General features: G+C 37.6%; 1 protein-coding gene across 1 annotated transcript; it reads left to right on the forward strand.

Annotated features, from left to right (window-relative positions):
* The first annotated feature begins 13045 nt into the window (after positions 1-13045).
* Tbx18 (T-box transcription factor 18) lies at positions 13046-42764 on the forward strand. The gene is made up of 8 exons (XM_047558516.1): positions 13046-13692; positions 14796-15000; positions 17398-17499; positions 20553-20724; positions 28520-28687; positions 31571-31635; positions 37734-37828; positions 39869-42764. Exons 1-8 carry the CDS (start codon positions 13386-13388, stop codon positions 40591-40593), a joined length of 1839 nt encoding a protein of 612 aa, XP_047414472.1. The 5' UTR covers positions 13046-13385; the 3' UTR covers positions 40594-42764.
* The last annotated feature ends 29325 nt before the right edge of the window (positions 42765-72089 follow it).

Genomic DNA, 72089 nt, shown 5'->3' on the forward strand with positions numbered 1-72089 from the left:
TTAAAATCAGCATACTACAGTGATGTAGCCACATCAATGTTTATAGCAGCTCAATTCACAAAAACTAAACTATGGAACTAATCTAGGTGCTCTTCAACAGATGAATGGATAAAGAAAATGTAGTACACATACACAATGCAATATTACTCAACCTTAAAGAAGAATGAAATTATGGCATTTGAAGGGTGAATGGAAAGAATTAGAGAATATCATGCTAAGTGAAATAAGACAATCTCAAAAAAACAAAAACTGAATGTTTTCTCTGATAAGGGGATGCTGGTTCATAGTAGGCAATGGGTAGGGAAGAAAGAAGGAACTTTGGTTTATGTAGAGGGGAGTGAGGGGAGGAGTGGGGAGTGGGGATGGGAAGGACAGTAGAAAGACACAGACATTATTACCCTATATGCATGTATGATTACACTTCTGGTATGACTCAGCACCATGTATAGCTAGAGGAATGAGAAATTATGCTCCATTTGTGTACAATGTGTCAAAATGCATTCTACTGTCATGTATAACCAATTAGAACGAACTTAAAAAATTTAAAAAAAGAGAAATACATGAAAAATGTTCAGCATCTCTAGAAATAGGGAAATGCAAATCAAAACTACACTAAGATTTTATCTTACTCCAGCCAGAATGGCAATGATCAAGAATATGAACAATAAGTGCTGGAGAGGATGTAGGGGGAAAAGGTACATTTTACTTGGTTAGTGGGGCTGCAGACTAGTACAACCATTCTGGAAAGTAATATAGAGATTCCTCAAAAAACTAGGGATGGAAGCACCATATGACCCAGCTATCCCTCTTCTTGGTATTTTCCCAAAAGATCTAAAATAAACATACTGCCACATCAATGTATATAGCAGTACAATTCACAAAGAGCTAAATTATGGATTCAACTCAGATGCCCATCAATAGATGAATGAATTAAGAAATTGTGGATATATAAACACACACACACACACACACACAATGGAGTTCTACTCAGTCACAAAAAAAGAATGAAATTATGGCATTTTCTGATAAATGAATAGAAATAAAGACTATCCTGCTAAGAGAAATTAACCAACTCAAAAGTCGAATGTTATCTCTGATATGTGGAAACTGGAGTCAGTTTAAAAAGTGGGGGAAGGAAGGATAGGATAACATAAAGAAGCAATCAAATATAAATTAATAGACAAGCAAAAGGAAGCCTAGTAGAGTAGAGTAAGGAAAATGGCAGGAGGGAGGGAGGACAGGAGAGAAAAGGGGAAGGAAAAAGCGGGGGATCATGAACTGAAATGAATTTCTTATACATGTATGAGTATGTCGGGAAGAACCCAACTACCAACTACTATGCATAACCAGAAAGATATTATTAAAGAAAAACAACACAACAAGAAAGAAAGAAAGAGAGAGGGAGGGGAAGAAAGAAAAGGAAGGAAGGAAGGAAGGAAGAAAGGAAGGAAGGAAGGAAGGAAGGGAGGGAGGGAGGGAGGGAGGGAGGGAGGGAAAAGGGGATCTCAGAGAGAAAAGATGAAGTGTTTTGCCAAGGGATGTAGCAGAAGCTAAATGAAGAAGCCAGCATTGAATACAGGTCTGTTGAACTTCAAAGTTCTTCCTAGAAAGGGGCCTGCCTGTATGTAGCAGCTTTGCTCCATATGCAACAAAGGAAAAAAATATTCCAAGCAGAGTATCTACGTGTGTCCACTGAGATAGGGACAGTTGATCTCCCAATTGGAGCAGCATGTAAAACAAGCCATTGTTGATGCTGCTAATATCATCATCATCACCTTAGAGAATATATTGCTTAGTTTAAGGAACTGATATGATGTCTCCTTGTGTTTCAGGCGGATCTTGTTTTACTTTTTACTCTTATTGCTAGTATACTCAGAGGCAAATTTAAAGTTCCTCTTTAATAACTGTCCAGTGTCCCCCATGCATATCAGAATTCTTATTTTTTTTTCTCATCTTGGCCCTGGATTGTGATTTCAATTTTAACCAGTCCTAAGCTTTAACTCATCATTATCATGTTTATTATATGTAATCTTACAAGGGTTCTCAAAACCTTAGTGGGGATAAAGTAAGGTATGCATGACATTAAAAAAATAATAATTTACCTGAGTTGGGCTTTCATCTGTTGCATCATAGAGATTCTTTAGTACTTTGAATTGTACTGCTAAAAAAAATTCTGAAGAAAAATCAAGACACCATCTGGCTGCCTTTGGAAAGTCAGAGGTAATTCAGGTCTTTGATCTGCTCTGCACATGGATTGGGAGAGGGGGAGAGGACCAAATCTCCCTGACACAGACAATAGTTTGCTTTATTAAACAAGTGTCTTGTATTACACACAGAGAGTATGCATTATGTGGATGCACACGAAAAAATTATGATGAAAAGTCGATACTGAGCATACTGAGTACTTCGGGTTTTGAAACATTAACGTCACAGCTGTTTCTAATAATTTTTCTCTAGATGCAAGTTCATTTCCACAACATGTACTAATGTAACTGTAACTGCCCCAAAATGTTTCATTGTTTAAAAGAAATCTTAGAAATAACTGTGCAGCTGAGAGTCCATAACTACCTTAGATCACCACCCTATATACAGGTTACTTTGCATTTGTTTTTTTAGTCACCTGTCATTCAAGATGGGGCAGTTTGAAACAGTTGACCTACTTATTAACTTGTGAAATGTGCCTTTCAAAAAAAGAAAGGCAGGGAACCTCACTATTGAGAAAAGTAAAAAAAAAAAAAAAAAGCTTATTAGGCGAAGTGTCCTAGGATTATAGAAGCTCATTCCCCTCTTGTCATCTGGGGAGATAACTGTTACAGGTCGTCAGAACTTCACTGGGAAATATCCCTTAACTGGCCCAGGGTTTGGGGGGACTTAAGTCTTGATTGGTTGGTTAGTTCCATTAAAACTCTGAAGTTAACACTCACTCAATTGCAAAGAGCACACGTATTAACCTTCCTTTCGAGTTCCTTCTTCTAATTACCTTTTTATTTTCAACTGTCTTTCTCCATCCATGTGGATGCTTCCTTTTCTAGATGGCATTGTATTTTTGTAAAGTGTTGGGAGAATCTCTCTCAGTAGAAGCTTGGCAGCAGTTAGTGACTTCTATAGGCTTGTTCTCCCAAGTGACTCAGGGCCACCTGTATCAGGTCTGCAGAAGAGGGCAAGGTACTCCCCTTCCCTTCGGAAGGGCACAGCTGGGGTCTCCCAAAGTTGCCTGTGACAGCCAAGCGAAGAGGTCAGCTTGTAAACTTGAAATGGGCGCCTGGTAGAGACTCAGTCTGCAGGCTGTGCCAGGAGAGGCCGCTCCGTCCCAAGCCAGCTCCAGGCAGTGCTGCAAACGGTCCCCAGAGGGCGCCAAGTGCCCCGACTTGGTGTCCGGTGGTGCCTACCCGCCGGTAGAAACGGGGCGGGGAAGCTCATCAAAATCTAACATCCCACGAGCCCCCTTCTGCGGAGGTGCAGCAGATCCTGAATTCCACCCCTACCCAAATCTGAGACGGCTGTGAACAGCCACACAGCAGAATAGTTTACCGTCTCTCTGCACCGCCTCCCCTTTTCCCCACTGGAATATATTATTCTGCCACCACCCAGGGGTCCAGTCAGGCAAGGATTATTATCCCCGTTGTAACGCTGAGGTTAAGGCCGGGTCGTGGTTAGGGTCAGGAAATAAACGCATGCGGAATCGAGTTGCGAGCCAGGCTCTGTCCACCTCCCCCGCTCTCGAATCCTCCGGAGCCTGGCTGGCGGCAGGCCAGAGCGATGGCCGAGGCCGGAGGCCCGAGGCTCGAGGGTATTCGGGTTTCCGCTTGTGAGGAAAAGCGAAGGGCGACATGGCTGGCTAGGTCCGCGAAGGCCAGGAAACGCAGAACCGAGCGCGAATGGGGTGCGCGCCCCGCGGAGCCTGGATGCCACAGGAAGGCCCAGGCTTCCCAGAATGAGGCCACCAAACCTCGGCAGCCGATGTGGTGAACGCCCAACTCCCAGGAGCTGCAGGCAGGAAAGTGGGGGCTGTGCCGTCTGGGACGAGAGCTCCTTACGGAGGGGCTTAAGTTTTCACTCTACTTTGCTCTAAATCTTTTTTTTTTTTTTTTAAGAAATTCTTAATTTAAGTAGCTAGAAGACAGTAACAGCCGGTCTCCCACATTCCATTTCCTCCTCTGCTCTCTTGCGGTAACTGAGATTAACAGCCTAAGACTAACTAACACACGCACGCATGCAAACGCACCGCCCTCTGTCCCCGCGTTCAGGGCTCCTCTCAGGCTGGGGTGCGGGCGAGGCCTAAGACACGGTTTGGGTTTGGCTGTTGCTGAGGGTTTTGAAGAACTTTATAAGCTCCGGCCGAGGCGAAGTGGCGCGCGACAGCCCGGGGTGCGCGTCCTGCCCAACCGACTCCGAGAGGCGCAGGCGCGGCACGGGAGCCCCACTAATCTCTTGGCGGGCTCTGAACCGCAGTGGGCTGAGATACCCTTTCAAGACAGACTCCCTGAGAGATGATGTATTTATTCTTCGCACTTACTGTGCACTTAGCACCAAGAGGGCTGTTCTTTGCACTTATCAACGGAAACCCGCGGCCCCCAACTCCCTGTGGCGTCCGAGCTCCGCGCCGCGGGCTCAGGCTCGCAATCTTAGGCGTGGGCTCTCAAACTGGTGGCAAGTGCCAGCGGACACCGGTCGCGATGAACCTCCTGCCCTGCCGGACGCACACACCCCGCCCCGAGGGACCGCGGTTGACCACTTGGATCCCAGAAAGGGGGCACGGGTTCAGTGTGAGCCGGGATGCCGGAATGGGACATGTAAGCTAGGAAGTAAATACGCCAGCGGGTTCCCGACTCCAAGCAGCTATGCCACCGCCGCGAACTTCCCAGGAAGCTTTCCTTGATGTTCCATAAAAAGTGTTAATTATTAATGGCTGAGGAGGAATTTCCCTTTCAAGTGACTTGTGCAATCAGAGGAACTCCTCTGGGATCCAGAGAGACTCGGGGATTCGGGAATTTTTACTCCTTAAACACTTTACCCCAAGTTTACCTCCCAAGTCCTCTTTGAGTTTATGCACACACACAAGCACCCCAATGGAGAATTCTTGATGATGGATTAATTAGGGGGTCACTTAGGCGTGGCCATGCATTTCTCCCCCAACAAGTCCCTTTTTCAAATGATCCGATCCCCGCTGGAACCCCAGCGGCGGAGCCCTGCTTTCTCTGGCTGGAATTGTTCAGCGCCTGCATCCCGCGCGGCTCCCACGCCGCCGCGACTCTGATTTATGTTCCTGCGACTCGCGAGAACCCCAACGCTTTGGCTGGGTTAATTTTTGTCATTGTTCCTCATCACACTGAGATAGTTGAAGTTTGAGGCGGGTTTTATTTATCACCCTGAACATTTGAAATACAGTCAGACATAAAAATAACTGACTCCGGGACTCTGGCGCAATATTGGAGCCGTCGGGGAATAATTTGGCTAACTGACTTGGACGTTTTACCTTCTAAACAGAAATGCAACTCTCAGTCAAACTGTAAATCTTGTTGTCTTCAGCAATAAAAAAAAAAGTTCCAAAACTAGAAAGAAGGGAACAAAAATGAAAGAAAACGCAGATTTTGACCAAAGCAATACAAACTTCGGAAAGCCAGACTAAATTTTAATTTCAGGTGTGGAATCTCGTCGGAAATGTGAATTCTTGAATGTTTTACCAACGGGATCCGCCTCTTGGATTCTAAGGTGCCCCCAGAAACTGAACTGACTTAAAAAAAAAAAAAAACTTTCTGCTGTCTTGTTATTAAATAATATAAATGCTAGTTTAAAATATTAATAAAACCCAATTAAGCGTGCTCTCCAGTGAAGTCAATTTTGGGTCTCTCTCTATAAATAATTATAAATGGAAATGGGACGCTGAATGGCCTGGGCAGGACAAAATGGGAACTCAGGAAGCGACCTTAAACTTGGTAAAGAAAGAAGTCGGGAAATTTCTTGTGTCCAGTTTTCCATGGATGGATGGAAAATAATCTGATAGTTTGCACCTCAGGGATTCCTCTCTTCATCAATTTGGAAGCCCATAATATTAAATTATTACCACCTCACATAGAAGGTGTGATCAAAAGCCTGGACAAGAGGAGCCCTCAGCAAGGCAGGAACTGAAAAAGAGCAGAAAACCCATACAGACAACCACTCTGCCACTGATTACAAAAGAGAACCCCAAAACACAATCAAACAAAACTTCTGCCTGGGAAGGGCGCATCTGCTATTACTTTGCATTATTTCTCCTCTCCAGTAAATTTCATTCTAGTGCAACAAAGTGAGACTAGTCTGGACATTTCCCTTCCCTTCCACTACAGAAATTTAAGCTTTTTTTTTTTTTTAACTTAAACTTACAGCTACCTAACCTGTAGGCAATTCCCTGCCTTTTGGAGAATAGGAGTAAATATTTGTTTGAAGTCATTTTTGACCAAGACCATTCACATGACTTACCTCTAATATTTCTTTAAACAAACTGCAAGGAGAATTAAATCACATAATTAAATCACATAATTAAAATCAAATTTAAAGACAACACAGGGAGGTTCAGGTAGAAAAATAGAGGGATTGTTTTAAAACACCTTTGAAGGTGTAAGGGAAAATATTTTGGCAGTAGGTAGTACTAAGTATCCACTGATAATACTGAATATGTAATTTAAATTATTGCAATCAAAATGTGGTTTCAAAAGCATTAAATGAAACAAAATTAAAACTAATATTAAGATGAGAAAATGGTTGACAAGAAGTTGAAATTTTTTTTCTCAAGAACAGTTTGAAAAGGCGCAGTTTTGAAATTTGCGTGGTCGGGTTTTTAATCTGGTGGTTTTATATAGGTCCCAAGCTGGCTTTGCTCAAATTGATATCTCTGCTTCTTCACAACGGGAACTCAATAAATGCAGCTTGCTCCACTGAAGGGCACCTCCTGTATTGTGAGTAATCCTTTGCCAATAGATGACCTGATGTCCTTTCAGTATAACCAGCTGTGAAATAAAAGAAAAATGTTTGCTCTTCTGTCTACTTTTTTAATTTGTTAGAGTTTTTCTTTATTTCTAATATATGAAGATGAGGGTTTTTTTAGAATCTAAAATTACAAATATCTCAAAAAACATATATTTCAAAAATTAAATCTACAGATGTAATACATACTGTGAACCCTATAAAAATGCGTTTACAATGCTGACTTAAGGAAAGAAATTTATAACTTTCATATGTACCTTCCTTGTGCAATAGGCAACTGCCATATGTTTCCGACTTCCATAATTCAGTTTTCCTGGACATCTGTAGCAGGTAGTGAGTGCTTCTTAAAGTACATTTATGTAATTTGAGAAGGAACCGGTACCAAAGACTAAAGGTGAACATGAAAACGTTCAAGTTTTTCTAGAAATGCTAGTTATCCTAAATTTACATTACCTACTTTGCATGGCTTGGAGTAGAGTTTTCCTCTCCTTTCCTTCATGTGACAGAATTGGAATTTTCAAGCAACATTTACAGAACATATACATTGTTTCATAGAGTTCATCTTGTTACTACCACTCTTTAGCCTTTTGCTTCTTGCTAAAACCCCAGTTTGAAAATATATTCTAATATGATGCTTTATTTGAGACAAAAATTTAAGGTTTTATATTGAAAGGGCAAAAACCCTATTCTCTTCCATTTTTCATCTACCTGAATTGTTCATAATTCATTTTTAAAAGGACAGAAGAGTATGCATGATTGAAAGTGAAAACAAAAACAAAAACAAGTTATGTAGAAAAGTTATTGATGGCTTCTATTCAAATTTTTGCTATGGGCTTAAATCCAGGATTCTCTCCCTAAGCTAATACTAGTTCTCAATAGCTTACTTCTTTTTGCACAATTCTATTGCTAGCTTTAAATTACTTTGTTTAAAGTTCTGTCATTCAGCTGAAATCAAAATGCCTTATCTGTCAGAACAAAAATATGAATAAACTTCTGACACATTCTTCATTGTTCATACTTTTAGCAGATTATATGAATGTGCACAAATTTTCATTGCTTAAGAACTGTGGTAACTACCAGTGTAAAATCCAGAAAGAGAGCCCAGTTTACAACCAATTGTAAGATACGCTAATTTTTGTGAAAAGTTAAGCACCAAAGCCCAAAAGGGAGACATAAGCCTGTAGTTCCCAGGTACTTGGGAGGGTCAGGTGGGAGATTGGGCAGGAGAATGGCTTGACCTCAGGAGTTCAAAACTAGTCTGGGAAACACAGTGAGACCTAAATATCAAACACAGTGACTCTTAACAGGGCCATTTTCAATTCATTTTGCTCAACTGGCAGACCCAAGCCAATCTTTGTTTATAGGGAAAATAGCATTATATATCTAATTTAAAGAATATGAAGCTGCATAATTTAAACATCAATTTAAACATGATTTTATATAGATTATTCAAATACCCATTAATTAGAGAATGTTATTTAGTTTTTCCTTCACTGTCTCAATTTATGTCCAAATCTATTTGTTACAGTATTGATATTAGCAATATCCAACCACCCATCTGCAGGTATTCATTCACATCTCTGTGTTAATTTCATTACTTCCTTCAAGCCATCTTATATTTGGATTAGATTTGACCAATAAAGAAAAGTATGACCTTCTGAAACATTTCTGTTATTGACCCTTAACCTGTGAGGTTGTGGGAAGAGTTTGAATCAACGAACGAGGAAGAGAAGGTGGAGATTTTTTCAATATGGTCTGGAGGTAGAACAGACACTGTTGGAAATTGAACACGAAGGAAAGTCAATCAGCGCATGGAATTTTCTTCTGTACACATCGCAGGCTCCTCACTTCCTCACTTCCCTTAATGGGATCGGTTAGAAGTCCCCATCTCCCTTTGCCTTCCCTTTCTTCAAACTGGAGAACCTGGGGCAGAGGGAAGGATTCAATGAAGCCCAGCTTACCCTCGGAGTACACTTTCATTTGGTTCTCCCGCAATCCCTCACTTCCCTTGAGCTCCAGCCAGAAGTGAGCATTGATTTGAAAAAAATCATCATCAGAAGAAATACTTTCTGGACACCGAACCGGGTCTGCGTTTGAGGAGCCCAGCAAGAGTTCTTCCACTGTGTGCGCGGGTTCTTTGATAAGCGGGCCTCTGTCTCAGTCGATTGCTATCGAGAAGAGACCAGTTGTTGGCAGAGAAGGCAACAGTGGACGACACATGAGGAGATGATGTCTGCATGCGAGTCCAAGACCCCAGAGAGCAAAGAGGAATTGCAGCTCTGGATCGCTTTTTCCTCCAATCCTGGATTTACAGCTGCCGCTCCAGACCAGGCAGGGAGGAGGTTCGGGAGGGCGCAACCACCGAATCCCGGCCTCCTGAATTTACTCCCGTGGCCCTTGTAAACTTATACTGGTTAAAACTTATTATTTTCATTAACTCAGATTAGAGGGAGGAGCAAGAAGAGTATGTACAAGGAAGGAAGAAAGGTAGGGGCAGCGCGGGCGGAGAGAGGGAGCCCTCATTCAGGCAAGTGGCGTTGCCCGAGACTCAGAGCGATATCTGGTGTTTAGGTCCCCAATTAAGATATGTCTCCTCAAATTACAAAGTAACAGTCAAATACCCCTATTGGAGCTTGAATTCAGCCATTACTCCCCTCCACTCCCTCTCCTGTTTCTGTATTTCACTCGTTCGGTTAGTCTTTTAGCTAATAATAAATGTCTTTTGATGTGTGGGAAGGAAGTCTGGATTCTGTATGGAAACTCTGAGACCACCAGATGCACCCCGAATTCAGGGGCCAAGAACAGACTTTCCTGTATGCCCAGGCTCATCTCCCTGTATCAGTTCTCCAGTCCAGGAAATCAAACATAAGAGTTAAAACCTCTTACAAGGATTGTCAGATATAAGAGAAAAAAAGAAAAACAAATCTATCTAGAGAATGAAATTCTGATGTGTGAGACTTTTACCTATGGCACTTAAACACTTGTTTATAAATACAAGTATCTTATAAATCAGGTAAGATGAAGTAGCAAACTACCCACACGTATATCAAGTATATCAATACTGTGTATAGTGTATACTGCGGGATCTTTTTTTTTTAAAAAAGAATCTTTCTTAATTGTCTAATTTTAAATTGCACCAAGAATAACAGAAAGGATGTACTTTATATGGACACACAAGGATCCCCCCCACTTCTCTCCAGGTCTCTGAGATTGAAACATTCCTGGGGTGACTTTTTATGGAAACAGAAGCCTGCTGGTCCTGGGAGAGGCCTGACAGTTTATTCCAGTTTTAAATTTTCTTTAACGTAGCTCCTATTGGGAAAAGACATTTTCTTTCCCGACGTGTCAGGAGGACACGTTCCCCCATACATAGACTCTATGCCACGTTTGTGTGTGCGCAGGTGTACATGCGCAAGTACACGTGTACATGAAAAAAGTGCACACAGGAGCACTCATGCGTACACAGGCCCACGTACAAGCAAAAGCGAACGTTTCCTCTCACCAATACGCGCCCTGTTCCCACTTTGATTACTCCAAAAGCGTCAGGATCTGATTCTGTCCTAGCTGGAGCATACCCTACTGTTGAGAAAAGGCCTTGTTAGCCCGATGGCTTCGCCATCATTTTGAAGGCCGTGACTACCCTCAGCCAATTTGGGTTTCTTTCTTCCTGTGCCCAGGAGAGGTTCTTTGCCCCCTTCTGTAGGAACCGAGGTAGAGATGCGCTGCTGTCTGCCACCCACTGCTCCACCGGGTCGCAGGCAGTTGGTCCCGCTCAGTTTGTAAGCCTGAGCGCTGGTGCGGCCCAATTGCTAAGGTCTCCCAAACCCAGCGTGTAGGAGGATTAAGGAAGCTAGGACCTTCGTCCTTCATAGGCGACCCGAGCACCCTAGGATTATTTCTAAGGGCTGGGACAACTTGAATGTCAGTGAGGCGAGGCTTTCCGGCTTGTTTGTTATGTGGACATTAAGTACCGGGTTTCCACAAGGTTCGGGATTTGCACCTCTAGTTTCCCGGGGGAAAAGGGGAGAGAAGTGCAAGAGGAAAAGAGGACTTGGAACTGCGTTATCCTGAGAGTGCCGTGCAGACCCGTATAAACTTCTTATAATCAGTTTAAACTGCGGGGCATATAAAGGGACAAGAATTCGAGTCTGGAAACCGCGTTTGTCCCTGACGGTTTCTCGGAACCAGCCGCTCCTCCTCCTCCAGTTGCTGGACTCGAGTAGGCCCTTAGGCTTCCGTGACTCCACCTCTGGACAGCAATGCCTCCAAGTCTCCACGGCTGCGAGGTCGACTTGGAGAAGAAACTAATCACTCCTCCTCCGGGTCACCGAGAGCCTGGTTCTGGGGCGGGGCTCCTGTTCTCACTGCGGGCTGAAACGGACTTCAGGCTCTCTAGCCCCGGGGTGCATAAAGAGTAACCTCCGGCCGCGTGGGTCTCCCCGCCCCTTTCCAGTCCAAGCTCTCCGGGCTGCCTCTCCGCTCTCCCTCATCCCTTCCTGCTCTCGGCCAAACTTCAGAAACAGAGTTTGCACTTATTATTTTTAAAGACATAATATAATATTGTCCTGGAACACTGCTTGAGTTTGGGTCCCCGAACATCTCCAAACTGGTGACCGAGGTTTTCTTTTGAAATGCAAAACAAACCCTTCCCGTTGATGACATTTCCCAAGGATTTGAAGTGACCTCCTTCCCAAGGATATTACGGAGTCCTTTATGATCCTGAGACAGCCAGGCTCGGCAGGGCCGCCTGCATGTGCCTCTGGGCACCGCCTGCTAGGTTTCTGCTCCTCTGCTGCTGTCCAGTCTTGAAGGAACCGAGAGCTACCCCAAGTTACGTGCAGCAAAAAGATTGGTCCCAACATCGAAGCTACTTCCAGAAGCCACTCTCCTGAACGCTTATAGAGAAGTCAGAATAAAATAGGGCAGCTAACGGTTGTGGAGGTTGAATTGAACAAGAGAGGAAAAAAAAATAAAGCAGTTATTAGTTATGTGTCTTATACCAAAAGGTAGTACACATTATTTTATTCTACAATTTGCTTACACCAAACACGTTTTTTGTTAATCTTAAAAAATCGAGTTGAAGCTACAAAACAAACTATGTACGTTTGTCATTCAACTGAAAAGTGCTATTTTCCTTTGAATTTATTTTAAAGAAACAAGTTGATTCTCAAAAAATTAAGTGGTACATTGTTAAACTAGGAAGAATATGAAGTTAAGTCAGAGAAGGTTTTAGAGCTGCAGTCGCGTTTTACAATTTATTGTATTTGCGAAGTTTAAAAGGGTTTTGAGGTTAAGTTTATATCATTAAAACATACAGAACAAAAATTCCACGATCTGCTTTAAAATAAATAAAATTCTTTGAAAGAACGAGGGGTCTCCAAAAAAGGGGGGTGCTTTTCCTGGTAGTTTATAAGGACGCCTGAGTGATAATGTAACGTTGTGTTTCTAAATATGGGTGATTTAAATATTTTTGAACCTGTCACCAATAAGAAACATCCACGGAGTAAAATTTGAGCCTAATGCTATGCTGTGTCCAGAGCGGGCACTATTAAATGCGGGGATGTTCAAAGAGAAATGACCTACTGGTGGCTGTGAATTCTCCCCGCCTCTCAAAATATTCCGAGTTGTAGCAACTTGAAGTGATAAGAATGTGGGACCGGGAATTAAGACTCCTTGAAAGATTCTAGATATGCTAACTTAATGATTTTTCTCAGTTTAGACAGAATACTCCGCCTTTTCAGGCCCTGGTGAGAAAAGCAGGAGATTCTGGGCCTGGAAAGGGCTTGTGGGAGGCAGCCAGACTGATAGGGTTCAGCGAGCGCTAGGCTGGCACTTCTAAACCAGATGGCGGCGCTTTTCACTCCACGTTTTTTGCTACCTTGTAAGGAAGTGGGCGCGGGCACAGCGGAGTCGGTGCCTCCTGATTGGCTACCTGTCTCGGCGATTGACAGGTTCCCAGGCTCCGCCTCCACTGCTTTATTGACACTAATGAGCAAGTTCTTCCCACCGCTCTCCTGCCTGGAAGTGCTGACAGATCAAGGCAACAAATTTCAATTACAATCCCTAATTTGTGTCCGCAGAGTGTTTTTTACCCATGTTAGCCCTTTCTGGCGCATCAGTCGAGGCAGATCTTGGAGCAGCAGAAGGAGGTGGAGGGGGTGGGAGCGAAGGAGTGCATCAGTGAGAAAGCGCGAGAAAGACTGAGGGAAGGAAACTTGGCGGTCTCAGTGCTGGTTCCTCGGATCCCAACAGAAGCGAGAAAGAGGAAACGACAAATTTCTTCTTGCCCGCGGCGGGGAAGGGGACAGATACGGAAGACCCCAAGAACTGTTCCGTTTTTGGTGGGGCAAGGAGAGCGAGTGTGTGCGTGAGCCCGCGTGAGTGTATATGAGAGAGGGGCTGGCGGGTACCGGGCGGCGGGGATGGCCGAGAAGCGGAGGGGCTCGCCGTGCAGTATGCTAAGTCTCAAGGCGCACGCCTTCTCTGTGGAGGCGCTGATCGGCGCAGAGAAGCAGCAACAGCTTCAAAAGAAGCGACGAAGGCTGGGCGCGGAAGAGGCGGCAGGGGCCGCGGACGACGGAGGTTGCAGTTGTGGAGGTGGCGCGGGCGAAAAGAGCTCCTCGGAGGGAGATGAAGGCGCTGCGCACCCACAGCCAGCTGGAGCGTCGTCCGGGCCAGCCCGGAGCTGCGCAGACCTGGAGCGGAGCTGTGGCTCCCGAGGAGCCGCGGGTGAGTTTGCCCCTTCCAGCCCAACTTCTTTCCGGCGCGTCCCCTCCCAGGTCCCGCCTGCCCGCACGGCCGCGGCGAACCTGAACTGATAGTCTGTAGGTGTGCGTGAGCGCGGTGTCCTTAAGCGACTAAGGCAACTGAGCCAGGAGCGCCTTGGCCTTGGGTGTCAGGTACAAGGCTCGCTACGCAAGCCGGTCACTCTCGGTACGGTTAAAATGCGGCTCCCAGCCTCACCCAGCAAGCTGCCGCCGCCCATTTGATATCCAGCGCCGACAGCCGCGGCTGTTTGCGAAACTCTGCGATGCCGATCGGTGCTTTTCGCATCTGCCTCCCTTGGGGTTCCAGCCAATGGGTGCTCCTTTTTCTTTCCTAACTTTTAAAAGCCTGGGGCGGGGGGAGGGTAGAGCGACAGCATAACCCCCCCGAAACCGGAACGAATGCCCTAAACCGTTTGTTTAAACCAGGAAGAGGGCGGTGTATTTGCAAACGTGGTTTCCCGGGGATAGCGGAGCTGTTCCCTTCCCTTTCCTTCTGGATTCCCCTGCCAAGACCGACGGCGACAGCTGCCTTGCTTTTTGCGCTCTTCTCGCCGCTTTGCTGCTGGACTTGAAGTGCTGAGCGGCCGGGAGCGGGGTCTGAAAAAGTTTCTAGAGGATGCCTCAGGCAGAGCCCAGAGCGAGGCGCCTCAGAAGCTTGTAGTGAAGACAGGCCCAGGCATTCGCGACCCGGGGCCCAGGCGCCTGGCGCTTTAGCGGCAAGCGCTTCGGGGCGCGGGTTCTGTAAAAGTCTACACTGGGACTGTACCCCGGGACTTGTGTCAGACAGTCTGGCGCACGTCGTACACCCCGCGGAGGCGCGAAACCTTTTGGGGCCTCGGCCTAGCAAATCCCCTCTCCCGGGCTCTGGACCTTGGGGCCAGGCGGGCCTCGCGGAAGCCGTGTCCATCGATGGGCCTGTTCGCTAGGTGGCCCCGAAGTCACTGAAGCTTCCCCTTTTCCCTCAGTCCTTTCCTTCTCCTCAGCCGCCCGCAAAGGAGTCTGTCTTCCTGGGCGGCTTCCCCACGGGAGCCCTCACCAGTCATCTCTCTGCCTTTTGCTGTCCAGGCAGCTGTGAGGACGGCTTCCTGCCGGGCGCTTCCCCGCTGGCGTCCCCCGGAGGCTCCCCGAAAGGGTCCCCCGCGCCCGCCCTGGCCCGGCCTGGGTCGCCGCTGCCCTCTCCCCAGGCGCCGAGGGTAGATCTACAAGGAGCAGAACTCTGGAAGCGCTTTCACGAGATCGGCACCGAGATGATCATCACCAAGGCGGGCAGGTAAGGGGCGAGCTGGAGCTGATGCCCCCACCAAACCGGAGGGTGTCACCCAGCCCTCGCCGGAGTAGGGAGAAGGGCCTGCAGCGCGGCGGGAGCTCTGGGTCGCCTTTTCTGACAGATAGGATAAGGCCCAGACATGCTCACTTTTGAGGCTGGCTTTCCTATTTTTCACCAAGTGCAGTCGGTGGAGGGCCCAGCCTGGCCGCCCACTTGTTAGTGCCAGGAGAAAAGTGTGACCGCTAATGCCTCAGCTATCGCGGCTGATGTTCCTCATGTAAGGTTCTTACAGATTCGAGGTCATATTTAAGTCCAACTAGGTATTTATATAAGCTCCGGTTAACAGTTCTGGAAGTACATTATTCCCCTTACTCTTTTTTGACTTTTTAAAACCGTTTACTCTTTAGCAAACTATGATTCGCTTTTTCAGATTTGAAATTTCCAGGTTGGTTCTTTATCAGTTTTTCTGGCACTGAGAACATGATGTATTGTGCTCTTTTGTTATTAGAGTTGGATGAAAAATCACTGTAATTAACCAGTAATATATATTTAATCATGTATAACTGTAAGAATAATTACCCTGATTTTTAAAAATCCTATTTGTAGATCTGCAGTTATGTAGTTACTTTTTTCCTAAATGAAGTCTAACACATAAACTTAAATTAGCTGAAGAATAATTTTAAAAAAACCTTCTGTGAGAAATTATGTTTTTTTAAAGTATAAAATTTGCACATTAATCAGTTAGTAAAATAAATTGATTTGTTGGCCAGATTGTGTTATTTTGAGGTGGACACAAAGGTATTTATATTTGCATTTAAAAACTTTCAGTTCATTTAGTGCAGTGAAATCTATTAATAATATGCTTCCTTAAAAGGAACTTTAAAAAGCACACACAACTCTTTCAGGGAGTACACATGGTAAAAACCTGGATAGCATAAAAGTATCCGAACTTATTAGAAATTACAAAAACATATTTTATTGAATCCATATGCTACCTTCTACATTTTCACAGAGCTTTTATTAATGATCCAAATTCGGTCTTCAACAACACAAAGCAACAGTTGTCGTATAAAGGATGTAGTTAAAGACCTTTACTCTTTATCTTACAGGTGCACTGAAATAACACTAAAACAGTCAGCATATTAAACTGTTCTCATGCTTAGTTAGGAATAATGGACTTTCCTTTCTCTGGAATTAGTCTCTAATAGCATTATTGTTTTAGAAAAAAATTGGTAAATAACTACTAAAATTTGTGTTATGAGGCTAAATTAGTCAAAATTAGATTAATTGGAAGTCCTGGATATAAATCAAAGATGAAAGATATTTTTTAAAAAAGGAATTTCTGTATTTGTTTTTTAAAGTATGTACAATAATTTGCTGTTGTATTTCTTGCTACTGTGCCCTTTTCAAAGGATAGGTACATTTACTTTAGTATCTCCTTTGGTATATATCTCTGGAAAGTCAAGAGAAATGGGGATTTCATTTGTTTTAATTAGCGAAGGTTTGAGTAAGATTGGTTAAAATAGAAAGCATTTTTGAGGTGTGATGGGGGAAGGAATTATTTGGTAAATATACATTGTGTTTAGTTTCTGCTTTCAATAAAGAAGTTTTACTATACCTTTCAAATTTAGAGCAACTTTTGCACTTCACCTCTACCATGCTGCAGACAGGAAGTCCTGTCTCAATAAAGAACATATTGTTTGGTTATAGCATAGCACATTGGCTCCTTGTGGTTTTTTATAACCCCTTTTAAAATTTCACATTATAATATATTTTATCACTTTCAGAAATTTGAAATTTCTATTTCTACCATTTGGTCCATTTTATTATTTGTATTATTAAAGTAAATATGCTTACTGATTTTGTTTTAAGAAGTAAAGTGCTTGCTTTCTTTAGTGCCATCACTCCCTCAGTGTAGGAATAGTTCTTTTATTTTTAGCTAGTTGACATTTTGGTTAACATGGAGCACATATACATAGGGTGCAAAAATTGCATTTTGAAATAGTTTGAATATGTTCTATGTTCTGACACTTTGAATTGCATCACCGAAGGGAGTGCTATGAATTTGATCACTTTAAAAATAGGGATTGGAGGGTGGAGAGGGGACACGGAGATAGGAAGGATAGTAGAATGAAACATACATTATTACCTTATGTCATATATGACTGCATGACCAATGTGATTCCACATGTACAATAAGAAAAATGAAAAATTATATCCCATTTATGTATGATTTATCAAAGTGCATAGATGCATTCTACTGTCATGTATAACGAATTAGAACAAATAAAAAAATTGAAAATAGAGATTAGAGAAATTTTTTTGCTTTAATCATTCTCCATTCTTACTCACAAACAAAAACAAAACCCAAATCTACTTTCTCCCTTCCCTTATAAATAGGCGCATGTTTCCAGCAATGAGAGTGAAGATCTCTGGATTAGATCCTCACCAGCAGTACTATATTGCCATGGATATTGTGCCAGTGGACAACAAAAGATACAGGTACAGCGTTTGGATACATGATAATACGAAAATATTAGGATTTTGTAGACTAGTCCCTGTTTCACTTGTGACTTCTATGATCTTTGTTTCCAGAAGCCTGTACAATTTCTACATCTATAGTCCAGTGCCCATGGGTTTCTGCAGTCCAGATAATGTCTTCTCTTGCAGGAAAATATGGAAACTGAATTTTTGTTTTGCCTTTGTTAGATACAGAAATGTCTTCAATTATTGAAGACTTTTAATAGGGACCAATTTGGTATTGCTAAAGAAGATTTTTTAAATAAAATTGATGATAAACTAAATATCTTTTATATTGATTCATGTTTCACTTAGGATTCTGAGAAGAAATGTTTTGTAAAGTTTGTAAATAGACATTATGGTAAATGTTTTATATCCTTAATATTTTTTAAAAAATTCATATTAATTTCCTTTATATTTTTATATTCAAAATTATAAATGTAGGCATTTTCTATTTAATTTGAGGAAATTACTAAGATTTTCTACAAGTAAGAAAAATAAAATCTCTTAATTCATTGATATTAAGACTTCTCTAAATTGGCAATGAATTGTTACTTTTTGGACTTTCTAGTTGATAGTAGTTTTTAAAAACCTTTATAATATTTTGATTTTGAAAGATTATATTTATCTAGACATTAGGTGAAATTTGAAAAGATGCATGTTCTTCAGTTTCGAGCCAAACCTTGTTCTTTTTTTCTTTTGTAAGAAAGTAAATCGGCTATTTTCAATGGCAATGCTTTTTGTTTTTCCAAAGAGCTAAAAATACTAACATTTTAAAAAGGAAGTTTTGAGCATTTGGAAGATAAGATGATGGATACAGTTTAAATTTTGCTCCTCTTTGTTTCTTTTAAAAATAGAGTGTTTAGTAAGTTTTAAAGTGAAATTGAATTTGGCTTTTAATCATTTAAAAAATTAGGGAGTTGTTTTTGACAAACGAGTTTATGGTGTCAAAAGTATATAGGTTTCAATTTGTATAATGGCATGCATGAAATACTACAAAAATGGGTAATAGAAAGTTTTGTGTTTTGTATATAAGTTGTATTTTATATACTTATTGACTGACTTATTTTAATTTTAATTTTAATTAAAATAAGTTGTTAGGAAGTTTTGCTAAAATTGTTGCATAACAGAAGCTAGAAGGTATTGAAGTTCATTCTTTAAATGTGATTTAAAACTCATATTATAATTTGTACTTTGTGCTGAGGGAGATAATGTAATTCTTAATGAGCCTGGAAATTATTCCTGTCTTTTCTAAGTTTGTGTCCTATTTCTTCCTAAAGATCTCTTCTATATATTTTAGATGTTTTATTTTACTTAATTCATTCTTATTTAGTCTTTCTCAGAACATATGAAAAATTTACATATTAGTATTAAAATGCTAGATTTTAAAAGATCTAACTGTAAAACACAAATTTGCTTTCACTTTTGTTGCTCCCTAAAAAGGAATTTGTATTTAGCATAGGTATTTAGACTCTTCTATGAAGAATGTATAACATGTAACATTTATTCTCTTAGTGAGTATGGAGTTTTGAACTACTCAGTGTGTATAATTTTGCAATATTTTGATAGAGCATGTAACTCTATTTTGGTAGTAACATAGTAATATCTATGGTGCAGTTTTTTCTTGCATTTCTAAAATTTCCATTTTACTTTCCAACTTTTTCAGTAATGTTAAAAATATTTTCATTTATTCTTTGATGTCAAAGACTGGTGGTATTTGGTCAAGTTAAAAATGATTGCCCCTTATCAGAATGTAAAATGAGTAACCACAAAAGCCCAGAGTCAGAAACTTATTTATTAAAATATCGTATTGATTAAAGAAATGTTTTAAAAATTCTTGTAATTCTCTGCTGATGTATTTTTCCCAAGAAAGGAATTAAATAATAGAAGGCATTGAGTTCGAAAGGGAATGAAATATGTCACCCTACTTGAAACAAAGAGTCTCACCAGAGAGGTGATGAAAATGTTTCATACTGTTTTAAAAAGAAATTTGTACATTACACAGGTAGAATTTTCTGAAACCATTTGCAAATAGTTTCAGAAATTATTGCTGTAAATCGTATGCCATGTTTTTAATACTCAAAGGTAACAAAAACATTGAAAAGGACATAATTTCATTTTATACTCTTTTTATCCAATATACTAATTCCTAGATTTTAAATTTACATTAATAGATTATTGTCATTATGGGTTTAAATTTTAAGATCTTATGTATTACTTGAAATATTGTTATTTAAATGACTTCTTACTGAATTATGTATATTTGGCATATATAATTAAACAGCATAGGATATTTTGTCTATTAGAAAAGTAACATTTATTGGTATACCATCATTTTCAAAGGTTGATTTATATCTTGACTAGTGGTGTTTGAAAACTACTTGAAATAATTTTCTTTCAAGAAAGAGAACCATCAGAGATGAATCAAGGACTACATTTAATATTATTCAAAAATTTTAAATTAAACTGAATACCTCAACCTTGTAATTGTCATAATATTAGGAAAAAATTCTAAATAACAAATAAGACTATTTTCCTATCAAAATATGACCATTTCCTCTCACCTTTCTGTTATCTATTCCATAAGCCTGTACAGAGCCTAAAATGGGAAGTAATCTTTAAGGAAGTGGGATCTTTTAAAATAACTGTCAAGTATTTTGAGATTTACTTAAAGATGATGTTGACAACTTCATAGTTTCTTCATGACAGATGAAAAATGGAAAATCTCACACTAAAGATAGAATTTTTAATGCAAGTGTGATTCATTAGAATTAAGATACTTAAATTTATGGGGGTGATAGTGTGTGTATTTTTCACTAAGCCCTTAATGTCCTGCTTACTGTGAGTTGTCAGTAGGCCCCTGAAACTTCAGAAAATGTTTCAAAAGTGCCTGAATGCTTATTCTGGAAATAAAGAGGAAATAAATTTATTTTAGATTTAAAAAAGAAGCATGCACATTTCATCTGATACTATTGAGTTGGAAATTCCTAAAAACAAATAGTCCATATTCTGAGAATCTTGTCTTTGCCTTCTAGGTATGTTTACCACAGCTCTAAATGGATGGTAGCAGGTAATGCTGACTCCCCTGTGCCACCCCGGGTGTATATTCATCCAGACTCACCTGCCTCCGGGGAGACTTGGATGAGACAAGTGATCAGCTTCGACAAGCTGAAGCTCACCAACAATGAACTGGATGACCAAGGCCATGTGAGTAGATGGCCTCTGTAATACACCACCATTGGATGGCATGGCCAAATCTATGTTGTGCCTGACTGAAGGAAATGGACACTTCTAAAATCACAATATTACTTTCTTGTTTGATCAGCACATGCATAATCTGTACAAAAATCAGACTATATTTGCATCAGAGACTATGCTTATGGTTTTGAAGTATATTATGAAACATAAAATAGGTTAAAACTAGACACTACATTTGCATTGGAGAGAAAAAATCCAAGGCAAAGACTTTTATTTTAGCTAAAATATTTGTATGAAATCTCATGAGATGCTAGTTTTTATATTCTAAATATGAATACTACTTGGGAGTTTGGTAAATAAGAATAATGATTTATTGTATACTGCCTGCATTCAACTCTTTTCTCAACTGAGGCTCATTGCTCCTCAGTACTAGCCCAGGCTTATGCTATTTGTGTGTCCCATCTGCAAACTCCCAGCTGTTTTGTAATGACATTTAATGTGTCAAAATATGTTATAACAAGAATTCCTTTTGTTCTTAAAACTGGTGAAACATGATATGTAAGTTAAAGTTCAGTCATTTCAATAATACATTTTTAACACCTTATTAATTTTATGCAGCATTGTTCTTATGCAAGATTTCTATTTTATTATTTTAATAAATAAGTAACCCTGAATGCATGCTGATTTCTGTTCAAAACTAACATTTCTATTAGGTTTTCATTATTTAAGAATGTTTTGATTGAATTGGAACTGAAATGCCTTAAAGAACACATCACACATAAAAGAAACAGCAATGTATTCATTTTTCAAAGGAGTAACATAAAGATAGCATATTTATGAGCAAACCTTTTAAAACAAAAATACAAACTCATAAATTGTAATACAGTGATGACAGGATATGGTTTGCAAGTTGCTAGACAATGTCTTAAACACTTTACCTTAATGAAAACCTTTGAGTACTAATTTCATTGTGGTACATTTGCAGTGTGTAGGTTTTTAGGACACATCTAGTAAAACCTCACATTGGTAGTGCTTTTGTTTATTAATTATCACCTTTTATGATTTCAAACAGAATCAGAAAAATAATATAAATTTCTTTCCTGAATCCACCTTCATGCTGTACATTTTAGTGCATTATTTCATTTCCCTTCTTTTTATTCTTTGTGCTTATTTTTATAATTTAATGTTGACAAATTAAAATGGATATTCTTCATTTCAGTGAAAGAACATTGGTTTCTTTCTCATTGTGGGAGCTGACTGTGAAATGTTGGTAGCATATTCATTGGGAGTTCCTTTTTTGCATAGGAAATTTTAGAATAAATGTCACTTAGCATTAAATATTTTGGAAACCTAAAAGTACCCTACCATTTTTTAGTTCTCCTAGTATGATAATATATGTTTTGAAAAGATAATTGGATCCCAAAACTATTTACTATCATATATAAAGTACAAACTTTTATAGTTCTGATTCTTTCAGTCCAAATTACTAGCTTTACATCTAATATCTAACATGTTTAATATTAGATATAGATTTAGTGATTTATTATGATTTTTAATTTTGTAATTTTGTATTGCAAAGAACCCAACTTTATTTAAAACAGCATTCTTTATAAAATATAATGCATGTATGTGTATATGTATGTATGTGTTTGTATATATACATACAAGGAGAGTATGTACATTTACATATGTACACACACATATATATATGTAGCTAAAGAGAGAGACTTAAATAATTGGGTCATGTGATTATCAGGGAGCTAGTAAGTCTGAAATCTACAGGGCAGGCTGGCAGGCTAGAGACCTGGGGTAAGTTGATATTGCCCCTTGAACCTTGAAGTCTGCTATCAGAATTCCCTTTTTCTCTGTAGACCTCAGTCTGTTTTCTCTTAAGACCTTCAACTGATGGGATAAGGCCCACCCACATTATGGAGGATAATCTTCTTTATTACAAGTCTGCCAATTTAAATGTTAATGTTTCCTAAAAAATGCTTTCACAGCAAACTATAGACTGGTGTTTGACCAAGTATCTGGGCACTGTAGCTAGCCAAGTTGACACAAAAAATTAACTATCAATATCATTTATTTAAAACATAAAAGAATAGATTACAGATTGAAATTCAGCTCTGTAAATCTAAATAATTAAAATATTTCACTATCAGGAAAATAAAACAGCAGAAGCTGTAAAATCTAGAGAATTGTGTCATCTATTTGTGAAAATTTTAAGATTGAGGCAGGATGTACTAGTTTAATAAAAGAAGGCAGTTAATGTGTGCAGGGAGCAGGGAAAGAGCTGTTTCTATGCAATTTGGAAGCAAGGAGATTGTCTTTGTAAAAACGTATGTACCTGTCAGTTACACTAGAGGAGAGTGTGGAAGGGAAGGTGCTTCTATCCATCAATCATTTAAAATACCTTGAAAACTTTGTAAAATGTAGTGAAAGATATAAAGCGGTAGTTCCTACCTTTGGTGAGTTTCTAGCCTAAATGGGGAAGGAAGGGAACTTTCACACAGATTATCATCCTACCAGCTCTGAGAGATAGATGCCATCTTGATACTTCCAGGAGAAATTGGGTGGGCTTCCTGTACAAGGTGTCTGTTCTATTCACTCAGTTCTATGACCCCAAATGAGGATAGAGTAGAGATTAGGAATTTATTTCTAATTCCACTGGTGATTATGACTGAGGGGTCTACCAAGACAACCATACCATTCAGGTGAAACTTTATAATTCAATAGTCCCTTTCCTGGCACAGGGGAGGTACTTACCCTTCTGCCTTCCCCAGCACCCACTTCTAATTATAAAGGAAGTTATTGTAACTTCTAGTAAAATTGTGGACTCAAATGAGAAGTGATTTCCTAAGTTGCTTTCCTGCTTTTTTTTGTCCTTCCAATTCCCAGTTTTACTCTGCTAAAGATGTGTAAGCATACTGCATTGTGACTTGTTAACTCCATATAGATCTGGAACTTTTATTAATTTAATGCAGTGCCATTTCAGGAATTAGATTCTCACAGGCTGTGACTCGACCTAGGACCACATGAGACATGACATTATTGTGGTTTTCCCAAAGTGACTTTTCAGCTTTCTAAATACCAGGGATTATTTAGAAAGGAATATTTGTGAGAATTCAGAATGGAAATATGTCTTCATGCCAAAGTTAAGAATCTTTGAATGTTGTGCACATTTATAATCCCTACCTGATCCTTGGAGAATCTTCAACAAGTTTTATACTGTCTTTTATATAAAGCAGAATTGGTCCTTGGGCTACCCATGTGCAGATTGTTAGTATACTTGGGTTGGGTAGTTTCTCATTATGTGCATGTTTCCCTGTTCACTTGGATCTTGCCATCTGAAGGAAAACATTTAGATAAGCATCTACCTGAAAAGCTAGAAGACATTTAAGAGGAAATGCTGCTACTTAAACCTCAACAGAACTTGTACCCATAGTGCTGGGATGCTTTGGAAAGTAGTATAGCCAGGCCATGCAGTCATAGTCAGGGGCCTGTGGGAGGGCCTGTGTTATCAAATGCTGGGGACTCAAGTATACAGATCCCCTCACTCACTATCTTCCTATTTCCCCCTTGAGAATTGGATGCTGAAACAAGATATTACAGATATTATTGACAAAGTCTCCCTGGTGATCATGGGAAAATCACTTCACTCTTTGAGGCTTGGTTTTCTCATGGGCTATATTGGAATCAGATAACTTTGAATGAATCAGGTGAGCTGATGAACATGAAAGTACTTATTTTTAAGGAGTGCTTTATATAGTGTCACATATAAAACAAAAATAAGGCTTCCTTGCTATAGAGTTTGTGAGTCAGTTGTTATAGTTTTGTCCCCTACCATTTAAAGTGAGTTGGTACTTGGTATCACCAAAAATGCAGGGAACCAGGTTTTTCCTATCTGTTTCTTCTTGGTCTTTTGCTTGACTTATTCTAACCTGGGAATTTAAGTCATCTGGAAAATTTCCAGTCAGCAGGGAGTTTCCCTATTCAGCTGTTCTGCAAGACTAGACGCAGCTGCCTGTCTGTCAAACCCCAGGCACTTTCAACTCATCAGATCAGAAATAAATAATATCATACTTCTTTTGACTCAAATCTAGTCTTTAAAGTAGAAAGCATGTATAAGCCTGTACAGCGGAAGTACTCTGCGTTTATGGACATAGATTTGTGTGACTGTAAGCCCCAAATCCTCTGTCTAAACAGAACAGAGAGCTTAGAACATGCACATCAGATGTAATTATTTGAGTTTCAGTGATGGACATTATCATTGCGGTTTCTTTTCTTTTTTTTTTTTTTAATAAGACCAGTGGTTCTCCTGGTTCTGCTTGTTCTACTTTATAAGCAAACTAAGATTAACCACTCATCATTATAATTTTGATAGTTCATTAAAAAGCAAATAATGCTATCTTGTAAAGAAGAACAGAAACTTTATGGCATTCTCTAAAAATATTTCAGAAATATGCTAAATTCTTATATTGTTGAAAACATATTATTTGGCTTGAATAATCTTCACATTGTTATTGGTGATTGCTCCTTAACATGTATACATAGGAATACATTAGTCATTTCTATACCTTACCCCAAATATTGCATCTGAAGTCATTTTTAATTGGTAAGAATATAAATAAATTATTTAAAATTTCTACATGGAGAAATTTCCTATCAGATCCCTCATTAAATAAGAACCTACTCTTCATTGTCTGGTGAACAGAAAACCCAAATAAACTTTTGTTTCTGTCATTCCAAGTCAGTTCATTCCAATCTTCTGAAATTGTGCATTTGTTTTTTTTTTTTAATGCAAAGTAGTTTTTCTTCAGTTTTCCTATTGATCTGTAATTTGTTTCTAAAAGGTATGCCAGTTCTCTCCAGGTTTTTATCAGAGCTGTTCTTTGCTTACCATAGGCATTTTGTTTCTTAGCTTGGAGAAGAGGAAGCATTTTCCCTCAAACTCTTGCATTCCCCAAGATGTCAAGCATACACCAATTTTCTCAAGAGAGAAATTAGTTAAGAAATAGAAAAGGGGTGAAGCAGAATTTACATTAATATTTATTATTATAAAATTGGCCATTTGGTTTTATGTCCATATTTGAAAATGTGTGTTAAGGTAAAAATTTATAATAAATAATTTGGGAAAAGGACCAGGACAGTTATGTCATGATTTTTCCAAGTGATGGCCTGTTGGGGTTGAATGTACTACCTCTATAGGCTAAGAACCATAGTTGTACTTCCCTTGTTGAGCCTGGCCCAGTGATGATACCTGTTCACACAGTGTAAATTCATAAAGGAATGCAGGCAGATGTGGTGAGAAACAGGCTGCGGGTCAAAGGAGTGGCTTCCAGATCCAGCCCTGAGGATTCAGAAGTCTCTTGCTTCTGTAGGCCTTAGCTTCATCATCTATAAGGTGGGATGTTAATGTTAGTTTTTTCACACTTAGAAATGTTAAACGTAATGTTACACAGAACCCTCATCTAAAGAAGGGAAGGGCCATAGCCCTTATTAAAGAACAGAAAGTAGACCTCAATTTACTTGTCATCTGCTTTCCTCTCCTAAGAGTTTTGAAAAAAAAAAAATACTAAATATAAGATACCTTTCAGCCCTGCTGAGATTTTGGGTTTCCAGGGATATAAATTTAGATTTCAATTACATCTTTCAAAATGAAGATTTGTGATCATAATTTGCTAGGAATAATATACTGAGGGAATGAGAAAAATTCCATACTTACTGAAAATATGTTTAGGATAGATATACTGATCATTCATTAGAATCATTAGAATTAAATGTTTCTGTGATTTTCAAGCTTCTTACCAGACTCATAACAAGACATACCTTTTTTTTAAAAATTTATTTTTTAGTAGTAGGTGGACATAATACCTGTATTTTATTTTTATGTGGTGCTGAGGATTGAATCCAGGACCTCACGTGTACTAGGTGAGCACACTACCACTGAGCCACAACCCCAGCCCAAGACATACCTTATATGTTATTACCTAGTGCACACATACAGACAGCTAGTGGAAACTGTTTTTTAGTACTTATCCTTACTATAAGCAATGCACTCTATTTCCTACTGTATTTTATAATTTTATTTATTTAAAAAAAAATTCTGGTTGTGACCCTTTCACTTGATTACATGAGCCTTTAATAGGTCATGGATATTCTGCCCTTCTCTTAGACCTGGAAAGAATTTTCAGAGGTTGTGGATTCCTGTCTCTAGATGCTGATGAGAGCTGTTGTCCCCTGCCTTTTTCTTTTATTCACACTGCCTCTCTAAGAGACATGTCTAATCAGCAAAATAGTTGGAGCTGCTATCCAGGCATTTCTTCCACTAGTAGAAAGAAAAACTTTAGAGTAAAACAAAACATAAGCAAAAGAAAACAATGACAACAAACCTCTGACTACAGAGTTATTACCAGAAGGTGAAGACATCCTGTTGTGACCGCAAATACACTCTTCAGGTATTGGTGTAGTTTTGTTTGAGCTGACAAAAGATTTTGAATTTGGCTTATTAAACTGCCCACATCCTGAAAAATATGAGGCAGGTCAATTGCTGTGTTCCCATAATTTTTTTCCCCTTCAAATTCATAATATCCCCAAATCTGAATTCAAATATTATAGCTTAGGAAAGATATAATAGTTTGTTAACTAAATTGATTTATGAGTATCTGAATATAGAATTCCAGCAACGAATAGAAAAATCTCACTTGATGAGACATTTTTTCCTCACCCAATCTTCCCTCAGCCTTCAAAGCATAAAACTTACAAGGGAGAAAAAAATTCATCCATAATTTCATCATCCAGAGGTGATCACCATTCATATCTTTGTATGGGTCATTGTTACCATATTTCCATGTAGTTGTGATAAATTTATAAACAATTTTGGTACTGTTATTTTAAGATTAAAAAGATATATTTCATTTTATAGTTAAATATTTCCTAAACAGTTTTAGTAACAGCTGAATACTCCTGAATTCCATGGTATGAATTTTCATTTCCCTAACTAACTTATCTAGGTTGGGCATGTAAATGGTTTATAATTTTTCCATTGTTACAAATTACACATCTTTGTACATGTAGAGCTTTTCTGAATTTGGAATACATCCTTAGCATAAATTCTTAGAGTGCAATAATTGAGTAAAAGGTAGTTGAACCATATTGTGGATTCCTACAGCAGAGTCTGAGAGGGCCAGCTTTTCCATTCTCCTAAGTCTGAGATTTGAAGAAGCCTTGTGATGGAGACACAGACACTAGGTTCTCCTGGCAATCCAGAGAATTTGTGAGCCACACACAAAGCAAATGCTAAGATGTCTTTTAAGTTCCTTTTGCTCTTGAATGGACATGTGCAGTCACAGATGAAGGAAAAGTGTCCTCTGAAGAAAACTTTGTGTATAAATGCTTATTTTTAGGGGATGGTTTATGCAATTTAAATAGTCATTTCAATCTCATTTTTATTTTTATTGGTTTATTGGTCTGATTTATAATTTGACTCATTGTAAATACAATTCATATGAGTTTATTTGTGTACTTTAAGCAACAGTAAATTTGATGTTGATTTCCTGTGGTTGATTTCCCTAAGTAGGGTTTCACTAAAATAATGATTTTTGGTTTGTATGTTTATGTACATTTTATAAATAACTTCCTAGTCATTCCTCTCCAGTTTGATATATTTTATTAAAATGGCATTTCTTCATCCTTGGAAATGTTCATTTCAGCAGGAATTTATTTTATGTATTAAATATTTAGTTTTAGTGTCAAGATTTGTCAGAGGTTTCTGATTAAATTGAGTTTTCTTTCCTTGATGTAGATTATTCTTCATTCTATGCACAAATACCAGCCACGAGTGCACGTGATTCGCAAAGACTGTGGAGATGATCTTTCTCCCATCAAGCCTGTTCCTTCTGGGGAGGGAGTGAAGGCATTCTCCTTTCCAGAGACAGTCTTCACAACTGTCACTGCCTATCAGAATCAGCAGGTATTGTTTTCAGCTGGTATCTTTATAGAATTTTTTTTAAATAGGTGTTCTATTGGTATATCTAAATGTCATGAATTATCATACAATATTTGCCAAATATGACATGCAAAGTGTGTGTATGTATACTTGATCCATGATTTCCCCAAGTAAGGCTTCTCCCATGAGGACTTCTTTAGATGAGAGGAGATGAACATGTAAAATATGAACAGAGAATTGTATCATAAAGCATGGAATTTAGTTTTTAAACTGCAGGCCATGAAAATATTTCAGAACCATTTATCTTGTACATTCATTGTTGTGTATTTACAAAAAGGGCTTTTTTCCTTTCAAACTGTGCTTTATCCATGTAGAGTGATAGAAGTGTAATAGTCTGAGAGATTAGCAATTGTGGAGTAGTCTTTTCATAAAGTTAGAAATAATTTGAAAAGTGAAATATTTCTCTTCTATATTAGTAAACATAAGCATGAGTCAAGTAAGTAGAGAATTAAATCAAAGGTAAATGCTTAGTACATGCAATTCTAGCCAGTTTCCATGAGAAATAACTATGTAATAGCTGATGTGGACTGTGGTAGATTTTTTCCTTTTAAATTTTAGTGGTCAACCAAATTGTTTTGGGTCTTCACTTCTTCCTATCTTTGTATATATTTCTGTTAAAAATTTAAGGATATTTTTATTCTGTTGTGGTATCCACTGTTTTAAAACTTGTTAGGAGATGTGGATCCCTTCCCTGTGTTCTTCCTCAGAACTGAGGGGCTAAACACTTTTATCTGGTGGCAACACTAGTCCTTCAACCAAAGCCGTCCTGTTTTTCACACTCACACTGCCGTGGTGTCATAGACCCTTTTAGGCAGAAACATGAAATGTAACCTTTAGAAGGTCTAGAGATAATTAGGATGATCTTCTCAAAATATAAGGGTCAGGGAATGATTTTCCTAGGGAAATCAGTGCATGAGGAGAAAACAGCAGAGTGTTAATATGCTTTTAACTACACCAATTCATGGTCCCTGTCTCTTTCTCACACATGAATTACCTGTGCTCTGTGTGTATTTTCTCCCACCCTCTGGTATAGTAAGTCTAATGTAGTAAGTTTTAGGCACATGTTAGCGAATAATACCAATTAGTAAACATTGACAAGTAGATAGGAGAATGGAAAAGTTAGAAGGGAAATTGGTAACAATAATATGCAATCACATTCACTTTTTAATGTCCCAGCTACTGGTTTTAAGAACTTTTGGAAAATTGGTAAGCAGATTCATCCAGTTGTTAACAGCATGAACTCTGTCTTTTGATTTCCTAGTCCATTTCTACTGGCTAATAATATATGACCTTAGGAAAGTTACTTGTAAAATGTCACTTCAACGGAAAACAAAATTGTGATAATAGCTGTGCATAAGTTGCTATGATAATTAAATGATTGATATTCATAAAACTTCAGATACTTATACATAGTCTGCATTCAATAATTGTAATAAAGTTAGTAATAAAAATAATGATAATAGTAATTGTGACATATTTCTATTTAGACAGGCACAATTATATAAATATGTAGTCTTTTTAGTAATAATATTTTAAATGTTTAAATTATTTAATGTTATTTAAACATTGCTGAAATGAACAGAGAGTTGAACTATAATGATCTGTGAAGACAAATTCCCTTCACTGATAGATTGGAAGACATGGTGAATTAATTAACAAACCCTTTCATATGTCCTTTCTAATGTAGTTCTATCCACATATCAAGACAATGTCATATGGAGCACATGTGTCTTAAGTGTTGCATGGCTGATTGGAGGATGGATGAGAGCATGCATAGGCAGTCTAGGGGAACTGCAGAGGCCTTTCTTTGCTGCAGTGTTATGCAACAAAATTCATCCTCAGTGAAGATGGGTGCAATCAGAAATATATTATTTAACTTTGTAGATTTCTTAAGCCAAGGAATTTAGAGTGCAAAGCATAGTGTACTTCTGAAAAAACAGAGTATAAATTCCTTTGGGCAAAGTACAGATTTGGTAAGAAACAGATGGGATGTTATTTATTAGTGTCCAGTTCAGGATGGCAGAAGTAAAATTGAAAATTTTTAATGGAGATGATTAAAACTTTTGTAAATCCCCCTTCCTCCTAAATCTTGTGATATTTAGTGGGCAAGAACCTGATTATGAGACAACAAATTGGAACTCTTGGTAAAATTAAATTGTCATTAATTTCTACTACAAGTATAAGATTTAATCTCATTAGAATCTTCAAGTAGTGGTTACCTCTGGTTCACTGTAGTGCTGAGATCAGGTTAGGAGTCTACAAATAAAAGACAAAAGAATGAAGTTTTCAGATGAGCACTAGAAAGGAAAGGAGAGACAAAGAAAAATATAAAGGCAGAATATTTAAGGGTATTACCTAATTCTGAAGAAGACTGTGGAGGAGTTTCATAACATTTAAGAATATGAATGGCTGATAAGTAAAAGTTAGTTATTATTTGTTTCCCATCACCACTATTGCAAGAGAAACACAATTAAACCACATCACAAAGTTCAAGGGAATAGCTTCAGTTTCAAGAGGATTTTCAAACAAAGGCAAATCATCAACAGATGATTCAAGATCTCCTTTTCTAGAAATATTAAAAGCAAAGCAAACTTTAATCTATGGAGACTGAAAAGGAGTTAGAAAGTATCTTTTTCATAGCATATGAATGTTGTGGGCGCTTTCCAAAAATTTCTTTTAACTTTACTACGAGGATATTAAAATATGTGGTGAATGGAAAGAGGAGCACAGTAGCCTTCTCTATCAAGTTAACCTTTGAATAATCTGTAGTTACACAATTATTTCTGTGTTTTATAACTTTACTTGATGTTTGCATAAAATTTAATGTGATTTTTTTCCACTCTGCAGATTACACGCCTTAAGATAGATAGGAATCCATTTGCCAAAGGCTTCCGAGACTCTGGTCGAAACAGGTGAGTCCTAGTGAAAACCATTTTGTTTGTGATAAAATATATTTGATATTTTATTGTGAATTTTCCTTTACAAACTAAATGGTTATATTTACTGACATGGTATTGAAATAATTTCTGTGGAGAATTTAAATTGATTAATACTGTTGTTCCTTGGATGTACCTTATTTTGGAGCATGATGGTGTGGGCTGCCCTGAGGTGAACTTTCATGTGTGATTTTGAGGTGAAGATGGAAGCTCTCAGGGAGTACATTGCATATTGCTTCTGAAGAGGCTTTAAAGAAGTCTACCCTTATAGGCCAAGGGCCTCAGTAAGTCCCAAGTAGATACCCTCTCTGCCTCTGCTATTGGTTTAGAATTTCCTTAGCAATGACACAACTGTCTATTGATTCTGTCTGATGAGTACGATTAGGTCCCTTGTTATCTCAGGTTTCCAACTGGAATATAAAACTCTTTCCCATTGCTAAGAGAGCTGAAGTTCTTTAGTTTCCAAATTCATTTTGATTCTGCTAACAGTCGCACAGTTTATTTTTTCAGTGTTTTGTTTATGGTGTTTATACTAAGTGGGAGAGCTACAATAATGAATTCCACTCTAGTACTTTTATCAAAAAGCAGATCATCTGGTCTGTGTGCCAAGAGTGTTAAAATTTATTGATATGATTCTATTCCAATACAGTTCAGTGCAATATTTTCTAAAATAACTTTTAGTTACAGAGAGTAATAGTAGACTAACATCCTACAAATGCCTTTTCAGGGTAAGACTTTGACTTACATGTTTTCAGAAGTATCTTGTCTTTAAAAAGAAGTATTTAAACATTTTTAAATGTTAATTTACTCCCAAAATTATTCTAATACTTCTTGAAACCTTAGTATTAATCATGTCTGTCTACACGAAGTCAAAATCTTCAGTTATTTTAGAGACAATTTCATTTGAAATTTTAGGAAGAAAGCCATGAGGTAATAGTCTAGATTTTTAGTTCTTTCAGTTGATTAATTGGGCAAGGAGGCAACAAAGACCTTTTCTCAGAACACAATCGCTTGCAGAGACTTGATGTCATCTTCATATACAGTGGCATCATTTAAATGTCATGCAGTGTAAGAACTAAAATGCAATTAAAATACAACAAGAGTAGAAGAACCATCAACCTAATGTAGGTGAATCAACAGGACTGATCAATAGGAGGCTTCCCTTTGAAATTCATCATCCTGTGGGAAGGTTTGCAGGTATTCCTAATGCATAATAAGTTGTTTCCTATATTGAAATTATGTTTTTTTTCAAAATTTATTTTTATTTTAAAAATGTTTTTGTGGTACTGGGTTTGAGCCCAGGGGCACTTTACCACTGAGCTTCAACCCTGGTTCTTTTTATTTTTTAGTTTGAGGCAGTCTCACTAAATTGCCCAGGCTGGTCTTAAACTTGTGACCTTCTGCCTCAGTCTTCTGAGTCACTGGGATTACAATCTGTCTTTGTGTCTTTTTAAATATGTGTTTCAAGGTGGAGACAATGTTTGCTTGATTTTTGCTAGGTTTTAATAGCTTCTGGTTAACCTGCTTTTCAGATGAATTTCTGAAAATTGAATGCAAATTGAACCATAATTTAGTATTCTAAGATCATGTAGTGAGGTGACTGAAGGGAACCTTTTCGGTGACTCCTCAACCTTGATAAATGCTTTGATGGAACCTTCTTGTGACTGTGTTTATATCAGATTAGTATTTACCCACTTTAGAATCTTGCACTGGTTTCAGGGATTTTTCTTTAAGTAGAGAAGGAATTTATTAAAATAAATTGAGTGTGTATATGCCAGTAACCATGTCTAAGCTATTGATTGTTCCCGCAAAAATCTCACTTGTCACAAACACTGGAGATTTCACTGCTTACACTCTTTCAGTTCACTTATGAAGCCAAAATTAAACAATATTCTTCAAGTATATTTTATGTAGATAATAACAGTGAATGAACCTTTTACAAGTAGAAGTGAGATGATGTATATGACAACTTTTCAGGAAGTATACTAGATATGCCAGCATAATGAAAAGACATTTGTTTATTTAAATTTAGTCAGTAAAAAAATCAGTAGCACTGATGAAAATAAACTACTAAGCTGTTTGGTATGGTAAGGTCAAAATGCTAGGTTTTGATATTTCTTTCCCTTTGACTGTTTCAGGAATGTGTAGGCATGGCATCCAGTGGTGCTTGCTATTATTTTTTCCATTACTGTAATAAAACTTTTAATGTTTTTAATGGACATACAGAAAAAATGAATTATACTTTAACAGTTTTCAAATATTTTTGAAATTAAATTTTTTTGTTCCAAGTGTTTCAACGGTACCTTTTATTGGTGAAGTATATGATCTCTGTACATTACTTTTTTTGCTAGTGAAATAAAGTTGCAACTTTTTTTTCTCTTGAAATTCTCTATCTTGTTTATCAAAGGTAAGCTCTTCATGGGCCACATTGGAATATTAAATATCTATAAATTGATATTCCATATTTAAAAATTTGATATTAACAGTTTTTTGACTCATAATTACCAAAGATGCAAATATAGAAGAGAGAATTTGGTCAGCTTTAAATATTTAGAACTTATGTATTATTTTCCTTTTAAAAAAAGAACCTAAGTTATATGCAGGAAAGTGCAGTAGTTTTAGGGGTATGGAGAACTACAATATTTTAGAATTTGTTTTTTAGAGTTTTTTTTAGTGCATTATAGTTTACATAATAGTGGGATCCATTTTAATGTAATTTTTAAATTTATTGATAGAGAAGAAAGTTCAAGAGAAAAAATTAAAAATAGTCCCTTATTAACCTGATACTGTTGTATAATTATTTTTTTAAAAAAACAAATATCTATTTTAATTTTTCCTCATACATAAAATAAACAAATTGAGCAAACAAGAAATAAATGTGGACTTATGATTGTTTAAACTTTATAAAACAATTTTCTTTAATTAAAAATTATCCTTTCCTGGCTATTTATGACTCCACAGCCTATTTTATAGGAATCAGTAGCTTTGGCCCTTAAAAGCTCTCCTGCAAGACATTTGCTACGTGAGAGCGAATTTATGTGCTGAGAATAGTTTCATTCTTCAGTTAGGCCTTAGGTTTGACCCTATAAAATGTTTTACTCAGGAAGGTACAAAAATTTCTTCTCTTTAAATACTTCAGGAAAAACATAACCATTTTACTAAATAAACTTGGCCATTTGATAGCATAAATTAGGGCGGTGATAAAATGTGGAAGTTGTTCAAAGGCACCTTGTATAAATTATCGCCTTGGCTACTCTCCTGCAGGAGGTGCCTTTCATCTTTTCTTTAACTAGATGGGAAAAGTCTCCATTACTGGAGAAAATGAAGGCTTTTTAACAAAAGTCCAGATTCAGCTAATAAATATTTTATAACTGTTTCCTGCAAAATATCTGAAATCCTTTCTGGAACTTGTGGTGTGAAACAGCAGCCTCATGAAAAATATCGATAGCTCCAAATCAGATCACTTGTAGACATATCACCTTCAGAGCATCTCTTTAAAGCTTAGCATTATATATTTGTGATATTTAATAACTTCTTCCAAAAATTTGATTTATAGATTTGAAGCATAGTCAAGTTTACACTGTTAAAGCAAATAATGCAGTAATACACATCTCTATAGTGAATGAATTTCTAAGTCTTATTACCTTAGTAAACTCTCCCAAGATTGTTTTGTAACTACTTTGGTATATTTAATATTGAAAACTACCATTATCAAAATTCATCCATGTGATAATAAAAGGCAATTTAAAAAACTAAAGCTATATCCTAATGTTCATTTGCATTTTTAAAATCTTATTTCTGGAAAGTCATAAAAATTTAGTATTGGTTTACACTAACTATAGAATATTAGGCTAAATAGCACCCAGCATTTGTTACTCCAGTATTACTAGAACTCACAGGCAACCTGGGATTTTGAGGTTGAGCAGGCCTGCCACACTGCACGGAAATCAATAATTTAATGTACAGAAAATACTACTGAGCAGAATGATCTAGGATTTCACTTGTATTTTGGCCACAAATATGATGTTTGATTTGGAGAAGTCACTTAGAATAAAACAACTTTAGATCTAGAAAAGGCTTCAGAGCTTTCATAATCTAATCCTCATTTTGTAGGAAGCTGAAGTCCAGAGAGGTTAAGAAATTAAGATCACAATTAGTTTTAGTGACTTGCATTCAAGTCTATTTCTTCTGATCCCAGTCTAGCGTCCTTGCCATGATTCTTTCTGTGGCACAATGATTACATCAGAAGCCAGGTTCTTTTTTTCTCTCCCAGGTAACCCAAGTAGAATAGTGCAGGTCCCCTCTGTACCCTCCTCTTCCTTTGGCAGCCCTTTCATAGTGTCTGTTGGACTGAGGATGCCTCTTTGAATGCTCTGAGAACAGTATTCCCCTGAGCCTGCGATTGAAGAGATGGGTCAGGTCCCTGAGTGGATTCAGGAGATGTGTTCATTCATGCACACATGCCACCCATCCACCCATACATAACTGTCCTTTTTGTTACTAAGATTGGATAGGCATGCTTCTCATTGAGCTGGGACAGAAATCAGTAGATCAATGGAGACTATACCTGCACATTCTAAGGAAGCAAATTCTGTGTGTAAAACATTGGCACAGAAGGAGTAGTGGTGTGAGATGGTTTTATCTGCACAAATCACTTTTGCTGATTGGAGAGGTTTTACCCTATTGTATAGGTGATGTGACTCTTGGTGGTCTTTTCCTCTAGTCCTAGTCCATAGTTCATGATTTGGGGATACAGGGAACCCAGAGGAGGTAGCTCCTGAGCTTTAGCTACTAAACGTATCTGACAATCACAAGAGATGTCTGAGTAGTATTTGATACTTCAGGAAGCAGGCGTTTCCTACGGTAAAACTATACATTTCATAAAAAGCACAATGTTATCTTTTTTTTTGGTGGGCAGAGTACTGGGAATTGAACTCAAGGGCACTCGACCACTGAGCCACATTGCCAGACCTTTTTGTATTTTCTCACTAAGTTTCTTAGTGCCTAGCTTTTGCTAAGGCTAGCTTTGAACTCTGAATCCTCCTGCCTCAGCCTCTTGAACCTCTGGGATTACAGATGTGCAACACTGAATGCTGCCACAATGTTATCTTGATTAACAATCGTTTAGGACTGAGGAGGTTGAGGAATGAGTGGTAGGTCTTAGCTCTTTTGAGAATGGCTAATTGAGTGAAGGACTTCAATCCCAGAACCTAGAGGACTAGACACCTGACATAAGGAGGGAAAGATTGAATCACTTATGGTAGCAGACGATTTATACATGTATTTAGTTATTGATGTTTTTAAATACATATATGTCATGTAAATAATCCGTAACCACCTTTTTCTATCTAAGTATAGGTGGTGAGGCTTTAAAGTAAATCTGTGATAGGGATACTAACTCCATTTAGCGGATATCCCTTTGAGATCATCTTCCTGCTCTCCTTTCCCACCTCGCTGGGTGAGGACAGGAGAAGTCAGTGCTGCCCTCTTCTGGCGTTCCTGTTTCTGAAAGGCGGGTCCTGCTTGGCTTATGGTGGAGATGGTGCCCCTGGCCAAAGTTGGTTTTCTTTGGATGAATAAAGAAAAGCCAGCCTGAGCTGGCTGCTGAGGCACTGAATGATGGATAAAAATGCCTCTTAGAAAAGGTTTTTTTTTTTTTAAAAAACGGGAACATTCTTTTGTGGAAACACCCTCTTCACAGAGGGAAAAGCCCTATCACAGGGAGAAGGTGTGTGTTCCAGATTGCAGCAGTGCCTTGGACTCAAAGCAGTGAGAATGGACTCTCTTCACCTCAGCTCCTTGGCCCAATGGGGTAGCTTTTCCTCCCCCATATTGGCTGACTTTGGTTCCCAAGAATGTTAACGGCATTTTGGGTGGTTTCCATTCTCTTCAAGTTTCCCTCTCTAAAACATTTCTTTCTGACCATGGCAAGCTCCTAACCTGCCAGTATGGTGTGTCCTGTCAATTCTGGGCTTATTTTCCAAAATGCTTATTACTGGTGAAAGCTCCAACTGCTCCTAACTAGACTTCATTTGTCCCTCCCATCTCACCCCAATCCTGACCCTTCTGTTTAGAATGGGTTTGGAAGCTCTGGTGGAATCCTATGCATTCTGGAGACCTTCACTGCGGACCCTCACCTTTGAAGATATTCCTGGAATTCCCAAGCAAGGTAACTCACATGGTTTCCTGGGCTATAGCTGCAGCCAATTCCTGCCTGAAAGCTCAGTTGCTAAAAAATGTGCAGTTATTTCAAACATGTTGGCAACCTCATCACCAACATTTCTAGGGTCTGTATCTTTTCTATATGGTATGGGGATGGTCAGAAAAAATGGTTGTCGTGGTCAGAGGTTAAATCTTTGATTTTTAGGCTGTTTATTTATGTCATAACCTTCACCTGACTCTTATATTTTGTAGTAATGTTAGAGGTGCACTGGTGGGTTCTGAGGCCAAGTATCCTACACAAGAAATTGCTGATACTGTTTCCAGTCCACCTTTTCTTACCAGCTTCTTTATTCTCTTCCTTTAGTGTAAGTGACTCTAGGCAGCATTCTCTTGTTGAGTTTATGATGAGAAAGTCCCGTACACTCAGGCAGATATCACTGGGCTCATTTCTGAATATTTTCCACAGTCTGGGGCTTGTACTTTCTGTGAGAAGGATGACACTACCTCTTTGGTCTGTTCATTAGGTAGGACCATCAGCTCAGTGCTATGGCAGGCTTTTTACCATGGATCCTGCCACCTTCCAATGAGAATTTCACCTGCTGGGTTTTAGGTTATCATGGAACATATTGAGCTTTTAGATTATTTTGAGAAGCTATATACCATAACATTGTCACTATAACAATGAAGGTTTTACAACCTGTCTAGCTCTTTGTGGATTTTTTTCTCCCTTTAAGTTCTGTCAAATTTGCAAACATCAGTCTATCAGCAAATCCAGAGAGGGAGAGTCAGTCACCATCACCACCACTGGATGCAGGATAACTACCTTCTCAAAGTTTCACAGGACTGTTTATTTGCTGAACTTCTACTCTTGTGTTAGGATGTGATTCACCAACATGTTTTCTGGTTGGAAGTGAAGTTTTTGAGGGACTAGACTATTGCTTTACTGCATGGCCAAGACTTGCCTTGTGTAGTCATTGATACACACAGGCTTTCAGATGTTCTTGAGCTGGGCGTGGACTGGTTTAGCTCTTTGCTTTGAGTCACGACTTTCTTTGTGAGAAAATACATTGACCCAAAGCAAACTTTGCTGAAAGAGAGGATGAACATGGGTAGAAAAGGGGTATTGATTACAATTTTGGAACAAGATATAAAACAAGAAGAGATTGATATTTTATAAAGTAATAAATTCAGCATTTCTAATATTTATTAGACTAAGAAAACTTTGAGAAAGTTTATTGAGGGACGAAGTGTGAAGAGTCTATGTGGTACTATTTTTTTATTACCTGCAATACAAAAACACATCTTTCCCTAGGGAGATAATTTGTCTTAAAAATATTGAGAGGTTGGGCTGGGGAGATAGCTCAGCTGGTAGAGTGCTTGCCTCACAAGCACAAGGCCCTGAGTTTGATCCCCAGTACTGCAAAAAAAAAAAAAAAAAAAAAAAAATTGAGAGGTGTGTCAGGTGTGGTGGCTCACACCTGTAATCCCAGAGGCTCGGGATCTGAGGTAGGAGGAGCATGAGTTCAAAGCTAGCCTCAGCAACTTAGCAAGGCCCTAAGAAACTTAGCAAGACACTGTGTCTAAATAAAATACAAAAAAGGGCTGGGGATGTGGTTCAGTGGTTGAGTATCCCTGAGATCAATCCCCAGTACCAAAAAATTAAAAAAACATTGAGAGGAACTGGACATGGTGGTGCACACCTGTAATTCAGTGACTCAAGAGGCTGAGGCAGGAGGGTTTCAAGTTTGAGACCAGACTCAGTAATTTAGTGATACCCTGTCTTGAGATAAAAAATAAAAGGTCTTGGGGATGTAGCTCAGTGGTAGAATACCCCTGGGTTCAGTCCCCAGTACATTGAGAAGATTTGTGTTTAGATTGTTTCAGTATGAATTCAATAAGGTTATAAATTCCTTCAAAGCTGAGAAATCATAAATTCCTCATCTTTGTAGTCCCTGCCTCCCCTTGTAACAAGCCATGTCTATCATGTATTTAACAAACTAAAAGGAAAAACGGCGAGTCATTCTTTACATTTCAACTTCTTTTATAGGCAATGCAAGTTCCTCCACCTTACTGCAAAGTACTGGGAATGGTGTTCCTGCCACCCATCCTCACCTTTTGTCTGGCTCCTCTTGTTCCTCTCCTGCCTTCCATCTGGGGCCCAACACCAGCCAGCTATGTAGTCTGGCCCCAGCTGACTATTCTGCCTGTGCCCGCTCAGGCCTCACCCTCAACCGATACAGCACATCCCTGGCCGAGACCTACAACAGGCTCACCAATCAAACCAGCGAGACATTCGCCCCGCCCAGGACTCCTTCCTATGTAGGTGTGAGCAGCAGCACCTCAGTGAACATGTCCATGGGTGGCACTGATGGGGACACCTTCAGCTGCCCACAGACCAGCTTGTCCATGCAGATTTCAGGAATGTCCCCTCAGCTCCAGTACATCATGCCTTCACCCTCCAGCAATGCCTTTGCTACTAACCAGACCCACCAGGGCTCCTATAACACTTTCAGGTTGCACAGTCCCTGTGCCTTATATGGATATAACTTCTCTACATCCCCCAAACTGGCTGCCAGTCCTGAGAAAATTGTTTCTTCCCAAGGAAGTTTCTTGGGGTCCTCCCCAAGTGGGACCATGACTGATCGACAGATGTTGCCCCCTGTGGAAGGAGTGCACCTGCTTAGCAGTGGGGGTCAGCAGAGTTTCTTTGACTCTAGGACCCTAGGAAGCTTAACTCTGTCATCATCTCAAGTGTCTGCACATATGGTCTGATGAAGCCTTTAAGTTAAATTCATTTGAACCTGTCTAATGTATTTTTATCTTCTTTTTCTTTTTTTTTTAAAGCAATATGGAAAGGAGCTACCTGTAACTTTTGTAAAATATACATATAATAGAAAATTAAGTTTCACTGAGGTTTTTGACTTTCTCATGGTGAGACTGTAATTATCTATAGTGTATGTGGATACTGTATATACATAGCATGTGGCATATTGAAGTCTCTTTTATAACCTCCTTGTTCACCCAGTTGCTGAGTATTGGCATACATACAGTATGTTTAATCAAAATTCTCAGACTCTTTTAAAAACAAAGAGGTAAACTTAAAACTTGGCACTGATACTAACCAGATGAAGACATGTAACATAATTTATCAGAAAAATGTTCTAAACAATTTCAGAGTTGAGTGTTGATAACCAGCATAGAATCTTATGATTTCTGTTATTCTTGGATATAGTGTGAGAATCTAAAAAGCAAAAGCCAGTTGAAGTGCTAGTATTAGTTCTGAGGTATTTTTAATTATGAAGGATTAGCTTTTACATTCTTGCTTATTCTTATTTGCCACAGATTTATATGAATGACCTAAGGTCTATAAAATTTATAACTCAGAATTTTTATTTTCTGATGGAAGGTGGAGAAGATTGTGATTATTTTTTCATTTTCCATTGGGTATACAAGAGGTACTTACTCATTTGCAGAGAATAAATTCCTAGTATTTAAGATCTTTTGCTGTTTTATTTAGTTTATCAAATAGGTCATTGAAAACTGTCCTATAAACATTTTCAAATTCACTTTTGCTAGGGCAAGAATATATGATCTGAGTAGTAGCAAAAAGAAAATAGATCCACCTCAAATTCTCCAATTCCAATGAGAAACATTTATATTTCTAATCTGAAGGAATAATTTTATCAACTATCCCTTAGGTTTTTTGTGTTGCTTGGTTTTTCATTTATTTTTTCCATCTTACTTTGAATATCCAGACCCCTGGTTTATGAGTAAGGAAAAGACATTTATGCTACTTCTTTATGTCTAATAATTCCTGCAAATTGGAACTCCCCTTCTCCTTCCTTAACCATATTCCTCTGTCTTAAGTCTTTTTCAAAACAGATGGGTCTTAGGCCTTTATGGTGCCAAAGCTGCAAGGAATTTTCAGAGGGTTATCTCTGACAATCTGTCTTGTGGGTGTTGTAGTCAAAGGCTAAAGCCCATCACTATAAAGGCCCTCTTGGAGGACTAAGGAGGAAGATACTAATTATGATAAAGGAACTATAAAACTTTTAACCTCAATAGCATTTTTAACCTTGGAAATGAAGAAATGATAGTAGCATTACTTATTTAAAAGCCCCTAAAATAATGTATACATGGTTTAAGAGTTCAAAACAACATTTTTTGAACAGTTCCTTGAAATAAAAAATATTTATGAGATAAATAGAAAAGGCTAAGAATGCATGATAATATGCATTACCCTTCTGCTGAGAAACTAAAATGATGTGTCTGACTGACTTATTCATTACATTTCATGTATCTGACAAGCAAAAAGAGTGTTTCCTTTCATTGCTTAATCAAATGGCTATAACTCATCCTTAGTTTAGTTGGGGGGGGGGAGGGTATAACTCCTGATTTGCTTCTTTAAAACAGCACCATTGTTAGATATTTAGGCTAATATAGTGTTTGAACAGAATGTGCACAGGGTATGACTCTGTTTATAGATATTGGCAAATTTCTTAATGGATTCTTTAAGCAGTTCATAAAATTAATATTGATTTAAAATTTAAGATTAACATTAAGGGGCATGAAATACTTGTAATAAGTAGACCTATATAAGATTTTTCTGTGTACAGTAGTAATATCTGAACAAATATTTGGGAAAAGGCTTTAAGAATGAGTTCATCTCAGTCTTAGTGCTTTATGTAATTCAAAGAGAATATTTTTTCATTTTGAGAAACATAGAAAGTAATGCTCTATGTATTAGTAAGTAGAGCATTTTTCCTTTTTCCTATTGGTAATTTGAGATGACACCACAATATGAGTAGAAGTTTTAAATAATTTTTGGCAAAATTTATCAATTTTGTACAAATGCTATTTCCATTAGATTTTACTGTAAATATTAATTACCATGTCACATCAAAGACTAACCTTTTATTGTTATATTAAAGGAAGTACATACATTGATAATTATAAGTACATATCTGTATTTTATTAAAAAATGCTTAAGAAATTATATTAAAGTGTGTTATTAAATCTTTTTATGATTTTGGAGGACAATCATTTTAAGTCTCTATAAATATTTTCCCAAGAATAAGCACACATGTGTATACTGAAAACACGGATTCTGTAGCTCTCAATTACAAAGCAGGGGGAAATGGGTCTGCTGCTCATTTTTCATGTGTTAAATATAATTTCTTGGTGTGTTGACCATGTCATTTAAGGTGAAGGCCCTGACAAATGTTGAACACATGAAAATTTGGACGTGAGAGGAGGCGGTTGGAGTGGTATGTTTTGTTTCAGGTCCAGGAGAGAAAGGCAAGGATTCAAGAATGGGCTGCCTGCAGGACTGACCAGTGATGACAGATTACTTCTGGGCCCCTTGACTGGAAAACATTCCAAGGGACATCGTGATGGGATGAGGTTGCTGCTATCAAGACCAGTCACATTCTGAAAATTAACACTTGTTTCCATACAAGCTCCCTCCCTGAGGTCAACGGCTTTTCACAAGTGGGGCACCCAGTTGCTGACCCCTGATTTCTGGAATGTAGGGGGTCAGGAGACCTTTGGTTCCCAGAGAAGACACAGTGTAGCCTATATATGGAAGGATTATACCCACTCTGTACATTAATTAATGAAATTTTGTGAAAAAGAAACCTCGTTTTTAGAATGCAAATAGTTCTTTAATGCTACCAAGACTTGAAATTATCACTATTCACAACCTTAGTGTGAAATAAACGGCAGCTTTGGAGATAGCTAGAGATTTAATTAGGAGCAGACCAATTCTGGGGAGATTTGGAAAAGAAGGAGAAGGTGCAAGAAGAGGGATCACTAACTAAACTTAGAGAGTCATCAAAAATAACCATGGTAAATTTGATAAATGTTACACTGATGCTCTCTCCAGTTAGAGAGAATTGTAAAGAATTCTTTATTCCAAAGTGGACTAGTATTGGGTTTCCTAATAGGGAATTTATTGGCTTATCTACATGGATATTTTCCTAAGCCATCTGTTAGGAATTAATAATTTTATTAAATTATTACCAAATGTTTTAATCTCATTGATCATCTTTTTCAAAAATAAGTGCTCGGATAAGTTGAGAGTGAGGTTAAGTATGTTAGCAGCTAAATGGATAGACCAGATTTCAGCATTCCAGGAGCTCAAAGCTTAAAAATTAGTGATAGGAACAAACAAATAATGTATATTCAAATATAAAGCATCTGACTGGTGTTAAACTTAGAATTCTTCTACATGCTGATAGGTTTTCAGATGAGTATCTTTTTGTGGAATTTTGGTGTGGTAAAAGTATCATTGCCTTGGAAATAGGGAAGCTTATTTCAAACCACAGATTTCTCAATCATGGTTTTGGGCAAACTCTAGCCAGTTTTAGTCTCAGTATTCTTATGTATGAAAGGCGTGGCTCAGAGGAGAATCTTTACATTCCCTCTAGTTTTAAATTCATATGAACTTCCTATGTTAGAATATATGCCTATTTATCTTTGTATACACACACACACACACATACACACACACACACCACACACACACATATTTACAAAGAATGAAACAATACCAAAATTATTTTCAATTTATTTGATTACTTGGAATTTTTAGAATTATATTTATTCAGTTATAATTTATAGGACAAATTTTAGTATTTTTATATTGGAAAGAAACTATAGTTAGTAATATATTTGCTGCTTTATAGTGAACAGAAAAATATATGAATAAAATTTCTTTTTCATAATGCTTTTAATTGCATGGAGTAAGTTATATCACTATGTAATAAATATGACAATCTAGTGAAATTTCTAGAGATCATTCCAAGTTCATTCAAAATACATTTAAATCCTTGAGAAAACATGTCAGCTTGTCTTTTTGAAGGGCTTTATTCATGCTGAGACTCAGATACAATAATATGAAGCAGTTTATTAATGTGCAGTTCACTAAGTTTATACAAGTCTAGATCAACATAGACATTCTACATCCATGTTTTGAATCGTATTATTCTGATTACTAGAGTAAGTCAATAATAAGGTTAAGACATTTTTCTAGATAACAGCTCTATTGTGATATAATTGATATATCATAATATCTTTCAATTCACACACTTAAAGTGAACAATTTTAAGATTTTTAGCACATCTGCAGTCATACAGCCATCACCACAATTTTAGAACATTTTCATCACCCTTCAGAAAACTTTGTGCCCATTGACAATTCTTTCTTACCCCTAAGACCCAGGCAACTACTAATTCACTTTCTGTTTTTATAGAGTTGATTATTCAAGACGTGTCATATTAAAGAATTCATATAATACAGGGCCCTTTGTGATGATCTTCTTTAATTGAGCATAATGTTTTCAAGGTTTTTCCATCTTATGGCATATACCAATATTTCATTTTGTTTTAATGCTGAGTATATCCATAATGTATCACAATTTGTTTATTCATCATTTGATGGACATATGAATTGTTTCTACTTTTTAGCTATGAGGAATAATGCTGCTATAACTTTTATGCAATATGTGAATGAGTGTTTTCATTTCTCTTGGGTATATACCTAGGGGTGAAATTGTAGGGTGCTCAGGTAATCTTTTGAGGGACTGCCAGGTTGTCTTCCAAAGAAGGTACATCATTTCACATTCTTACCAGCAATGGAGGTTTCTGATTTCCCCACATTCTCACTGAAAGTTGTTATTACCAGTCTTTTTGATTATAGTCAGCCTAGAGGTAGTAATATTTTACTGAAGTTTTGATTTGCATTTCTCTGATGATTAATGACACTTAATATCTTTTTTGTGTGCTTTATTGGCTTGTATGTCTTTGCAGAAATGTCTGTCTATTCAGATCCTTTACACATTTTTAAATCTAGCTGTTTTGTTATTATTGAGGTATAAGATTTATGTGTTCTAAATACATGTCTTTTATCATATATGATTTGAAAATATTATCTCTCATTCTGTGGGCTTTCAGCTTTCCTGATGGTGTCCTTTGTGGCACAAAATGTCCTAATTTTTGAGGAGGGTCAGTTTATATATTTCTTCTTCTTTTGTTTGTGCTTTTGATGTAAGAGCCAAGATATTTTGATGAACTTTTTTAATCTGTCATTTCTTATTCATAGTAGAGCTAGTGACAGAAATGGATTTAAAGTGCTTTTTATATAAATTTAGTACTACTGGGTAAATTACCCTTCCTTCCAATGCTCCTGAAATGTTCCTGGAGAAATAAGTTATTTTTTCCACTGTCTAAAGGAGAAGATAAAAGGATCTTAGGTCTTCATGAACCTTATATCAACATAGAAAATGATTAGTACTTTTAATATTTATTCAGTCAATACATATTTATTATGAATTGACTATTTGCTTGAAATTATTTAGACATTTGGGGGATATAGCAGAAAACAATACTGCTAGTGTCTCCAAATGCCTCCAAAAATTGAAATGATTTTTGCTGAAGGGAAAAAAAAAACCCTTCATGTGCAATATATCACAGTTTGCTAGGAAAAATTGTTGCCTCTTCGCTTTTCTGTGAGTTGGTGCCCTCCACCTTATTGTGATGTTACATATCCCAGATGGTCTCTGTGGACTGCTTGCTTGTGTGCTAAGGTGCAACAAGGATACCTAATTGCCTTCACTCTGAGTTTATCTTGTGGTTTTCTTTGGAAACTATAACATCATTTAAAATTCTTTTTTTCTTTTAAATTTAGCTCTACTCACAAAAGTGTAATAAGATGTTTCTGTATCATTAGCAATAAAGAAAACCTGACTCATTTAAAGTTTTGGACTCCCCCCTGCCCCACCCGCCAGCCCTGTTTTTCTTAAAGGTATTTGATGAAATGGATTGATGAAACAGACTAGAGATTCCTTTGTCTTAATTTGCCTAATTGAATTTCAAGGGAGAATTAGTTGAACCATATGTAAATGGAAGCTTTCACTCCACAATAACAAAGACAATCTTAAGAGGCACTTCTTTCAAGGAATGTTACAAAGCCAGTAGTTGTTGCCTTAGAGAAGTTTGGCTTATAATGAATAAACATCATGGCAGACCGCTTATATATTTCTATTTTATTTTTCTGAGCTTGATGATCTTGATGTATGGGAAGGAGAGGAACTAAAATTATCTATGTTTAAATTTTTGAAGTCTACTCAGTTTTACCTTGGGGGTACTGAGAGGGCAGGAGACAAAAACAAAAATTTGGTTTCGAAGGTCCCTCACTATCGGAAGGAGAGAAAGGTGTAGAAGATGCATGTGACCCCCAGAGGTAGCCATTTTAATCCATCTGTAAGCTTAGAAGAAGATATTGAGCAAATTAAGTAACTGTCCCCTTAAGAGTCCCCATGAAGCATTTTCAAGCATCCTTGTCTTTCCACACTTCTCCCTCAGTCCTCAATGTCCTTCCCCACCTACTTTGTCATTTTCAAGGACTTACTCAAAAACTTCTTTCTTCAGTGAAGCGTTTCCTAATTTCTATTCCTCACGTTAACCTTTTCCTAGGAGAAATAAACTCTTCCTCTAAAATAGTGTCCCAGTACTCTGTGCATACTTCTTTAAGAGAATATCTCTTAATGTATATGCTTTTCATGTAGGTCAACCAGTACACCTATAATGGGTCCTTGCCTCAGCACCTAACAGAGTGACTAATAAAGGAGCAAATAAATGAATTAGTGAAGTTTGTGGGCTTAGAATGAAACCTCAAATTTGGAAGGCCTGGAGGTTTTGCATGACCAGCTACCCATCTGCCATATAAGACTGCATTTCCTCACAAAAAGGCAGGAAGGGAAAGGTTTCTTTCTTTTCTTTGCTTTTTATTCCCCCCTGCTTGAGTAGTCTTATATGATCAGAGGGTTGTGACTGGCCTTTATATAAGATACTCTTCTCCAAACTGAAGGTGTTTTGTTATTAACATCTTCCACAGCTCTTAGAATGTTATGTGAATCTAAAGTGGAACTATTCCTAAGAGAAGGTATCACATACCATTTGAGATAATCCAATCTAGGGAGCCTCAGAAGATTAAGCCATAGCTTCAGGAATTGACTATTCCTATTGCAGGCATCCCTAGCATTTAGTCTTGCAACAATAGAAGCAAAGTAAGACTTTTTTTATCCAAGGGACTCCTAGCTAACCTCAATTGTGGTGTTGTTTGGAGTGAGATAGTTAGGGTGATAGATAAGCCCAGGCTTCATAAGAGATGAGCATATTGCATCCCAGTAATTATGGGAAAGGGGCTCTGAAGGGATTGTGACTTTCAGGTTATTAGTTGTGCATCTGTGCAAGTGAGTTGATATTCAAATAAATCTCAAGTTTTTTCTAGAAAAGTGTACTATTTTCCCATACCGAATAATAATATTATAGAAGAGCATCTAGAGATTTCTCCAACCCTCCAAGGATTAGGAGTGCTCTGTCAGGTATTTTTTTTTTCTTGGTGTGTACCCAAGATACTTTGAAGAAACCCTTTGCTTGGATAAAAACCATGTAAATGACTGTTGACCCAGAAGCTGGTGCTATGTTAATGGGTGAGCAACTTAGATGAGTGAAGCAGTACATATTGGGGTATGTGTGCTCATTTTTCCATGTAACATATGGAAGTATTTTGGCTTTGTTTTCTCTCAGATTCTAGTGGTAAGTGCCATCTAAGAGGTTGGGAGTGAAATGGGTATAGGCTGGGACAAGGAGGTCGAGAGAAGGCAGGAGGCCTTCCAGAGTTATCTAGCCCAGCTTTTACCATAGCTTTGCTTTGAAGGTCCCAGATGTCTGCCTAGATTGAGAAAACTATAATTAGTTTCTACTTTTTTTTCCTGTTTTCTATGTGAATGATGCATCTGTCATAACTTCAGGGGGAGGGGTGTGAGTGACATCCTGGGTTCCTTAATCACATGTGTTATTTTATTTACATGAAGTTCAATCATTCAGTCATCTTGCAATTAGTATTTTTTGAGCACTTCCCATGTGCCAGAATCCATTACTGAAGATGTGGTGATGAGAAACAAAATGCTCTTTTGGGGAACTCAAGGCCTCATCAGAGGATGACCTATACAAATACATGATGCTCAATGTGGCAAGTGTTTGTATTAGTCGGGTTCTCTAGAAGAACAGAAACAAAAGGAAGTTTGATTATAAAAAGGAGATTTATTAGCTTGACTTACATGATCAGAAGCTGGATAGTCCACAATGGCCGTCTGCAGGGTGGAGAGTTAAAGGAACCAGTAGGCACAGTCCAAGAGACTGAAGCCTCAGAACAAGAGGGATTAACAGTACTACCCTAGTCTGAGACCTGAGGGCTTCTGGAAACTCCCTGGAGAATCACTGGCAGAGTCTGCTTTGGAAGAATGAAGAAGTGAGAGTCTGATATCCTCAGGTGATTTCAGCAGCAATCAAGAACCAATTCAAGAAGAATCAAACTTTATCTACTACTGCTTCATTGTTCTTCCAACTTCTATTCCATCCAAGTCACCATCTTATTAGATGATGCTACCCACACTTAGGGAGGATCTACATTTCAGTTTGCTATCCCACATGCCCATCATTCCTAGACACACTCTTACTGACATAGCACAAACTTCCTAATCATGGGCATCTCTTAATCCAATCAAGGTGACAATTCAAATTAACCTTTATGGTGTTCAAACTGAGGATGCCAAGAGTGGCAGTGACATTGGAGAATGTACCTTGGGTTGCATGAGAGATAGAAGGGATTAAGGAGGGCTATGAAGATGAAAGACCATTTGATGAAGGCCAGGGGAGGGGGTGGTGGATGTGGAGAGTATTGTAGAAAATCACTGACTAATAGAACTTTCTGAATGGTGTAAACATTCTCTGAACTGGCCAGTACAGTAACCACTAGCCCAACTAGCTATTGAGCACTTGAAATGTAACTAATTTGAAAATCTGAGTTTTAAATTTTAATGCTAATTAATTAAAATTTAACCACATGTGACAGTGGCTACCATGTTGTACAGTGAAGCTCTAGAAACTCTGCTAAGAAGAGGATATCAGGTGTTCTAAGAAAAGTATGGATAATGGGCAGTGGAGATATTAGCTCTCTTGATGCACAGTTCATCCACTATGTGGGTGATACTTCTGCAGGGTTATTCTAAGTAGGCAGTTATTCTGTGACTCTGTTAAAACTGAAGAATGTTACGTGATTCTGCCAGGCTACCTGTTCATAATAAATAAGTTTATTGAGCACCTCAGCAGTTCTTTCCTCCACTCATTTGGTCTTGTCACCACCCAATGACAATGATCAGGTCTTATATTTCTCCTTTCTATCAAGCAGAGGACAAAACATCCCTTCTGGGAGTTATATATTATAATTTCATTTGGCAGTGTTTGTTTTGGGAAGAACAGCTATTAATTCTGAACAGGGAAACTGTTAACAGTATCTGTGATTTCCCTTCTGACTGAGGAGATGCTCATGTTCATTCCCTACCCCTTTCTCCTCATCCTCTGCTCTCTCTCTTCTAACAGTTTCCACTGTCATTTCATTGGAGAGAAGTTTGTCTGCTGTCACAAAATCCTCTTCCCTAGTCAAACTAATCATTTACGTGTAAATGCAATTTTTTTCACTTCCTTTACCCCCATTAAGTATATTAAGAAGACAATTCCTCCTAGGAAAAGATGGGAAAAAAAGGTCAATGCAGAATTTTTCTCATGTGAGGTATAGAACAACTATAGTTTATACAGCATTTTATAGTACACAATACATATTTGCAGACATCATTTCATTTAGTCTTTCCAACTATCCTGTGAGATGTTTTTGTCCACACTTCATAAATGAGGAAATTGAGGATTGGGGAAGCAAAAGACTTGCCCCAATCCCTCAGCAACCTACTGACAAGCTGAGATGCAGACTAAGTCTTCTGATGCCCAATATGGCATCCAACAACATGAAACTGAGGAAATTAGAACAACGATGCTGATTAATGAAATGATTCTGATAGAGAAGAAGGGAAAAAGAAGAGAAGGGAAATGAAAAGAAAGGAGGATGAAGAGGGTCCTTGCTGACTCTTTTTCCTCGGTAGAAATCCAAGATACTTTGAAGGGAACCTTCTTTGCTCTGAGAAAAATCATGCAGATGACTATGGACCTAACAGCTGGTGTCCTCTTAGGGGTGAAGTTTATGTCAGGGACAGTGGCTGATAGCAACAGTCATCCAAACATGTCCTTCAACACAGCTTCTCTTCTTGTCACCTATTTGAGTTGAACATCATATACCATGAGGAATTATCCACAACTGAGGAATTCAGAGTTGGGACAGACTGTGGGAAGTCTTGGTGATATTAAAAGTTTACTGTTAGGGAATAGAAAGGGAGAAGTGAAACTGTCCACTTTCTCTTATGATGAAACTGATGCCCCTGGAGATACATGTACAAAACTTCAAAATGCTCTGGGAAGTTATTCCAATAGTGAGGGCTTCAGAGCAGATTCTTTTTCTTTCCCAGACCTTTATTTTTTTATTTTTATTTTTTGTAATCAAATGGGGTACAACTCATTTCTCTATTTGTACATGAAGTAGAGGCATACCATTTGTGTAATCATACATTTACATAGGGTAATGGTGTTTGATTCATTGTTATTTTTTCCTTCCCCTCCACCCCTTCCACCCCTCTTTTCCCTCTATACAGTCTCTCCTTCCTCCATTCTTGCTCCCCTCTCACTCCCCATTATGTATCATCATCTGCTTATCAGCCAGATCATTCGTCCTTTGGTTTTTTGAGATTGGTTTATCTCACTTACCCCAGACCTTTTAAAAGGGGAGCAAACGTGTTGAGATAGTGAAGACCAAGAGAAGAATAATATAAATTTATTTCTTACAGGTAAAATTTACCTCATGCCAAAGTTCACTGATCATATCGCTGAATTGGCTCAAGGAAAATTCCAGCCACTTGAAATTTAAATCTTATGATTATTGACATCATTGACTAATATTCTTATATTGAATTATGACTCTGCAGTTAAATATAAATATTTTGATTCCCAAAGAATATATTATTCAGTACAAATTTATAAATAAATAAATGAGGTAAAACAAGAAATGGAAAGGTCCAGAGCTACCCAGCTCTAAAAGAGCAAAATCAAGATTTGAACTCAAGTCTATCTGATCCCACAATTGTTTTCACAAAAATCACTGTATTATAAAATACCATTCTAGGTAACAAAAGAAAAGATGGATAAATTGGGTTTTATCAAATTAAAAACCTGTTGTACATCAGTGGATATTATCAATAGAGTGAAAAAGGAACTCAAAGAATGGGAGAAAATATTTACAAATTATGTATCTAATATGGGATTAATACTCAGAATATAATCAACTCATACAAGTTGATTAAACAAACTTGAATAGATATTTCCCTAAGGGAGATATACAAATGACCAATAAACCCATGAATAGGTGCACAACATCACCGATAATGTAGAAACTGCCGATCAAAGTAACAAAAAGGAGCCATTTCACATCCACTAGAATGGTTATTATAAAAAATAACAAGTATTAGCAAGAATGTGGAGAAATTGAAACCATTGTGCATTGCTGTGGTCATGTTAAATGATCACTCTGGAAAACAGTCTAGTGATTCCTTAAAAAACAAAAAATAGAATTTTCATGTCATCTAGCAGCTTCATTTCTGGGTATATAACCAAAGGAATTGAAAGCTGAGACTCAAACAGGCATTCAGATACCCATGTTCATAGCAGCACTGATTCAAATAGCCAAAAAATGGAAGCAACTCAAAAGTTGGGTGAATGGATAATCAAAAAGTGGTATATGTATTGGAATGTTATTCAGCTTTAAAAATGAATAAGATTCTCATATATGTTACAATATGGATGAACCTTGAAAACATGCCTGTTAAAATAAGCCAGACACAAAAGGACAAATGACTGTATAATGACACTTATATGGGGTACCTAAAGTTGTCAAATTTGTAGCAACATAAAGTAGAATGGGGATTGCCCAGGGACTGGAAGGAGAGAGAAATGGGCAATAAGTCTTTACGGGTACAGAGTTTCAGTTTAGGAAAATAAAAAAGTTCTGGAGATGGATGGTGGTGATGGTTATACATCAATGTTGAATATATGGGATTCCATAGATCTTTACTCTCAAAATGGTTTAAAATTGAATTTTTTGTGATATATATTTTGCCACAATAAAAATTTTAAAAATTATAATTCCAGCATGTTCATAATACTATACTAGTCCTAGAAACAGAAACTTAAAATAATCCTCATGGCTTTCAGAAAATTAATAGCAGCATTTTTTCATCTATTCTCTCAATCTTTTTTTTTTTTTTGTACCAGGGAGAACCCAAGGGTGCTTAACCACTGAACAACATCCCTAGCTCATTTTATTTTTTTAATTTAGAAACAGAGTCTCACTAGGTTGCTTACAGTCTCTCTAAGTTGCTGAGGCTGGCTTCAAACCTGTGAACCTGCCTTAGTCTTCTGAACTGCTTGGGATTATAGACATGGGCCACCATGCCCGGCTATTCTCTCAATCTTTAACAGATATTTATTGAACTTCCATTATGAATCAGGCATGATTCTAGACTTTGGGATTATAGTGGTAAGACACAGAACTTCCCTGAACAACTAGAGTAAAATCTAGTAGAGGAAACATACATAATGAATATGTATATTCAGAGTGAGTGTTCCCCATGAAAAGGGCATCAGCCATGCTATAAGAGTATGTGAAAGGGGGATACGATGGAAGAAAGGACACTGGCTTGAGTCTAAATAGACTATTGAACATGTACACTTGGGTGCTGGACAACTGTACTGCTGCCCCTAACACAATGTGAGTGGCAATAGTTTTCTAAGCCCCTTGTTTCTGCAACCCAAGTCTGTGATATTGTTTTACTAACAAAGGATGAGAAATTTCCTGTGTGGCTGCCAAAGCATGTCATTGAAAACACAAGCCTCATACACAAATGAACTCAACACACAAAGACAACTGGTATGTACTTGATTTTCACCTGTTAAACATTTGATTCCCCTGTCAGTCAAAACAATCTATCAACATTATTTGGTAAATCTTTGCAGTTGTTTCTTTTAGATGTTAAGAAAGAAAGGAGAGCAGATTATTTGATTTCATTTTTGAAAATTTCACCATTTCTTGAATTGAAAGTTGTTCACCTGTAAGACACCAAATGATTTTATTTATTTATTTGTTTATTTGTTTATTTATTTATTTATTTATTTATTTATTTATTTATTTATTTATTGTGGTGCTGGGGAATGAATCCAGGTCTTCATGCATTCTAGGCAAGCATTCTACCACTGAGCTATATCATTAGCCTCATTCGTATTTTTAAATAATCATTAGAGTGAAAGAGGAGATACAAAAATTTTATCCAAACATCCCCTATATTAGAAGGGAGGATAGGGGACAACTTATACTCACAAAAAGATAAGGAAGTCCTGTATGAATTTGTCACTCTGGCCCAAAATAAACTGAGGGGACAAGCTCTTTCTTATCATACATTTAGGCATTTACTTACATATTGAATTTTTTTGGAATATAAGATGGGTCATCATTTTTTAAACAGCTTAGAAAGAAAACATATGCCAATTAAACTTGACAGAAGGTTTTGTCCATATTCGTATTCAACACATAATCAGTCACACCAGTCTCTCATTGCTTTGAAATCCTTCTGTCTTCCATGGCATTATTTGGCATGTGATAGGCTATCCTTTTACACAAACAATCTATAAATTGACTTTTTTTCTCCCACGTTTGGTCCCATAAAATATTTGGTTGTTGTTTTGTGAGAAAATGTGGAATCGATGTGATTCCTTCAATGATAACTATTAGCTTCTCTAATGTTAAATTAATGCCCAATATTTCTCTTTCTATTCCTTTTTATGTGCACAATAGCCTTTGTTTCTCAACACTGTATCCTAATGTAACCTTCTTAAAGACATTTTATTTGACAATTAAACTCAACTCATGTTGTAACAATAGTGCAAAGGACTCAGCTAAAATTGGACCAGCATGCCGACTGCTCGGTAGCAATTGTGAGATGCCATCAACTCTTAAGCTGCATTTCTGTTTGGAAGATTTTTAAATGTAAAAAAAAAATTACATACCCTAAGACCTTGTAAATATAGTACATTATAAATTATTTAAAATATTTTATAGAATACTAATGGAAATGCATATATGATTGCAAGTTAAATGGAAATTATTATGGTATCTGATCTCATTTGACTTGCCCTCATGCTCCACCTCCTCTGTGTCTTAATCTCCCCAAGACTCTTCTTTCCTATGAAAATGGTGCTCTTTGCAAATACCTTTTAGGTGTTGTCATGAACTTAAACCTGTTGCCCTGATTCTTGACTAACTCAGTGAGAGACACCTCCAGTCAATGCTGAGCAGCATTTTTATCCTGATCTGTGGACACTTGGCAGAAGCATTGATGACAGTTGCAAGAACATGATGCACAGCAGTATTCTTTACCGCAGTTTAATCTGTGTCATCAAATCCCCAGAAACCATGATTAATAGCAGCACTTGAGTTTGTTCTCAAGTTGTATATTTGGCAGTGGTGAACTTTGATCTATGGTCTCACTTTAAAGAATCATTTTGACACAAACTTTTCCTGTAATCCTTCCATTTCATTAGCCCCACTCTAATACCATGGAGGGGGACATTTAATGCTATGGTTATTAGCCGTGTGTTTATTATACCATGTTAAGCACTTTGATAAGGGGAGGGGAGCATGTCTTAACCAGGCATTGAGTAGTCAATGATGCAGAGCAATCTCATCACTGGAAGTTTGCCAATGTAAGGTTCCTGAAGGTCAGTTTTGATTAGGAACATGGAATAGAAAATTAAATGTATAGGTAATTTTGAGCCCATATTTAGTCTCAGATAAGGTCAATTTCTTTCATGTAGCCAGTTGTCTAAATAAGTACTTTCTCATTTCTTTTCTTTTTTATTCTTCATCATCTGCATTTTAGTATAGAAAACACTCTTTTTATTTGCCTTATAATTTTCTTTCTACATTATAGTTACCTAACAGAAATATAAAATAAGCCATGTATATAATTTTAAATTTTCTAGTGGCCACATTAAAAAAGAGACAGATAAAATTAATTTTAATAATCTAACCCAGTGTATCCTCAATATAGTTTCAACATGTAATTAATATAAAGCTTATTAATGAGAGATTTCACATGCTTTTGCTTTCTTTACTAAGTCTTTGAATTCCAGTGTCTGCTTTATACTAAAAGCACATTTTATTTTGGATACTGAAGTTTCAGTATCCAAAACAATAAAGTTGTGTCTAGTAGAAAAAAATATTTTACATTATTTCTCTTTTTAAAACTTAAATTAATTAAGACTGAGTAAAATTAATACTGTAATCTGCAGTTATATTAGCCACATTTCAAGTGCGATTACAATAGCCACATGTGTTTAGTGGTTACCATATTGGAGAGTATAGTTCTTAAGCATCAGTGTGAAAAACAGTTCTATAATTTGGGAACTTAATCTCATTCTATCAAACACTTTATCATATGCAGTCTTATTCCTGAATTAGAAAATTGGGAGGTATGAACACTAGGATCCCAAGAAACTGTATAGAACTTAGAACTTTTAATTCTTTTGTTTAGAATATAAGGACTGAAAAGAGAAACCCATAGAAATGGAATATAGTATCATTGTACCTCCTTCAAAAATGGTAGCCATTGTTATGAATGGTTAGCCTTACATTAACAATATGAATGTGAAATCCTTAAAGTCATAGACTAGGACTGACATATACTAGGTCTTTTGTAAGTATTACCTTCCTTTACTTCTTTCACTATATCCATCATAGTAACCACATAGTACTTAACCAGAAGAACAAAACTGAAAACAAAAGAAGCCTATTTATCTTTATAGGTAGTTGATGGGTTGTAACTCAAGAGGGTTCTCCTATAAAGATAACCTTTGGATAATTTTTGGACATATTTCATGAAAATTATTTTTGACTTACAATATGTATTAGATGTATCTAATGTACTAGAGTTATATGTAGTTTGTAAAGAAGACATATTTGAGATTGGTTTACTTATTTTTCAAATAATTTGAGATTGGTTTATTTATTTTTCAAATAATAGAGGTGTTGGAGGAATGGAGTGGGGCAGATGGTGTGGATACAAGTAAATTGCTCAGAACCAGGTGGGAACTTGTAGACTGACTAGTTGAGCAGTTCCTAGTGTGGCTAGTTTGCTATTGCTTGGTCCCTGGAGATTAGAGTTTTGTTCCCAGTCTGAGTCTTCTCAGGATGGCCTGTCTTTTGTTTCTTCCTCTGCCACATGTCTTTAGATGCAATCCAGGCTTTCCAAGGGGGCACCATGCCAAGTCTTCTAGGCTGGGGGACAAGATAGCAACTTTGGGTGGAAATATGCCTGCTCTGTGTGATGCAATGGTTTAATTACTGATGTTCAAAGTACTAAACTACCATCAGCTGTAGCAGTTATAGGAACTGTGACTCCATGGAGAACATTGAAGTAATGGAAATCCAATAAAAAGTAAGTTGAGTTGGCTTAGATAAGAGGAAAAAGGGAGATATTAAAGAGGGGCCTGGACTTGTCTGTTTAGTTGACCCACCATAAACTTAAAGAAAAATCTGCTGGGCCCCAACGCCATCTTTCATTCTGAAGTGAAAATAGGTTGGATAAAGAGGATTATCACTGTGGATTCTAGAGACCATGATCTGTTTCTGCTGTTACTGAGTTTATAAAAGAACACTGCTATTCCCAAAGTGACTCATTTATGGGCTTCCACATTGGGATTGTTCTCTAAGTTCTTAAAGCATGTGAACATAAACTGTTCCATCAGATGATTGTCACTTTAAGAGATCAAATCAAATGCAATACCTCATGAAGATTATGATCATAAAAAGTTATTTTTTAATTTGTTTTGCTCTGTTGGCTTATTTTTTGGGGGGCATATAAAACTTTGGTCATTGACATTGTGAAAACAAAGTTTTACTCCTCAAATTGTTTAGAATGTGGTCTTCATTTTAACTATGATATATGCGAGTTTGTGTTCTTGAAGAAAAAACAGCCTGGGGTCTTTCATCAACCCACTAATTTTCTATCAGAAATGAGAAGTAGGCATTTTTAGATGCTTTTGAGTATCTGTGTCTTGAAATAAAGAAAGGCAAAAATCTGGGAAGTTTCCCTCTCTTCTCCTCACTGCCTTAGGATATTTCTTCCCTCATACTCCTCCCTAAATCTGATCTTAGGTTGTGACTTGACTCAAAAAGGGCTCTTTCACATGTGTCTCTGTTGCAGGGTGCCGGGGGAGAAAGGGAAAAAGAAAGAGGGTAGGGGGAGAGAATGCTCCAGGGAGGTGGTGTCATTTGAAAACAGGGCAGTAGTGGTAATAACTACAACTGCTCTTCATTGAGAATTTACTATGTTCAGGAACTCTTAATCTTCCCCCCTACTGTATATCAATCATATTATCCACATTCCAGTGCTGGGAGGTAGATAACATTACCCTCATTTTACACTTGAGGAAACTAAGACCCAGTGAGATTAAATAATTTTCCAAAGTCACATAGCTTAAGAATTCTCAAACCAAGTCTCTCATACTGCGTGGGATTCATCAAAGCCTACTTTATCAAAGGTGTGTAAATGTTAGGCAATAATCAGTGAAAGTTGAAAATTCCATCCCCATGCCCCCAGGTCTTTCCTCTGCTTAGCACCTTCCTCTGCTTAGCACCTTCCTCTGCTTAGTCTTAGCCAGACTCCTGTGCTTCCTTTCCCTTTTCTTAATTTACATGTTTCACATGCTGTTGAGTTCTGCTCCTCATTGTGTTTTGGGAGTGGAAATGTCCAAACCCTGTGATTTATAAAACACTTGAAAGGAAAAGGAGTTTTAATTGATTAAAATACACACAAACAGACAAAGTTGGAAACAAAGGAATCAGAAAAATCCAGAAGACAGTTTGGCTAAGTGAAGGTGGGGAAGAGAAGGATGAATACATGAAAAGAAATGGTTTTCTTATCTGATGTCTTCAGTTCTGAAACATCACATGTCATTTCAGAAAGGTGGAGGATGGGAAAGAGTTTTAACAGCAAATACTGATATAGTGCTTCCTCTGTGTCAAGTAAAATTCTAAATGAATCACATGCATTAACACATTTGCTTTTAACAAATCTCTGTAAAAGGTTCTATTATTCTTACTCCCATCTTACAGATGTAGGCACTGGGTAACAAACAGATATTAAATAATGCATCCAAGGTCGTATGTGGCAAAGTCCAGGTTTGCACCCAAGATTTCAGGCTCCAGAGGCAGGCTCTGTGTCAACCTGCAGTCCCACACCTGCACTGTATGGTGACCTTCCCAAGCATTTCAGTAGTAAGTGGTGGCTCTGGGAGTTGGTGTTTTGCCAACTGAGATTCCCAGATCTTCTCTTTGTCTGGGATGCTTTCAGCTACTGTATATGTGAATACACAGTAGTTTCACAGTAATATGTGTTCAGTGAAGAAATGTTCTAAAGAGGGGACAGGGAATAAGTATTTTTGAACACTGATGCTAAGAATGGATACCAGCAATGGACAATCTTAATTCTCAGTTTTAGGACATAATCTTCAAACTTCTTCATAACACACAAACACAAGCACACACATGCCTGCATGGACACACACACACACACACACACACACACACACATTCACTCACAATTTACTTTCTAATTGGTATGTTATCCAAAACAAACAAACAAACAAAAACTGATAGGTGTCAATTTCTTGCACAAATGCATCCCTTGAGAGTCTCTTGGTGAGAAACAATCAGGATAATTTTCATAGATTGATGAGAAGTGTTTCTTATTTTACATTCTCTGCAGGGATTGCCTGTTCAGACCCCAACACAACCCTGCAGAGCTGGCAGAGTGGACCGTAAATGACTGACCATGAGTGTCTTCCAATTCCCCAGCTGAGTGGGGCCCTCCACAGTGACCAAGGATAAAACACACAAGTCAAGACACATGAACCCTTGAGTACAGCCTGTGTCTTTCCCCACAGCTTTGTAAAATCAAAGTTTGAGGCACCACAGGAGCTCTTTTAAAATGTCCCGGCCAGCTTGCTGCAACCCAGATGTTGTTCCAGCCACTGCGCTGCAAGCTCCCATCATCGCATGACTTGAGTCGCTCTTCTGCAGACCCTCTCGCCTCCGTTGGCACTGCTTCGTAGATGTTGCAGATGCCACAACTCATTTCTTTGAAGTCAGTATGTTTTTTAACAAAACACCCCTTTCGACAGATTTGGTCCAACTTCTCATTATATAAGCTGATCTGCTGGAACATCTGTCACTGTGTGGCTCTGGCCCCCATCCTCCACTGAAGTGCAATAACTTGACATTAATAAATAATGAGGCAGTGGTGAGTTTAACACATATATTAAGAGGCATTGAGACTAAAATGGCAGACTTTCATCTTTCCGGAAGACTGAAAGCCTAGATTAAGCAAACAAGGGAAACACAGTTAGGCCCAGATGAAAACTTCCAACTATTGCTCACACACACAAAAATTATAAAGTACCTGGCATAATTGACTGTCTCTTTATTATAAAATTGCACAAGATCAATGGGAAAGGTTGAGGCTTCATAGCTGAGACATATTAACATAGCATAATTTCCATTCTATACCCTCCAGGTTACCACTTCTCTAAATGTACTCTTCTGCCTAGAGAAAGTATTTTTTTTAGCAGAAATAACTATTGTAATTCAGTCTTATGTTGACCTCCATAAAGAATAAGTGCCATAGTGGTGTTATGCACTTAGGTAACACCAACACATGAGAATCTCAGTGGTGCTGTGAATTTTGGCCTGCTTATTATTCTTCTGTAGGGTTCACCTTGTGTACCTGCTATGTGAACAGTCCTGGTCATATGCTAGAGAATGTTCTTTGTACAAATAGGAAAGAAGACAGAACTAATTATTTTCTGGTATGAAATCCAACATTAAAAAAATTCAAATGTTTTTCCATTTATTCATGGCCATGATACATAGTCAAAATAACAGCAAGTGCAATGTGGTTTGCAGTCTTTGTTCTCTAGGGCATGCACCCATACAAGTTTGCACATTCTTACCCTGTACTTATGTGCCCAGATTCTGCCTGTCTGTAAAATGTACAATTATGAAAGCTCTCTGAAGTTAGGGATAGCGTCTGTGTGGTTAGTCTGTACAGCTTCAACTTTGTGTCATGCATTTGGATGCTTAATAAATATTTAATGACAAAGGAAACAGTGCTGTAAGTGAGGACAGCTACTATTATTCCCATTCAAAAGTGAATGAATGGAAGAAGAGAGATGAATTGCCTGAAGCTAACATGGTAAATCCATTGCAAAATGTAGCTTGGAAGGCTAAGTTCCTAGACTGTGTGTGTCTGAGTTTCTTCAGATATGGGCATGGGACACTTACCTTTTGTGTTGGCTTAGACACTGACTAAAAATCAAACAAAGAAAAACACAGAACTCTTGGAGCATACACTTTAAGATCAAGATAGTACAGAAGCCAAAAATTAGAATACCAAAAGGTAAGAAGACTGGCCCAAAGCACTGGTGACAAAGTAAAAGAAGGACAGCAAAATTTTCTGGTGCAAAACCCAGGAGTAACTTCTCCTTGGTTCCCTTAAGGAGTGCTTCCAGCATAGTTCAATGTGATTATGAAAAAACTCCATTTCGTTCTCCTGGCAATAGTTCAAAATATTCTGCTAATCAGAGTTCTTAGACATAAAGAATGTGACTCACTGCAGGCTTGCAGACTGAATCACAAAGACAATTCCTCACTCCTGTTTCACCTCTAGCATTGACCTATCTGACAGTGTTGAGAGAATACATATGTACTCTGATTTATGGATTCCTAAGTGTCAGGACAGTACTTTCATTTATTTTTAATTTTAATGCAAATTCTCATGTAGAACCCCTTTTCATAACAGTTCTTTTCCTTTAGACTAAGATGCTACGTAAATATTTGTGTAATTTTTGCTTGATTCAACACAAAAATATCAGTCACCTTAATGTGCCTGCACTCAGAATATTTGCTAAAATACTGGATAATTTCAATACTTGTTTATTTTTATCCCTAGATGAAGATATTTCAATTAGAATAAATAGTTGGATTATTAATGTTATGGTCACTTAACCATGTATTTTATCACCTGTTTGTTGACAATTCATGACTTTTATCTTAGAACTCAGAAAGAAGAGCAAAAAGATTATAAAACTATTTTTATAAAGAGGTAATAATTTGGTATATTTTATATCTTATATGCTTAAAGGTAACTTGTTATAACAAAGACCTCTGTAAGTTCAAAGGCTAATGTGTAAAGATGAGCCCTGCACAGTTGGTATATTTGTCTCATTTCTGTTACCCAGAATATCAGGTAACCTCTTTCCACTGTTGGTTTGAGGCTCTCTGAGATACACTATAAGTTGCTTACCTAATGACCTTTCTTCCTGTCTTCCTTACTATCAGAACCCCAGTTTTCTTTTGGAAATTACGTGCCTTCCCAGACTCCCTTATAGCTGTTGGTGACTATGTGAATATTTCAGGCTAGTAAGATATAAACTGATGTGTTTTAGGCATTTTTTGAAAAAAACTTTTGATTTCCTAGTACAGATGCCACTTCTTATTTCCCAGCTCCTCTTGTACTTAAAATATAGATATGATTCTAGAGGTGGAAGAACCATTTTGTGGAGCATCCAAATCTACACACTGTAATAGCAAATTTAACATATAAGACTTGAGTCAGTTGTAGAGGACTTTGTGTGTCAGGTCATAAACTCTGACTTTTCCAAAGGGCCAGACAGAGCCTCTGACAGCTGTTAGCCATAAGGACGGCAGGAGTGGAATGGAGTGAAGAGTCTTTTGTAGGAAAGGGAGATTCTTCACAGAATTGGAGATTGGAAGTATGGATGTGAGTATGCTAGGTTTTACTTAAAAACTAAAAAACAGAACCCTAAACCATATTGCAATGTGCTGAATTAATAACTAAAACTGGGTTGGGGTTCATATGATGTGAAATGAAATGTTGATAAAGTCTGGAATCTGACTTTTAGGTAAATACATTATTTAGCTGAGTCGGGCACAGTGGGGCACACCTGTAATCCCAGCAGCTTGGGAGGCTGAGGCAGGAGGATCGAGAGTTCAAAGCCAGCCTCAGCAACTTAGTGAGGTACATAACTCAGTGAGACCCTGTCTCTAAATAAAATACAAAAATGGTCTAGGGATGTGACTCAGTGGTTATGCACCCTGGGTTCAATCCTCAGTACCAAAAAATAAAAAATAAAAAGGGCAGAAGATGTAGCTCAGTAGTAAAAGCCCCCTGGGTTATATCCCCAGTACCCCCCCAAAAGTATTTAGTTGAATAATCAACACATATGAATGCTCTATTTTTCATTCCTGTATTTTTCTGTTCTCCTTCGTCCTGTTTCACCTTCCTTCCCATCTTCTATCCATCTCTGTCTTCCTCCCTCTGTCTCCCTCTTTCCTTTCCACCTTCCCTACCTGTAACTTTATTCTAATCCAGGAGATTAAGGACCTTGGGGAGGTTTCATTGTGTGTGTTTGTGTGTGTGTGTGTGTGTGTGTTACAAATTTGGAAGACATTCAGTGCCTTACTGATGAGCATTCAGTTTATTGCTATTTTGGGGGTGGGTTTGGAAAGTGAGACTGTTGCTATTGCCCTTTCAGTAGACAGTCAGAAACAAACAAACCAAGAAAATCTATAGGCTTCTAACAGATGGGTTTTAAAAAGTAGGTCATGTTTTGAGCCCACCAACTTGGACAACATCCCTCTAACCGAAACTGGATTCCTAAGTGTCAGGACAATACAAATGAGGTTCTAAAATGGTCTCTGGATCTGTTACAGCTTCCAAGTACAGCTGGGAAAAAGTTGTAGAGTAAGGTCTCTAAGGATTTGTGAAAGTAAAAGCCATGCTGGGGGCCCTATAGGCATCGCCCTGTCTCCTGTTTTCCCTGATAGAAAAGATTGGGATTGATTCAATACTAAGGGAATTAAGATGATATGGACATTTCCAGGGGAAAAAGTCTCTCTCTCTCTCTCCTCTCTCTCTCTCTCTGTGTGTGTGTGTGTGTGTGTGTGTGTGTGTGTGTTGTAAGGGCACGGGGGAGAGCCACTTCCTCTTTTTCAATGCGAAACTTAAACATTATGCAGATTAAAGTATAACTGGACCGATTATTGCTTGCTTCACCTAAAAATAGTCTGTTCTTGACAACTGAAAGGCTACAAGGTGAGGGTATGCAGCCTGTTAGGAGGGAAGAAATCCCCACCCTTTATCCCCCTTCTTAGGGTATGTATGCCAGGGAGTCACTTCTTGATAACAGAATTATGTAAAGATCACGTTAATGAGTCTGAAGCTCAGAGGAAGAAGGCTATAGGCCTGTGAGAACTCGCCATAACTAAGATGGAGTGCCCTTATGTGTTTTCCACTCTCTAGTCCTGAAAGGGGAAATAAAATGCCTCTTAGATCCAAGTATCTGTGGTTTCCCAGGCTTCATGCCTCATTGCTGAGTGAGAACAATTGCAACCAGGAGGTACATTTATATATCAACATGGTTTTGCCTGCAGTAGAATGAAGGGTGAAATGGTCTCCCCAGACTACCCCTTGTTGATTGTCTGGCTGACCGAAATGTCAATCCATCAGAACTCTATTTTTCAAGCTCAACTCCCCACAAATACTGTTCAACTAGAAATGTTTTTCCACTCCTTTTTGCCTTGTGTAAAGAGTGTTTGTTCTTTCTCCTTCACTCAGATCCATCTACAGCTGAGATCTGTATATATTCTTCTTTCAATATCTAATCTTGAATATAAATTTAGCCAATGTTGAAATTCATTACAACCCCCCAATACTATCTATAATTTGAATATATGGGAATTTGTTCCTAACCCATCCCTGTTCTGCCTTTCCTCTCACAGGAAAACTATCATGAGGCAGAGTTTCTTCCAGTATGGGGAACCTGTTGTCCCAACTGAATGGGAATAGAGTGATACATCCCTAAAATACTAACATATACTTAAAATTATGCTAATTGCTGTTGCATAATACAACAAACTACTAATTATGCAATAAACAATGCTAACAAGAGGAAGTAAGCAAGAAAAATCCCATGCCTTAGCACATAGACAGCTACTGGGAAGACTCAAACCCATAGCACGTGTCTCGTAAATTTCTTTTCATTATGAAGAGAAGTAATTTAAATTGGATGTGGGTCATGTCAGCTTAGGATCAGATTTCCTTAACAGGACTCCCAAAGCACAAAGGAATCAATAAATGAGATAGATTCAACTTAAAAACACTTTTTCTCAGAAAAGGAAACAATCAACAATGTGAAAGAGATCCTATAGCATGGGAGAAATCTTCTCCACACACACTTCAGATAGAGCCCTAATCTCCAATACACCAAGAATACAAATAACCCAATAAATAAATGGGCTAAGGAAATGAGCAGACACTTCACAGAAGATCTACAAGCAATCAGAAGGTATATGAAAAAATGTTCAACATCTCTAGTAATAAGAGAAATGTAAGTCAAAAATACCCTAAGATTCCATCACACCCCAATTAAAATGGCTATTATCAAGATTGCAAGCAACAATAGGTATTGGTGAGGTGGGGTTGCAAATTAGTGCAGCCACTCTGGAAAGCAGTGTGGAGATTCCTTAGAAAACTTGGAATGGAATCACCATTTGACTCAGCTATCCCACTCCTTGGCCTATACCCAAAGGACTTAAATCAGCATGCTCATAGCTTGAGCATAAATCATAGCTCATAGCTCATAAATCAATGTTCATAGCTTTTCAAATCACAATAGCTAGATTGTGGAACCAACCTAGATGCCCTTCAATTGATGAATGGATAAAGAAACTGTGGTATATATATACAATGGAATATTACTCAGACATAAAGAAGAATAAAATTATGACATCTGCAGGCAAATGGTTGAAGTTGGAGAATATTATGCTAAGTGAGATAAGCCAATCCCAAAACACCAAAGGTTGAATGATCTCTCTGATAAGTGGATGAGGATACATAATGGGGGGTGGGAGGGAGACAAGAATGAAGGAAAGATGAATTGTATAGAGGAAAAGAGGGGTGGGGAGAGGTTGGAGGAAGGAAAAAGAATGATACAAACATCATTACTCTATGTACATGTATGATTACACAAATGTTGCAACTCTACTTCGTGTACAACCAAAGAAACAATTGTACCCCATTTATGTACAATGAATAATCAAAATAAATAAAAATAATATTAAAAATAAATAAATTGGGATGTGGGAGTCAAATGTCCCAATTCATTACTCATGAAGGGAAACGAGAGCTATCAATTAGCCAGGACTCATTCTGAAATAGCTCACAGAATAACAACATGTAAGATACTTAATTTCAATACATGGTGTGAACTTTGTTTTTAACTTTATATGGATTCTTCCAGAGTTCCCATTCTATAAGAGAAGGGAAAATCAAAGACAGTTGATAGTCCATAGGACTTAAATTCACACTGAGCTTTGATTTTTCTTATATGTCCTGAATTACCATGTTTTCCTTCTGACATTCTGAAATAGTTTTATTTTTATTTATAGGCACAGAAAAAATCATTTGGTTTCTATATGATCCTTTTATAAGAACCATGTCCAAATTTGCAAGTCTAGTTTCTTACACTTTGTAGTGGTAAAACATTGGGTGGTCCCAGAACTCCTCTAAGACTCAGTTCCCTAGTCTGTGAAGGGATAATAACATCATCTATTTCATAGGAGGTTGTGAGGTTAAATCATCTTATACACCCTACATTGTTAACAAACCCTGGCACATACTTAATCTGAAATCATACCATCACTACATTAAGTACAGGTGTATATGCTAACCAAACGAATTTCTAACAAAGGAGAAATTTGGGTGGTATTAGACATAAGAAAATGATGATGAAGTTCTGTAAGCTATTTGGCCCAGAGTTAATCAGGGGGAGGGAAAGCTTGCAATTATACCAAGTATATAGAATATAGTGCTCAAAACTATTATAAACAGAAACCATTGTATCTTCATTTTAAAAGGAATATTCATTTGCATATCAATTTTCATTTGGGCCCCTTATAATATGGAGTATACTTAATACCTGGGATAGCCTTAGATTTAAAGATAGGTAGTTCTCAAACCTGGAGAGGGAGAGAACAAAACTGTTAGAAATATTCTTACATGTCCCAAAATTCTTGGAGTCCAGAAGGTATATTGTATAATTAAAGGATGTGCACAGATCACCTGTTAGGTGACCTCCTCCCCTTCCCCATTTCTCCCATGATTGGAATTGGGAATCTCTACAAAAGGTAACAAGCCATTATTTTGACCAGATCTATCTCACTTCTTTTCTTACTAGTTGTATACTGTACACAACAGTGGGGAAGTACACTAGTACTGATATTCAGAACTATTTTGTATACAGTAGTTCTGATTATTAAAATAAAAATCAGTGAATTGAAAGACATTTGGCAGCTATGTGTCAAATGAATTTGGATCTGAATGTTCTATCATTTTTGCTAACATTGGTTACACAACCTAAGATTGCTCCAATTTTAACACCAAATTTAGTGGAACACTTTATATTTTAAAATGGGATCAATAATAGTGAAATTAAGTTTCTTCGTTAATGATTTTGACATTTGCAGTCTAAGAAACTTTTTAAAATGCTTTAAAGAAATATACCTAAACCTAGTCACAAGCAAAGATTATCAAGAAGTTGACATCAAATATCAAGTCTTTGCAGAATCAGAAATCCAGGTCATTGGTGATGGACAATATTTGGAGCTTCTTACTTATTAGGTTCAGCTTTAATAGCATGTATAGATTAAATCATTCCATGAACTAGATCTATCAGAGTCATCATGAATGATGATTGATATTCAAGAGAGGAAATGTTTATTGAAGTACCTTATGAAAACACTAAAGTTTCTTCTTCCTCCTTTCTCTGAAATAAAAATCATTCATTTAAGAATGCTGAATAGCAACATATGAATTAAGAAATAGTTAGGAAACAGGTGAAATATGGTAAATTTTGGACTCAGGATTCATTTTGATCTTGTGAGGTGCACTAGAACGAGTCATTCTTAGGTTCATTTCACCAAGTTCCAGTTGTTGAGGAGCTTTCATATTTTTTAATAATAATTAAGTGGAATGTGATCCTAGGGAGGGCAGATGTGAGTGAAATAAAAATTAACTTCCAATAGATGCTCTTTTCTACAAAAACTCTGAGATATGGGGATGATCAGATTTTGGATTCCCTAATCATCATTTTCACAACAAAAATATTTTATATACAACAATATCTAACATTAACAGACTCATTTACATTTTTAAAAGATAATAATTATGTGCAAAACATAATAACTAGTTGTTTACAAAGATAAACTTTAGCATACTTAGAAAGAGATAATTTTGAATGCTATTCATTCATTCACTATATTAAGTGAATATAAATAGTAGACATTCTATTGTGTGCTGGAGCTAGAGATAAAAGGTCATTTCCTCCAAGAAATTTACAACTTAGCAGTCTAGAAAATAAGTACAGAAATAACAGTTATGAGAGGCTAAGATAAAAGTACAGGAAAGATGTGGGATCTTGTGGTCTTCCAAAGGAGGAGGTGATAATTGATCAAAACCAATTTGGTTGAAATAAATTAAATGTGAACTAACTTGATTGTGATGATCATTTCACAGTGCATAAGTATGTAAAAATGCCAACTTAAATATATGCAATTTCCATTTGTCAATTATGCATCAGGAAAGCTCAGGAAAGTAATACAATGGTCTTCCTAACTTAACAACAGCAGCAAAAAAGAAAGAAAGAAACAAAAGAACGAAAGAAGGAAGGTAGGAAGGATGGAAGGAAGGAAGGAAGGAAGGAAACAAATTAGTACATATTCAGTGAGATAAAGAATGCATGTTCCCAATACTAAATGTATGTTCCCAATTACTACTTTTTAATGTAGTGTAAATTTTATTTAATAGAAACTGTTTTTTAAATTTGTAATTAGTCTTTAGGCATTTTTTCCATATCTGAGAATCAGAAAGAATAAATAAAACAGAAAAATTACTTAGACAAAAGTAGAGAGTCAGTCCTAAGTCCTGTTGGAAAAGGAAGAAGTTCAAGTAGAACATGTTTATCAAAGGTCTATAAGTTGAGTTTTGAAAGATAGTTTGGTACTTTCCAGGTAGGTAACAGTTAGAGATGGAGTAGAAGTAGAGAATATTTTATGCAGAGGAAGTTACTCTTTGTCCAGTTTAATGCATTTTGATTAGTGGGCTACTTTTTTTGCTCCCTTTCCTGGAGCACATAGTCTGAGTAACACTGGCATTAATTCAGGGCAACCAATAGCCTCAGTGAAACTGATATGAGCATGACCCACTGAGATCAAGACTGTAGAAGTGAAGGCCCAAAACAATAGGAGAGGTGTCAGAGCAGTAGACAGTTTACCAGATCCTGCAGGTAGAAAGAAAGGATGAGCTTCAGCAGTTTTGCAGTTGGGTAACATGGAAACACCGTTATGAGTACAGTAAACCCTGGAATAGCAATGAGAAAAAGTTAAGTCTGGGTCTCTAGTTCTGAGATTAAACTCTTTAAGAGGACTGAAGTAGTTCTGAGTTATAGGTACCCATTCATCACTAGCAGGGGCAGAGGAAAACTTGGAGAAGAGGCAAACTTTCACTGTAGGAATATTTCCCTGGATTAGGATTGTAGACATTCACAGAATAGTGTCCAGATTTGAGTTCACATGCAAAAATTACCAACACAGATGTAGTCAGTCTACTATGAGGAAGAGTCACTAGAAATGAAAAACAATGGATTTGGATTTCCCATGAACTCCTGAATTGGAAACATTTAACAAAATTAAGAACACAACTACAGAGATGAGCATACAACAACAACAAAAAGTCCAAGTGAAAACTCTCAAGAAAAGGAAAAGAATAAAGAAAATAAAAAATGTGAGATAAATGGAAACCAAAAAGTGAGATAATAAAGCTCTTCGAATGTTTTAGAGATCACAATAAATGTAAATGGGTTAAAAAAATTGGACTTTGTGAAAGTTGTGAAGATGGTGGAATAGAGGCACCAATACTAGTCTGCTCCTCCACAGGATGGAAACAAAGTCACATATGTGTGACTGCTTGAGGAAGTGAATGGTTGTATGTAACCATGGGAAATTGGCAGCAGAGAAAACAAATACTGATTAAATCCAGGATTAGGAAGAATAACAAAGCAGGAGAAACAGAATACCCCATCACTTGGCATTCATCACCTTGATTGGAGAAGTGGACTCTCCCCTCTGAGGGGTCAAAGGTTGAATAGAAAAGAGTTGAGTCAAAGAATTATGCAGAAGGTTGCATCTTGCAAACAAAAGATTAGATAAATAAGGAATCTGGAGTCTGCATAATAAATTAGCTTTAAAGAAGAAATGTTACTGCATCTTTCAGAAACTCTCAAGTGCTATAATCAGGCACCATCTTGAAAAAGTTCCTATGTCTGAGACTATACTGCTCTGGGGGTAAGAAATGTGGCACATGGTTTTATGGTTTGGATCTTTAATGTCACCCCAAAAGCAAATGTGTTAGTCAATGCAAAAATGTTCAGAGGTAAATGTAGATTGTGAGAGTTGTAACCTCATTGATGAATTATTCCATTTGTGAATGTTAATTCAATATGAATTACTGGGTGGGAACCATAAGAAGTGGAACATAGCTAAAGGGAAGTAGATCATGGGGGGGGGCATATCCTTGTCTATATCTGTCCTCATACTCTCCCACCTCTGACCATGTTTCTGTTTCCCAGATACCATGACTTGAGTATTTTCCTCCGATGTACTCTTATGCCATGATGTTCTGCCTCATCTTGGGCCAGAGCAATGGAGTCCACTGACCATGGACTGAACTTCTGAAATCAAAGCCCCAAACAAACTTTTTCTTTTCTAAGTTGTTCTTGTCAGGTATTTTGGTTACAGCAATGCAAAGCTGACTAACACAAAAATTGGTACCAAGAAGTGGGGTTTTCACTGTGTTAATACATGATTACCATGTAGTTGAGAAGCCCTTGATCATTGTTAGCAGACTTAATGGAAAATTCTTGTGGAAGCTCAGAAGACCAGAATGCTGATAGGAATGCCAGATCATGCTCATGAGGTTTCAGAGGACAACGAGTACTGTACTGAGAATTGCACTAGAGGCCATTCATGTGCATGCTGGCAAAGAACTTGTCTACATTTCTGTTCATGTCCTAAGACTTTCTGTGAGACTGAATTTAAAGATGATGCACTAATTAATCTGGTGGAAGAAATTTCAAGGCACCACAGCATTTAAGCAATGGCATGGAGATTGTGGCAACTTTAAGCAATGTTTACTGTGATACCTGGGAACAGAAAGCAGAAAAGAAAGATTTTAAATGTTTTGAAAATGTTTGCCAGAAAAGCACATGAAAAACTCAAGCCAAGGATTTTGTGGTTGTTGAAGAGATTGCTGCCACTAAGGGGAAGCTCAGTACTTTGCACAGAGACAATATATGCCTTGGGCATTTCAGAAATCAGCAAAACTTCACCAATGGCAGATAGGAGTGTAAAAGTGAAAATATGTTTGAAAGATGTTGCTTTGAGAAGTGATAAGGAGGATTGCCTAGAAAACTCTTTCCCAAGCATTCATTTCATCATGCTTATATGCCAAGAGGCCACCGATATTTCAAAGGAAGGCATGGGAGGCCAGGCAAAGTCTACCAGGGTTGGAATTCCTGCAGGCAGCCCCTGAGAAGATGATGTGGGAAGCTGTGAGAGTTAAGCTGAAGCTGCAGTATATATGCCAGGAATTAAGAGATTCCAGGAAAGTGGAATGTCTACTAAGGAAAGCTGAAAACAGGGAGCAGAGCTGATCCAAGAGCGAGGGTCATGCAAGTTACAGCCAGTACAGCCAACTGAGAAGACTGCCCAACCCCTTTGGAGATCACATTTTGCAACCATGTACCCCAGATACCAAATGTGGGGCTATAGGACCTCATGTTTTCTCCCCTGGGTTTTGATCTTGCTTTGGTACCATTCCTTCTTTTTATGCCCATATTCCTCCCTTTTGAAATGGGAATGTTTACTCTGTATCATTTTACTTTGATGTGTGTTACTTGCTTTTGACTTTTACAGAGTCTTATAGCCAGAGTTGCCTTGATTCTCAGAGAAACTTTAGACTTCGACTTTTGAGCAATGCTGGAACCTGGTGGTAAGGATATGGGAACTCTTGGAGATGAACT

This window comes from Sciurus carolinensis, chromosome 7 (genome assembly GCF_902686445.1).
Source record: "Sciurus carolinensis chromosome 7, mSciCar1.2, whole genome shotgun sequence".
NCBI classification, from domain to species: Eukaryota; Metazoa; Chordata; class Mammalia; order Rodentia; family Sciuridae; genus Sciurus; species Sciurus carolinensis.

Excerpts from the sequence above, each read along its gene's own strand:
- Tbx18 (XM_047558516.1), top strand. The coding sequence starts at position 13,386 with ATGGCCGAGAAGCGGAGGGGCTCGCCGTGCAGTATGCTAAGTCTCAAG. Across the intron at positions 15,001-17,397 it reads ATCATCACCAAGGCGGGCAG|GCGCATGTTTCCAGCAATGA; the intron begins GTAAGGGGCGAG and ends CCTTATAAATAG. Across the intron at positions 31,636-37,733 it reads CGAGACTCTGGTCGAAACAG|AATGGGTTTGGAAGCTCTGG; the intron begins GTGAGTCCTAGT and ends CCTTCTGTTTAG.